The sequence below is a fragment of the Cupressus sempervirens genome, chromosome 8 (genome assembly GCF_028749045.1).
Source record: "Cupressus sempervirens isolate cs-2001-9-10 chromosome 8, ASM2874904v1, whole genome shotgun sequence".
NCBI lineage: Eukaryota > Viridiplantae > Streptophyta > Pinopsida > Cupressales > Cupressaceae > Cupressus > Cupressus sempervirens.
This window is the reverse complement of record NC_143125.1, coordinates 463,874,467-463,946,555: the sequence shown is the minus strand read 5'-3', so window position 1 is coordinate 463,946,555 and position 72,089 is coordinate 463,874,467.

The window sequence follows — 72,089 nt, the reverse complement described above, 5'->3', positions numbered from 1 at the left end:
TTTTGGTTGAGATAAGACCATTGCCATTCTTAGAGAACATTATTTTGGCCTCATATTTCACAAGATGTGAAGAAGTTTGTATAAAGTTGCCAGGTTTGTCAAGTTGCCAAGGGATTTAGTCACAATACTAGACTATATCAGCCATTGCCTATTCCATCAAGGCCATGGGAGGACATAACTATGGATTTTGTGCTTTGATTACCAAGGACAAAAAGGGGTAATGACTCAATATTAGTGGTGGTTGAGAGGTTCTTGAAAGTGGCAGATTTCATTTTATGCCACAAGACTCATGATGCTGTCCATATTGCAGACTTGTTTTTCAGAGAGGTGGTAAGACTACATGGTCTTCCAAGGAGTATAGTTTCTGACAGAGATACTAAATTTGTGGGGTATTTCTAGAGGACATTGTGGAAGAGTTTGAGAACAGACTTGAAATTCAGTTCCACGCATCACCCACAGACTAATGGCCAAACTGAAGTGGTAAACAAAAGTCTGGGCAATTTGCTGAGATGTTTAGTTGGGGATAAGCCCAAGGGATGGGATTTGATTCTACCACAAGTAGAGTTTTCTTACAATAACTCTATAAATAGGAGTATAGGAAAATCACCATTCCAAATTGTATATGGAAGTAGCCCAAGGACTGCACCAGAATTGAGGAAGATAGAGCAAGGGGAAAGGACAAGTCTTGAAGCTGAAGAATTTGTTGAACATATCAAGTGTCTACATGAGGAGATTCAAGCACACATTACCAAGATGAATCAAGAGTATAAAGCTAGGGCTGATCAAAGGAGAAGACATAAGGAATTTCAAGTAGGGGATCTAGTCATGGTGCACTTACGAAAAGAAAGATTTCCAGCCAGTACTTAGAACAAGCTGAAAATGAAGAAATTTGGCCCCTACAAAATTCTGAAGAAACATGACTCAGGAAATGCATATGAGGTGGAGCTGCCAGATGGTGTTCATATTACTCCTATTTTCAACATTGCAGACTAAACAGAGTATCATGATGATGGTGCAAATGAGGAGCTGGTGTTAGAACAATGTCAAATTCCTGCTTCTAAGAAGGAGAAGATAGAAGACATTCTAGATCATCGTGTGGGTAGAAGTACCGAAAATAGGTAGTATGAAGAGTACTTGGTCAAGTGGAAAGGATGGTTGATCGAGGACTCAACTTGGATTTCAGCAGCTGAGATTTCTCATTTAGGATATCCTGTACCATTCATAAAGTGACAGGGTCACTTTTCAATCTACCTTGGGTGTCTGATGCAGGAGCATCCAAAGGTATAAGAGCAATCTTGTGTCACCCAAAAAAATGTACTTAGACTTAGTTTCTGTTTCATGTGTTTTTATTTTTGGATACCCATTTGGGTCAAATAAAGGTTCCAACTCTCATAGTTCCACTATCAGTGTTCTAGGATAGAGTATTTGAACACCTTGGAATATGTGTAAATGCCAAAAAAATAAGATTATGTAATTGAGCCATCATTTTGGTGAAATAAGAGGTGTAAATTGGCTAGATGAATTTAATTGTAATTTAGAGCATTCCAGAAAAAGAATCAGGTCAAAAGGCCCCACGTTTTGAAAGTTATCGCAATTTTTTAGGTTTTGGAGACCTCCTAAGAATGCTTCAAAGTTAGGTTAGGGGCATTAAATTACCTTAAAAGGGCCAAAAAATGGGGGACAAGTAGAGCTAGTTCATAGGGCTATAGAGCACTTCGAGAGCTTTTCAAAAATGTAAACGGTTCGTTAATTGGAGCTACAATTCAAAAGTTATGCCTCCTGAAAGTTCGGTTACCATTTTTGGATTCTTCTAGACTTGTACCAACTTCTAACGTGGCTTCTAGAGCCTTCTACTTGGTCGGTGGATGCCTACTAGCACTATCTAGAATGTATTCCTAGTCCTTAACCCTCCCAGGTCTATTTAAGGACATTTCTGGCATTGTAAAAGGCAATTCAGAGTGGAGTTTGAGAGGACATACTGAAAGGAGAAATTATCTCCAGATTTATGTTATTGTAAGCCCTTAGGGCATGTTTTGAAGTCTATTTTATCTGTACTGGATGTACTAGTTTATTTTCATAGTTAATACAATTTCCCTTTTCCTGTTGTTTTCATTCTATGCATGGGTTGTGTCTCCATCAATCTTTTGAGGCATTCTCTAACTAATTCTAGAAATTGCACAGCCATGGGAAATATGAAAACTTCCACCAATTTTCTCTCTTTTAATTTATGGGTAATTGGGTGAATGGGCTCAGAATCAATCCCTCTATGAAGATCAACAAGTTGTAAAGCTTGAATGAAGTATTAGTAAGATCCTTTAATTCACTTTCCAAGACAATAAGTTTATCATAACCTTTATAGAGGATGAAATTCTTAATAAATAGTCATTAAAATAATGAGCAAACAATTTTGAGGCAATTCTAATGAAATAGATGCAAAAATCCAAACATTGGCACCACGCGAATGAAATTAAGCACAACCAACATTCATAATTGTATGATTTGAAATAAAGTTGATAATTAATGGCTATTTAAAACTTTCTATTTCCATGCACATAAAGATTCATAAATATAAAAACCATATTACTTAAATTGAATTTGTATCATGAAAATCCATTTAACAAAATAAGAGTTTTTAGTTTACCAAAAAGTGTCATGTTTCCTTTAGGATCTAGAATATGGATTCACATGATAACTCAATATGTGTAGAGTAGAGAGTGGAAATCCAATTTTCCATAAGCTTAAATGTCCTTTTATTCAAGATTTTGGTGAGAGGAATGATCCTTTGATACATCAGGCACTTCATTTCCTATTTCTTCACATGGTACATTTAACACTTGATTTTATTTATGTCAAGGTTGTACCTCTATAGTTGACTCTACCAGAAGTGTATTTTGGGCATCTACATAGAATATTCTCATATTGTAGTCACTTAACTCTGTATGTTTTTTTTATCTTTAGAGAAATAGCATTTTATATATCCTTAGGATGGAAAACTCATCTAAGAGCAACACTTTATGGGAGAAGAAACATGCTAAAGCATTTTCCCTTATTGTGATCAGATATCTTGAGATGAGTTTTTGAACATGGATTCACTGCTAAGGGCTCAAACTAATTCCTTTAGTATCACACTTGGGTTCCATTTATGCATAAAAAATTTGAATAGAGCATAAACTAGGTTGGCTTCAAAAACAACTTAGAATGCTTACACCTCCATTAAGAAGTAGTTAAAAACTTGAAGACCCATTCCTCTCCATAGAAATGGATTTTCAACTCAAAAATTTGACTCAAGACCTTCTTGGCTCTAACTTGCACTTTTCTATCTCTTTACCTAGTAGTTCAAGCAAGAATACATCTCTTAATGCTATTAAGATTTTGTTCTTCAGGTACATGCCTAATGAACTTTGCCAAATTAGATAGCTAATTGGATTACTCAAAATCCAAAACAAATGAGAATGATGGAGGAAGAAAAAAGTTATGGGAACAAGGAAGACTCACTTCTCAATGGGAAGATGCTTAAATCTCCTAAACCTTGAATACACTAAAATGGAAAAAAACTCGCATGGAGGGACATGGAATGGTAAAGCAAGGGAGGTCCAAAAATGATGCAAAGTAGGAGCCTTGGGAACTTGATAAGAAGTAAGTCACCTGAAGGATACCCTTACAAGTAATATTGAACAAAATCTTAATGAATCCCAATGAATATAGAATCAGAAAGGAAAAACTAAAAGTTGGCAACAACTTTAAAGTAGCCCCACATAATTGTCTTGAATTCATCACCTAGCTACTCAACATATTTGTTAATCTAGTATATAACAGGTTTATTTTAATTCCACTATACATTTCCTATATCGAGGAAAAGGTTCTTAACATAGAAGAATATACATACAAGTAAAGTACCAAATTTTGTGTCTTATTCTTGGTCCTTTTTCAACCTTTCCATATTTACATTTAATTTATTTATAACTATAGTACATACCTACAAGGTTGTGTGATTTACTTCATGTCATGATTTCATGTATAGTCCAAATTATAGTACGTGGTACACTATTAGGGAGGCTAGACTAATAAAATTTATATCCAATAATCATTGAAGGGGTCTTTTCTTCTATATGCTTCACTTTTCCTATCAGGCATTTCTCTCTTATCTAATGTTCTCTTAGTTACCTATCTTAATTCACTCATATTGCTAACACTAAATGGACATTCCTTTCCTTGCACCACTAGACTCATAACTCTATTGATAATATCCCTTGTGATTTTTATAGGTCCATCCAAATCTAACTACAATGATCCATCATGTACTTTACCCAATGCAAATCTAATCCATTCATCAGTGAAAACTTTAGGCATATGCACCATCTAAGTGAGGCCTTAAATTTTAAGGTTCTTGTATATGTCTTTCACTACTCTATCCACACATATCTCCTTTAAGTATATTTCTTCAATCCCCAGATTACCTAATGCTACAATATTATTGTGAATGAAAGTACTAATATCTTTAGTTAATATTACCCTTAGTAGTAATAATAAGAGAGCTCCAATTTCATCTTGTATGTTTGAATCCATATGATAAAATTTGACTACAGGTTCTAATATTTCATTGATGCTAATAATAAGAAGATTCATGTTCATGGCTACCATTCTCTCATTGTTACTTTAAATAGTTTAGGTTAAGAAAAGTATATCTATTATAAATTCTAGGGCACAAGATAACTCAAATCAATTTTTCTTAGTAATACACAAAGTAGATTGCTTTAAATTTTCACTTTTTACACTAGTAATTTCCTTAGAAAGAAAGGTATCAAATGATTTACCTTTGAATGTACTTATAACCCAAAAAATAAGTAGATGGTAAATTGAGAAATTAATGTATTTACAATAGTAACTTTTTCGATAAGCTTTAATTGGATAGGGTTTAACAATTTCTTACTGATAGTGTTATACTTCTTATTCTTTACTTTCCTTTACCTTCTTGGGGATACACTAGGGTTTTATCGTTATTATCTATCCCTAAGAAATACTCCTTTAATCTCAATTTGATGATGTACTTTCTTGACTTGAATTGGGCACTTTGTTATTAGTTTCTTTCTTTTCTTCCTTCTTAACCCATACTTGTTTTATATTACTTCTCAGCTTTTTAGTGTTTACTTTGTAAGGCCCACACTAGTATGCTATTATAGATCTTGATGAAATGAACATGATTAGGAGCTAATTAGGTTATGGTTGACATTTTTGTACTAATAATGATTTATGAGATCCTATTAGAGACTAATGTAGATTTTGGTTATTATAAGTGTAATACCCATTCAATGACATTATGTGGAATAGATAAGATCACATGAAAATGGAACTTGATCAAGGGATTCATAGAATGATTCACTTGTAAAATTAGGAAAAATGAATTAACAATTCTCTCATAAGAAATAAAAATGGATGTAGATTTTTAAAACAACAAATTATAAATGGTTGCATTCATAGATTGTTTTAAATCATGACAACATAATTTTGGAACATTCTAATGGCTTGAAGGATTAACCCTAGAACACACACACACTATCATAATGTAATAAAGGGGTATTGCTAGGAATGTTTTTATGTTTAACTTGATTGAAAAGATACTAATAACAAGTTCCCAAATTAGTAATTTTCACTTAGGCATATATGCTAAGATCCATTTTATATGTTTTCATGATTTAGTAAAGAGGACTTTAGGATTTCATTATTATGTTAGGAAGAGTTCTGATAATATTTAGAATGATAATTGATTGTGTTAAGAAAGATTATTTTTGATACACACATTTGATATTTAAATATTTTGAATATTTTATGGAAATAATTAAATGGAAGTTAACCGAATATGTTAATGAGATTAAGTTATATTGCATTATTTTGCACTTATCTGTATGTATTTCTATATTATTTCATTGGGCTACTGATGTTAAGTTGAGTGTGCAGGGAAGTGGAAAAATGGAAATTATTCGAGGAAACAAGGTTCAAACCTATGTGAACATAGTAAAGCCAAGGTGAATCATTGGAAGATTTGAAACCATGTTGTAATGTGTTTATTGTGTAATCTAATTGTGCATGGGTGTTATAAGTTTAAAGATCATGATTAATTAGTGACATGTCATCATGATGTGTAAATTATTTAATGTGTGTGTGTCATTTGACACTTGTGTTGGTTATGTGTAAATGACATGTCATGTAGGATTTTGGGCATGAAGTCGCTTAACCTAAACTTAATCCTATTATGAAATTAAGTTAACCCATCTTGGAAAGTGTTAGGATGAGTCACCTTCATGATGGAAATCAAATTAAATTTGATAGGAACTTTAGAGAGCCTAAAAGTGGTTCCCAAGTGTTATTTTGGTGAAAATAAGTCACCCACATGGTAGTAGTATAGGTTGGGGGTCTAAATATAACCATAAGTTGGCCTAGGGGACTTAGGAGACCCTCTAAACTAGTCATTTTCAAGTCAATTGGAAAATTAGAGTGTCACATGACTTTTTTCCTCATTCCTCCACTTAGGTAAGCTCCTATTGGTAGAAGGTACAAGGGTATGTAACACCCCACCAAGGGATCCAAAAGAAATGACCTAAAGTTTTACTAAGTTTGCCAAACTTTTTTTTTTTAAAGTAAGAAAGAATAACACACACATCAAACACCTAGTAGCAGAAGCAATAACATACAATCAACTAAAGCATACATAACATTTTACATTCCTTAAGGATCCCGTGACGTTGAGTCACATTTATATTTAATTAATTCTAATTCTAACAACCACCACATCCACATGAAAGAATAATCAGAAAGTCCAATGTCCATATTATACATTTGTTCTGAATGCCTCTTGGCAAATTAATTCGAAATGCTCAATCATCCATTGTACATGTCATAGGGTATGAAAGGATAAAATAATATACATATGTAGAAATAGAAATACATAATCCTCTTTGGATCCATGATACAAGTAAAATAAAATAAATGAAACCATCTACCATACATGATACATCCATCCATCATAAAAGATATAAACATCCAACATGAAATACAACTATCCATCATAAAATATAACTAAATAAGTGTGGGGTTCCTCCCAACCATAAATATCATCATTAGGCCATCATTGGCCCTAGCCATCCCCAATAATCGATTAGATCATCGGTACCATCGTAATAGGGAAGTCACTACTAAAACATGCTACAACATATGCATAAAGAAATATAACACGCTAATCATCAATATAAAGAAATGCATCAGCAAATAACATCACCTAAACATGATAAATAACATCCAAATAAGCTCTAGCCATGGTGACTATGGACGAATCTCAATGGTAAGAGTGAAAAAGCACTACCACCCAACTGTGTGGAACCTAAATGGTCCACTCCCACTGCGCTAAGGAGAGAGTCTCAAGTCCTAAACAAGATATCAAATCACATAAAAAAAATACTCTTTAAGTCCAGGAAATCCTAAAAGTATACTAACTCAAAGGTTCCAACATAGATCGACATCTAGACCCAGAGGCACACAAGACGCCTAGAAATCTACTATATAAGCAGGCAAGTGTCATTACACGAATCATATTTAGAGTTACCTGAGAAATCCCTTAGGAATCCCAAGTCTCTAGTGATCCCTATGGCCACTAGTATCCTCTTGTACTGATGAGGCATATTAAAGAATGCAAGGTCATAAACAAGCATTCAGTCTACTCCCATCCTAGTCTATACTAGCACTTGAGGCATGGGCTAGAACATACAATTAATCTTGTTAGGTTCATTTTACTCTCATTTAGTGTAAATGTTATCACTTATTAAAAAAACTTACAATGAGTTACCCTAGTAGCCACTTAAGGCCCTGGCCCCCATTGCAAGCCACTTCTTGACACTACATATAGATTACCTACCCTAAGCTCATGGAATCAAAAATCAAAGAGTCATAGTAATATCACCTTAGTCTTGTACAAGTGACTAGAAAGCATCATAAGTATAATTCTCATTAATCACATTAGTTCTCCACGAGAAACTAAATCGCACCAAATGATAAATCACAATATCTATTGGTTCTCCAACATGCAACCAAAAAGTATCCCACAATATCCATTGGTTCTCAACGAGCAACTAGAAAGCATCCCAAAATAATATTGATCAAAGACTCCACAATGGTCAAGTCAAACATGTCACAACATGACATCATGAAGAACAAATCATCCAAAGCATCTTAGTCCTCTCAAAGTGACTAGAAGGAAAATCAAGTATAATTGATCATTGACTCAAAAATGATTAAGTTAGGTATCTCATAAACATACACCCCAGCTTCACACAAGAAGACTAGAAAGCAATAACAAATAGTAAATACATCCAATCATAAAGCATACTAATCACATTACCATGGTTGGGTTAAAAAGATCAACATCAATATCAGCATGACGTCATAATCACATAACCCCTGAGCCTCTGGTAACGACCTAATACTAGTCAACACTAGGCCAAACCCCAAAACCTAAAAAAAATCATAAAGAGTACATAGAAAACATCATAATCTCACAATTGGTTTGATTTGAAAATACAGAGTTGAGTTAAACAATAAAGTTTAAGTTTCTAGTTTAACTATAAGTTCCTCAATTAACCCTTTCAATTAAACTCTTTCTCATTCTGATAACAATAGAAATTGCATCATGACTTAAAAGTATTAATAATCATTTATTAAATAATAATAATAATAATTGATTAGTAAATAAAAATAATCCCAATTTTATTAATAATCAAATTTTTAAATAATCAATATAATGTTCATAATTTTATCATTAATTCCAATTTGTTCCAATATCTATTTTCCTTTCTAAATTATTAATTATTAATTATTTAATAATTAATAATGTATTAATATTCAATATCTATTAACAAATTTCTTTACTACATAATATTTGTTAACCATTAATTGATTTAATAATAATAAATTATGAATAAAATTATTTTTAATTAATAAATTCATGAATAATTATATTAATTAAAACTTTTATTAAAATTAAATTTTAATTAAATCATATTTAAATCAAGTTTTAACTAATTTAATTTTTTTAATAAATTACATATAACATAATTTAAATTAAATTAAATTTAAATTAATTTAAAATTTTATAAATTAAAAATAACATATTAATATTGATTAACATTTAATACAATTATTTTTAAATAATAATCAAATTTAAAAAAAATGACAAACTTACCTCATGCGGTTAATAAATCACAGGCACCTTATTAATGGGCGGCCACTATAGCGATTCTACTGATGCCGCAACAGAGTACGCTACGTCAGCAACATGGTCGCTACGTGGCAGGGTAATTAAAAAGAGGGGAAGGGTTTGGGGTTTCCTATTTTTTTAAATACGAATATCCATTCAAAATTTTTGATTTAAAAATTCCATATTATTTCAAAATCCATTTCTCCATTTAATTTTCCATAATCAAATCTATTGAAAGAAGGTTTCATCAATTAACTAAGAATGTTCCTTGTATAGAAGAATTTTATGGAAGTACCCGAAACTCCTAATATGATATATTCTTCACAAAATTATCCAAACAACCATATAATAGACACGATGAAGAAAGGAAAGAAAAATTATATGTCAGAGCTATGCATTAATCATGTGTTATAAGGCAAGATACGACTAGAGGAGGTGGAACCAATTTTTGGAGAACAATAAATTAATATATGTTTTTTTTTCCACCTAACTCTGCACTTTTTTCCCAAGTGCTTAGCATCCTAGGAGAGTGTGTTGGGTTGTCCCATTGATGGGGATGCCTAGGAGGGAGTGTTCTAACCCAAGTCAGACTAAGACCTCAAACCCTCATACTTTGTCATCCGTATATCAAGTCATAAAGTACCTATGGAGATGGGTGACAAATTTTCTAGCTTTGTCTTCATCTTTTTATTATTATTTTATTCTTTTGAGTGTGACTTCTTACACAAGTTTTACTCGCGAGATGCTCAGGAAATAGTCTTTTTTTTTCTTCCTTGATAATGTTGTTGTTATAGCACCTTATTATTATTCTTATTTTACTACTCTCTCATTTAGAAGATCCTGAAGAATATTCTATTTTAATATTTTATTAGATTGTATTAGACAGTGGGGTTTTTTTCTCATTGCCATACAAAATCCAGAGAGTGATTTTGCACTTAAGATTAGTGTTCTTAAGGTGGATTTTATGCCAAATTTCCTATTTTATATGTTCCCTCAATAAACTTGATGTTATAAATCCTTTAATGTTGTTTCCATTAACTCCTCAATTGAAATTTGATGATTCTCTTATATGATCTATTAAAATATGAAACCGCAATAAACAAATGTTTCATACATATGTTGAGAACTTTCAAACACAAAATAAGTTTTGTTTCATCATTTGAATGCATAACATGTAAATATCAAATGCAATCTTCTATGTATAAAATTTTAAGTTATCTATATCAAGAAGATTTAACAACTATAAAATTGTGATGTGAATATCAGGATTTAACTGTGTGATTTTTGAGTCAAACTCGATGACCCATGTTTCATGAGTAGTGATTCAACATGAATCCATCTCTCATGAGAATAAATGGAACACTTAGCACTCATTGGATCTAGGTGATGCTCACAGGGGTGAAGCACCGGGACTTCTCGGGAGGTCACCCATCCCAGTACTACTCCAGCCTGAGCGCGCTTAACTACGGAAAAGGTTAAAAATGTGTTACTTCTGATTCAACCCCCCTCCCCCCCTCTCAGAAGTAATCTTCCCATTTTGATGATGTAACACCCCGCCAAGGGATCCAAAAGAATTAACCTAAAGTTTCACTAAGTTACTAAACATTTTTTTTTTTAAAAGTAAGAAAGTATAACATACACATCAAACACATAGTAGCGGAAGCAATAACATGTAATCATCAACAAACATACATCACAAGTTACACCTTAAGGATCCCAAGACGTTGAGTCACATTTAAATTTAATTAATTCTAAGTCTAACAACTACCACATACATATGAAAGAATAATCAGAAAGTCCAATGTCCATAATATACATTTGTTCCGAATGCCTCTTGGTAAATTAATTCGAAATGCTCAATCATCCACTGTACATGTCACAGGGTATGAAAGGCTTAAAAGAATATACATATGTAAAGATAAAGATACATCATCCTCAAATCCATGATACAAAGTATAGTAAAATAAATGAAATCATCCACCATACATGATACATCAATACATCCATAATGATAAAACATCCATAAACAGAATGAAGGTAAATGCCAACTAAGAAAACTCTAGTCACGGTGACCATGGAACGGATCTCAATGGTAAGAGCAAAAAGCACTACCAACTGATCGCATGGAACCTATATGTTCCACTCCCACCGTACTGAGGAGATAGTCTCAAGTCCCAAATAGGATAACAAAACTTATAATCATAAATACTCTCTAAGTCCAGGAAATCCTATAAGTATGCTAACTCAAGGATTCCTAAAAAGATCGACATCTAAACCCAGAGGCACCACAAAGACACGTAGGAAATCTACTATGCAAGCGAGAAAGTGTCATCGCAAAAGTCACGTCAGAAGTTACCCGAGAAATCCCTTAGGAATCCCGAGTCCCCTATGATCCTGCGGCCACTAGTATCCTCTCGTACTGACGAGGCATACTATGAAATGCAAGGTCGTAACCAAGCATTCTCTCTACCCCATCCTAGTCTGTACTAGCACTCAATGCATGGGAGAGAACATACAGTTATATTATTAGATTCATTTAAGTCAGTATTTAGATGAGATGTTTCCACTTATTAAATACAACTTATAATGAGTTACCCTGGCTGCCACTTAGGGCCCCAGCCCCCATCACAAGCCACTTCCCAACACTACACATAGATAACCTACCCTAGGCTCATGAAATCACAAATCACAAATATCATCTCAGCCCTATACAAGTGACTGGAAAACATCAAATGATAATAATAATGATCACAACAGTTCTCCATCAGCAACTGAAGGCATCAATAATAAGTCACAATATCCAATGGTTCTCCAATGAGCAACCAACAAGTATCCCAATAATAAATCACAATACTGATCGAAGACTCCAAAATGGTCAAGTCAAAACATGTCACAACATGACATCACCAAGAACAATTCACTTAAAAACACCTCAGCCTCACACAAGGAAATTGGAAAGCAATAACAACCAGTAAAGACATCCATAATAGAGCATAGCATCACATTACCAAGGTCAGGTATAAAGATCGAGAACAACTCACCATAGCATCACATTCACAACCCCGAGCCTCTGGTAACAACCTAAACTGGTCAATACTAGAACAACCCCAAAACACAGAGAACACATAGAAAACATCAAAGTCTCACAGATTGGATTTGAAAGTATATTATTGAAAAAGTAGAGGATTCAGTTTATAGATTAACGTATGTTTTAAACAGGTAGAACCTATAGTTCACCTTTACAAATTATCCTGTTCCTATCTCCAAATGAATCGCATAATTATCCCTAATTGATTTCAAGTCAATGTCCTAAAACAATCTAAGGGTAATAATTAAATTATTAATAATACTTGTTGATCTTTAATTATAATAATCTATGCTTTCATTAAAATCAATATTATAATTTTAAGCTTGTTTTAAACAAATTCTCGATTTAATTAATCTTAATTAAATCAAACTTTTAATAAAATAAATTAATAGTACAGAAAATAACCATATTACATTTATTAATAATTTATTTATTTATAAAAATTATTAATAAATAGTAATATAATTTATAATTTAATATAGTTTAATATAAATAATAATAATATTAATTAAAATAATTTTTAAATCATTTTTAAAAAAATCAAATAACATAAAGTAAATTGCAATTTATTTTTTTTAAAAAGAAAGGCGTGTTTAAAGGCCCGTCGGCCTACCTTACCCTGTGGCCACAGGTGTTACTGCTGCACAGTAGTACCACCTGCCGCTGCAGCGTGGTTGTGGGGCGTGGGAAGTGGTGGCCCCGCCTCACTCCAATATATATTATTATATATATATTTTTTTAAAAAAATTCATCTTCTTTTTAATATAAAAAAGATTATGTTTTATTTTAAATTAGTTTTGTTTAATTTTGTTAAAACAATTTCTTCTAAAGGAAATATATATATATATATTCCTTTTAATTTTGATTCCCATAGTATTGTATTCTGGTAAAAGAAATTATAACAACCATATAATTTTTTTTTAAAAAAAAAATCTAGAACTTTCATTTTTTAAATTCCAACCCTTACCAAATTAAATCTTAATTTCTTAAATCTAGAAAACAAGGGTTCTAATAACTCTTCTATTCTCTATGGATACAGAAATTATTGATAAGCAATTAATAATTCACAATATTGAAAAGTTAAAACTTTCAACACAGAGAATTCGGATTTACAAACCCCAGACACGAAGAAGACAGGAAAGGATAATTGCATATTTAATCGATGATCAAAAACACAAGACCCTACCTGATCCTGATGCTATTATGCAATCCCTAGGAACTGTAAGAGAATTCGCTCCTCTTCAATAACCTTCTTCCGAAAATCTTTCTTGGTATTAGCCTTCTGAAATTCGCTTCCAAAATTTGTCTCCCAAAAATTCCCATCCAAATTCGTGTCTCCCCAAAAATGAACCCCCAAAGTTGTGATAAGAAGTTTTCTCCTCAAATCGGGGCACTAATTGTGCGTTCACCCGAGAGGACTCTTTGCACAACTAAGTTAACTCAAAATTAACCTTTATTATCTTTTATTTTATTTTGCATTCATCTTTTCATGCACATTAAGTTGAATTATTAAATAAATTTATTTAATATTCCACTTGACTTCTATTTTAAATTAATTTATTACTTTAATCTCATGTGCACTTTATGAAATTAAAATATCATTATTATTTTCTATTATTTTTATCTTTTAATTAATTTCTCATATTTAAACTCATGCTTAGATCATGCGATCTAGAATCCTTAATAATTTAATATCTTTCAACTTTTAATTTATTTTAGAAACTTAATTGATAACATATTTAATTAATTTAAATAACAATAATATTTAGCATTTATTTAAAAATGAACTCTAAATATATTACTATTAAATTAAATAAATATTATCAATTCTAAATTTATCTTTGAACTTTTATCTCCAAATTTAATTCTTTTATCTAAATAATTTCTCAATTAATTAAATATTAAAGATATCATATTAATTCTACATTAATTAAATCATTAATTAATCTTTTTAAATTAGACTTAATTAATAGAAAACACATCAAGGACTCATATAACAACATACGAAAACCCATCATAGAAAAATACATACTAAATCAAACAAAAAGGGTTATAATCACGAAATAACATCATTTGATGTATTCAGAGGGTACTTAACTTAGATACTTGCCCTAATTATCAATTAGGACAATTGGCTAAAGGGTTTAGGAATTGGACTTAAGAGTTTATCTCCCCTCTCTTACCATTGAGACAATGCAATAGGGTATGCTCATCCTGGCAATTCAGGAAAGTCGATACCCGGTACCTGCAACCTGCATAAAATCCATGCATGTACAAACACAATATTCTAAGCTAAACAGACAATGGCAGGAAGTGGTGCATCGTGTAGATCCCGACTAGCAGGTGACTACGACTCCCTTCCTTAACCACATCAGAAACACCATACATAAATAAAATAAACACACACACCATACACATGCAGTATGGGGTAAGTATCCATAAGAACACACGTGTGATAATAAACCATCTAACTAATCATCATTAATAACTGAAAACATTGAATAATCATCATACATGCCTAAAATATAGAGTACCAAGTAATCTCATCATATAATAAACTGAGTGTAAAACAATATCTGATAATCTTAAGATAATGGTACTAATTATCAAACATAAAACTTGGCCTAAAAGAGTTTGGCAATGATATTAGGAATGTAACTAGAAAAAAAAAGTAGACTAGGGGCAGGCACTTCATCCACCCCCCCTAGACTTAGGCTTACTCCTGGAAGCCTATAAACAAATAGGGATATAAATCTCATAATCTAGATGCATCCTCCCATGTAGCTAAAGAGTCATCAGTAGGGTCCCATTGGACCCTTACCTGCTCTATGGTTCGACCCCTGAGGGTCAACTCCTACTGCTCCAGAATATGAACTGGCTCCAAAGCCAGCTGCCCGTCCTCTACCTGCAATGCATTCCAATCAAGAATATGTACAACATCAGGGATATACTGTCTAAGTACTAAAATATGGAAAACATCGTGAATGCGAGCAAGGCTGGGTGGTAAAGCAAGACGATAGGCAACTGGACCAATCCTCTCAAGAATATCGAATGGTCCCACAAAGTGAGGTGCTAGCTTCGAGCCCTTTCCATAACGGATCAGACTCTTCCGCGGATGTACTCTCAAGAAAACCTTCTCTCCAACAACAAACTGCTTATCTGTCCTATGTGCATCAGCATACTTTTTCTGCCTATCTTGTGCTATTGTCAAGTGCTCTCTGATATGCACAACCTGTTGCTCCATGTCACGAAGCATCTCCGGACCCAACAGGATGTGATCCTCAAGACTATCCCAACTCAAAGGTGTATGGCAAGGGCATCCATATAAGGCTTGGAAAGGTTCCATGCCAATAGAATTGTGATACCCATTGTTGTAAGAAAACTCCACTAGGTAGAGATAGTCCTCCCAATGAGTCTGCCTATCCATCACGTACATCCTCAACATATCTTTGACAACCTAATTCACTCTCTTTATCTGACCATCTGTCTCTGGGTGATATGCTGAACTGAAATTCAACTGCACTCCAAGATCATGCTGTAGCGATGTCCAAAATACAGAAGTGAAAACATGATCCCTATCCGAAATGATCTTTCAAGGAATACCATGTAGTCTCACAATGTCACGCATGAAGACATTAGCTACAGAAGTTGCAGTGTAGGAAGACCTGATTGGTGAAAAATGTGCCACCTTAGTCAACCAATCAATGGTGACCATGATAGCATCATGATGATGAGGAGTCATAGGTAATCCTACTATGAAGTCCATAGAGATGATGTCCCACTTCCATGAAGGAATGAGATTCGGTTGCAAAAGTCCTGCCGGATGTTGGTGTTCTACCTTGACTCTCTGACACTCAAGAAATCTAGCCACAAAATCAGAAATTTTGCGCTTCATCCCGGACCAATAGAATAAATGTTGTAAATTTGCATGCATCTTCTTGACACCTGGATGTGCCGAGTAAGGTGCATGATGGGCCTCTTATAGGATCAATATGCGAAGCTCATCCAATAGCGGCACATAGATCCTTCCTAAATGTCTCAAAAGGCCATCTGACTCTAGGACATAGCCTGAAAACTTACCCTCCAAAGGTTTCCTTGAATCGATCTCACTGCACACCTCCAGATACCACGAATTAGTGGGGAGTGTAGACACCTAAATTTGATTACATCGCTTTGGTAATCTAATTTAGCCATCTCTAAAGGCATCATTAATTAAATTCTTATTTAATTAATCCTTTGCCATCCCTAGCTGATTAATTTAATTAATCATCTATAGTCCTAATTGATAAATCAAATAAACCTATTATTTATCAATTAAATCCTATTCTTCTATCTAATTCCAAAAATCCCCATTTATTAAATAAATCTATTTGATAAATAAAATCCTAAAATCCAAAAACCCCTAACCTATCCCTAATCCTCCATTTAGCCTAATCCACCCCATCCACCCATACTAACCAAGCTTAGCCACTAACTCACCCACCCTCATTAATGCCATCCACTTGCACATCTCTAACATCCCTAATCTAATCCTAAACCCAAGCCTAATCCACCCCCTAATGTTGACACATTTTCTAAACAAGTTTAAGACTTTCTTAAACCAAATCAAAGTCTCCCCTCAAAAATCCCAACCACCAAGTCATGAGTGCTCTTACAAAACATAAAAGACTCTTACAAGCCCACTCATGACTCTTACATCCATCTTCCACACTCTTCCCTCTTCCACACTCATTCCTCTTACATCTCTCTTACATACTCAACCCCAATCATCATGCCTTTAACCAACCCTTTACCCTACCCTCTCACACTCATCCTCCTTGTGACAAGTGTCACCTTTCCATTGGTGCTAAACAAGCACAATCCATGTGCCCCCCTTTGAGTGCATCTTAGCCCTCCTTAACCATCTCCCCATCCTTGCATCTAAGCCCTCCATCCCTCTACCCCTTGGCCTATAAATTGAATCCCATCCCAAGCCATTTCATCAACAATGTTTGAGCTAAAGTTACCATGCTATTTTGAGGACCAAAGCCATCAATCTTACCCTTATAATGCCAAATTGAGAGCTCACAAAGCTACCAATTTTCCATTACCCACCTCCATTGAAGCCATTTTGAAGCTATGTTGAGCACACATACACCGAATCCAATCAAATAGACAAAGCTAATCAACAAGAGGGTCCTTCGTTGGGAGAGTCCCATTTAATGGCTCACATTCCCATTTGAAGGCTCATATTAGTCTTGCTTTATATGTTATTGTTAATTTAGTGTGTGAGTATTTTCATGTTTGTTAATGTTCTTAGCACACTAACTTTTCACGTAAACATTTTGGCACGCCTGGTGAATTAATAGTGAAGATAGATTGCGCCTTAGATTTGTGAAAATGTTTTTAGGGAGAGAATCTGGGTTGGTCTATATTTTCTTCACGCTGTTCCATTTTTAAGCTATGAGCTATTTCTTTTTGCAAACAAAAAAAAAATGAATTCCACACGGGTTTTATTCGTCGCTGTTATATTCTCTTTTTGTTTCATTTCTTGCTTTTAAAAGAGCATCTTTAATATGAACTTCATTTGTTATCAGAGCAAGTTGTTGTCTTGTTGTTGTTTTGGAGACAACTAAAAGATTTCAGCCAACAGCTGTGTGTTTGTCTCAACAATTTTTCTTGCAGGAAAGCATCGAGTTTTTATATGCAGGGAAAGATACTGCCAATTAACAAAACAACTATGCACGAGTGTTTTGTGTTGTCGATTTCTCTCTGCAGTAATTTTTGTCTTCACTGTGCGTAGGTGAACGCATTATCTTTGCTTTTAGTTCTTCATTGTTCCTTGTCTTCATGATTGAAGAGAGGAGCTTCTGTAGATGCTTTGTCCATTGCTTAGGCGGTAGACTGCTATATCATAATTCAAGCATTATGCCAACTTCACATTACTCTACAAGGCTTTTATAACTGTACGCCAGCAGGCAGTCTACCAACCAACTTAACATCTTACAGCCTACGTCCAGTTTTCTCATTTAGCACATTAACTTCTGCGTCACTTGATCAAATAACCTCCAAATGATCTTTCTTTCATGCATGCAATTGTACCTCTCCACTGAATGGATGTAACTCTCTATGCTTTGGCCTGTCAAGGCGGCGTATAAACTGTACCATTTTAAGCATTTTTACACATAGGAAAAACAACAAAAAAAGTTAAAAAAAATTTTTCCCATAGTTAAGCTCTCATTTTTGAAGATTTTGGCTAACTAACTAAATTGTTTTTTTTTTGTCTCATTGTAGGTTGGAGCACATATGGAACCACTAACCATGTTTCTTGCAGGTTCTCATGTTGCTAAAAAATGAACTTGAATGTTTAACCATTTGTCTTTGAATGCATGTTGCTAAAAAATGAACTTGAATGGTTAAACACATTTTCCATTGAATGAATGTTGCTCAAAACACACTCTTGAATGCCATGGATTAAAATCAATTTTTCTTGGAATGCATGCTTAAAACAAAAAATCCAATCTTGAATGCCAAGGATCAATTAACCATTGCAATATCAAACACTTCATTTGGAGCTTCTAAAATTGAACAAAACAAATCTCTTTTCCACATGCAATTTAGGTAAAGTTTGATTTTTTGACATTTAAGAAACTTTGTTAAGTTAAATACAAATTTGCAAAAATCAATTTGAGTAGTTCCTTGGACTCACCTCTTTTCTAATCACCCATCAATTCAACCATTGGTTGCAATCTCAGTGCCATTTATGGGGATGGGTCTACTTGAAAAAGGTGTTAAATGTTTCACAATCTAACTCACTCACTTGGTCTTTGAACGTTTGCTTTAACTTTATCAAAAAATTTAAAATGACCAAAACTCTAGATTAAATCGATCACACTTCAAGTTTGAGCACTAAAATTGAACAACAACTGACATGGAGAGCCTTTGGGTGTGCGGTTGAAATCAAATCTCACACACTTTTGTTTTGGGCTTAAAACAAACTCACACTCAATCTTGAATGCCTTAAAGAAAATTAATCGATACTTGACGTGGAGGGCCTTCGGGTGCACAAGTTTTCTTTTGTTGACCCTAACTCTTCTTATTGTTTGCATTCTTTGATCGATTTACTTTTGTTGGCACTTCAAGTTGGAATTGAACTTTGTCTCTTAAACATGAGTGCTTGCAAAGTCTAGATTAGCACACATAAGAGTCAGTTGGTAAAAGAACAAGCGTGTCTTTTAGCCCAAGGTCATCCAAGTCTTCTCTCCCCTTGTCATCTTTCGAGGCCATCTTGGGTGCATAAGATTAGGATCCAAAACCTTGTTTCTTTTTAGGAGGCCTGCTTGGGGATTTCATCACCCCTTGGATGACCTCAACTCCAGCATTTCAGCGGAGTATAAGAATTGGGAAGTGAATCGAAAAACACCTCTTTTGGGATCAAGATTTTATCACTCAGGCTAAGCCTCAAGGAACTTTATACCTTTGAGAAGTGAAAGAGGAGAAGTGGGTTACCGCTCCTCTTAGCTGTATGACATCTTTTTGGTCTCATCTACGGATTTGGGCCTCACATACCTTGCGTATATCAAGGACTCCCTAGCTAAACCAACTGTCAGCCTTGCAGACAACCATCTAGGATGTTAATGTGTTTAAAGTGACTGATCGAAACATTTGTAGAACATACACACTCCTCGGCGCAAGTATCACATTCTAAGAATCACAAACTTCTATCTGGGTGTTCCTATCTATCACTTGATTTTATTTTACTTGTTGAATGAATGTTTGCCAAACTTGGTCAATCCTAGTTTAGGGCACACTTAGCATAGTCAATGCCTATTTTAGAAGTTGAACAAGTCGAAGCAAAACAACTGAGATCTCTCAAAGCCAAGCAAATTCAAGAATTTATGTTAGAACAACCCAAACCCAAACAGAAGTTTCACAAAGTCAAACTCAAGCCATCTCTAGCATAGCAAGAACTTTCAGCTAAGAGAAAAGAAATAACACCAAGCCTGCGAGTTGCCAAACTCCACAAAGCAGAGGAAAAAGCTACCGACGAAGCACTTCAAGAGGCCTGGTTAGAGCGCACCATCAAATTTAGCCAACATCCAGGAGTTAATCCTGCTTATGCCTTACCAACTAGGCATGATTTCTATGATTAGACACCCTTGTTTCTCCACGTCTTCTTGGATAAGCTTCACTTTAGAGTCATCTTTGTAGAAAAGCCAGCCATCTTAGGTTATCCCCTTAAACATTATTAGCTCATCCATCTCATTTAGAATCAAACCATCTAGCCAGCAATCCAAAGTCTTCACATCCAAGCCTTCAAAATTTTTCGTCACCTTGCCAAAAGTTTGCCATTCCTAAAATTTTCCAAATCCACCAATCTCACCAAGGTTATCCCTTTGACAGAGCTTTGTCTAGGGTAATCTAGCTTTGTCACTTGTTATCCCTCATCACCTTAAGCTAAAGGTTGGGATCCACAAGTGGTCAATCTCGTGTTCTTCCTAAAGGATCATTAGTCTATCCTTAAGTTGACACAATCACCACCAAGCTTGCACATAGGAAAGCAACCTTTTGTGCTTTGGAAACATATCTTTGGAGTTAGAATCCGCCAACCCAATCCTCCTTAGGTTTTGTCATATAGCTTTGCCTCAACCTAGGAAATTATTTGCATAGAAAAGCCTTCTCCCCTTTTGCATCCATCAGCATTTATTGCATCTCATCCCTAGGAGCATTTTTCATGCCACCCATCACTCGCTTAGCCAAGAAGAAAGAAACAATGGAGCCCTATCATTTGGATCGAACAAAATCACCCCCCTTGAACACTCAGCCATCCTTCAGCCTAGAGAAAGCTATGCCATCACCTACTAACATTGAAGCTTTCATGAACCAACCAAGAAATGCAGTATTGGTAAATGCCATTATAGACAAGAACAAAGAGACAATCATGGCTAATTTTCGAAGGGACAATGTAGGAACCTTTGACTTTGGAAGACCCCCTCCATTATCTGATCCATCTCACCCATTATTTGGGCAGCTACCCCCATCCATAGGCTCTTATGATCCAAATTATGCTCAATATATGCCAAAAGAAGAGCCTCCAGCCAATCCATATGATCCAATAGACCCAAACATACCATCATCCACCCAAGTTGAAATCTTCATGCCGCAAGCCAACCCAACCACCACCACTCCATCCTTGGTTCATACCTCTCCACTCCCAACCCCCTTTACCCAAAACACCTCACCGTTCACCTCCTTCACTATTGCTGCTGCTGCTCCCCAACCCAACCTTCCAAATCCACCCATCTCCCAAATCAGTACTAGCATCTTTGGCCAACCTCAGCAATATACAACAGGGATGCCACCCATGGGGCCAAGTAATCAATCTTTCATTACCCCCAGCTTGTTCACCACAACCCAAAGCACAATCCCATCATTTTCATTAGGTCTTGGGAGCTCAATACCATCAGCCACAAATCCACAAGCTACTACCTTCACTCCAAAAAGCTATCAAATCCCACAATCTACTACCAATTTTCTACCAAGCTCCCAAGTGACCCCAGCTCCTACCACCACTCTACCAAGCTTCCAAATCTAGCCACCAAGCTATCAAACCCCATCAATTCCATTCCCAAGCTTTCAATTCCCGCCACCTCCACCACCAACTAATCCATTAATTCCTATTACCAACTACTTTTCAATGCCACTTCTAGGAGGTAATCCACCAATCCAGCCAACCACCAATTATTTGCAGGTACCATCCCAAATGGGGGCACAGCCCACATACCTTGGTCAAACCCTACAAGCCCCTCGATCCTTTCCCCAAGCTTCACAACCATCTTATACCTTACCTCCACAAAGCAATCCATTTATCCCATAGCTAGCTTATGTTCCTCAATCCCAACCTCAAATCCCACATCAACATCAAGCCTCACAACACATGCAACAATATGCACCACCTCCCCCTCAACAACCCGTCATCCACCATGCAGCTGCCCAAACAATGTACAATCCCTATCAGAAAATCCCTCACAACCATCCATATTCAGTGGCCCCATCTAGTGCATACCTACCTCAAGACACTCCTACATTGGGGGCACCCCAGCCATCACCTATCAATTCAGAATGGGAGCAAATGAAGACAACTCTGAAAGCCATCCAAGAAGGGAATGATCCGAAGACATTCAAGTTTGAGAATGTGTGTCCTTACCCATTTGACAGAGCCATTACCATGACACCATTTCCCGAACACTTTGAGGTACCCAAATTTGACAAATTTAGAGGAAAAGGAGACCCTGTCACACATATCAAAGAATTTTACATGCACTGCCAGAACGTGGCATACAATGATGTCTTCCTCTTGTGCCTTTTTCCCAAAAGCTTGGCTGGACCAGCTCTTGAATGGTTTTATAGAATCCCCTATGGCACAATTAAAAACTTTGCTGAATTATCTGAGGCATTCGTAGCCCAATATGCCCATCTTGTTGAAACAGAGCTATCAATAGTTGATCTTGTCCACACCAAGCAAAAAGGTGGAGAAAGCCTTGCTAAATACCTACAAAGATGGCAAACCCTTACCACTCACATATCCTACACCTTGCCAGAATGCCATGTGGTGAAAATGTTTATTGATAATGCCCATCCTAGCTTGGCTCACCACATGACCATGAACTGTTTGTAGACCTATAAAGATATCAAAGAGAAAGGAATGATCCTTGAACAAGGACTCATTAAAGATGGTGTGGTCAAGATTTACAAAGAGACCAACCAAAATCAATCACATTCCAATGACAAGTCTAGGTATTGGAACAAAAACAAGCATGTTGCAATAGATGGGGTTACTGACACCAGACATGTGAATATTGTTGGTCCTTCTCAAAACTAGTCTAACCCACCATATCAACCAAACAACCAACAAGCTATCAATTACCAACAACGAAATAACCAAAGCTATCAAAATCACAACACAAGACCCAACTTTCAATGGTCTAACAATCAAGCTAATGCCATCAATGTAGCTACAGGGTAAAAACCCAGATTCCAACCTACACCTAGAAACTATACACCCCTTGGTGAGCCATTGGATGTCATTTTTGAGAAATTGGCTTAGGAAAAACTCATCAAATTTCCTCCTACCCAGAAAATTGATCCAAGCCAATCCAAAGCTGCATGGGACAAGGACAATGAGTATTGCAAGTTCCATAGGGTAAATGGTCACACCACCCTTAGATGCATGAAACTGAAAGATTATGTGCAGGACCTCATTGATCAGAAAGAAATCATTGTTGGTGCCCAAACCTCTCCCAATGCAGGCTTACAGATTTATCAAAATGCTTTTCCTCCACACAACAACCAAAATCCTGGAAAAGCACCTATCCAAAACAACACCAACAACCGCCAGCCAAACCAACAGCATGGGAAGAACAATGACCACACTTCATCCTATATAGACTATGGTAGCCTTATAGGTTGTATATCTGAGAAAGAGCCTTCTATCAATGTTATTAATATCTGAGGACCAGACAATGAGTGTGCAGTTACCACTCGAAGAGCGCGATTTAACATTGCATGCCCACCAGTTTCATCAGCACCATCAGCTCCATCAAAAAGTTGGTACAATATCTTGGAACACCTTGGGAACATGCCAGCCCAAATCTCCATTTTAGACCTTCTCCGCACTAGTCCTATGTACAAAGACATCCTTGACAGTGCTCTCATAGAATCCCATGTCCCTTCTGATATCAACGCTACTGACTTTTGTAATCTCATCAGACACCTATCCTCCTCATGTGCCCTATCATTCAAATCCACTAACATACCCGCGGTCGAGCCAAATCATACGCTTTCGCTTCGCATAGCCATCATGGTATCCAATTTTTCTGTGAAAAGAGTAATGATAGATAATGGATCAGCCTTGAACATTTGCACCTTAAAATTCATAAAACAAGCTGGGTATACTGAGGCAGATATGATCAGTGAGGTTATCACCATCAAATCTTATGACAACTTGGAAAGGACCACAGAAGGGACTATTTTGCTACCAATCAAGGTTGGGTCGGTCATCCAAGAGATAGTTTTTCATGTTGTTGATCTAAACCTACCATTTAACATCCTCCTCGGTCGCCCATGGATTCATGCTATGAAGGCCGTTCCATCCACCTACCATCAGTGCATCAAATTTCTGCATCAGGGCACTAAGGTAACCATCCATGCCAATCTAGAGCCCTTTGCTTACTGCAATGTAGTTGAAGCCTCCTATACAAATCATTGCCCTTGAATAGACATCGGCACGGCCATCGCCAGCTCATCCCACACTTGTAATGACACAGAAACCATCCTCGCCTCCACCCTATCTACTGTTAAGATCAACAACAAAGGCTGTGGAGAATATAGTCTGTCAGATGCATTTGCTATCAGAGCAATCCCACTTGATCCACATACCCATGGATGACCAACATATCACAAAGCTAAGGAGATTCCACCTCCTTGATACAAATAGTTTGGCCCAACCACCTTTGTGTCCTCAAAAACCCCTCTTCATGAAGAGCTCACTCCAGATATCAACAATTGGTTACATAAGGATGCACCTCCAAGAAATCAAGCACACCTTGATCACTTCAGCCAGAAGTATCCCCAAGAACATAAGCTCATCACTAAAAAATGGAACTATCAAGGAGGTGGACTAGGACCAGAAGAAAGGGGCATGCAATGTCCCATCAAAGCACATGAGTGGGAAATGAAGTCAGGTCTTGGCTTTGGCATACCCACAACTGGGGGCACCAACGAGAATGGTCACGCTTTTTTGAACATCCACCGTGACCTTGTCGAAATCAAAGACATTCCTAAGGAAGTTGAAAAGAGAGCCTACGACGATATCCCAGACCAAATCTTCCTAGGAGACTCTGTTCTCCGAGAACTATCCATCCATCTCATTGACCTACCACTCGCTCATCCACAACTCATAGATTGGGACCAACCAAGTGTCATACATATTGATGAGTTTGCATCAGAGGAAGCACTTCTAAGATTCATGGGAGCCAAAACTCCTCATAAGAAAGAATAGCCAGATTCTGCCTACATCTACAAGCTAGATCCCAAGGGGTATTTTGGAGAAAATCCCCAACCTAGTTTCGATACACCCAAAACTAGAACTAAGGTAAATCTGGGACTAGATAAGGCAGCAAAGAGAACCCCTTAGCAAGAAAATCTAGAGCCACAAGCAGAACATGAGGATTTAGTATTACCGCCTCAAGATAATCGACCAGAGGTGTCTTCTATTCTAATACAGGATACTAGAGAAGTCAACATCAGTTCTTTAGAGATTCCTAGACTTGTTCACATTGCTGCATCCCTATCACAAGACCAAGTTGACCTCCTCTTTGAGGTCTTAAGAGAGAATATTGGCCAATTTGTATGGTCATATCAGGACATGTCGGGACTTGATCCAAAGCTTGTAGTTCATCATCTTGCAGTTGATCCAAAGATCAAGCCCGTTAGACAAAAGCTTAGAAAAATGCACCCCAAGGTGGCATTACTGGTCAAAGCTAAATTAGAAAGAATGTTAGCTGCTAAGGTTATCTGACCTATCAACTACTCAGAGTGGATCTCCAACATGGTCCCTGTCACTAAGCCTTCCGGTGACATCAGAATCTGCACTGATTTTAGAGATCTAAACAAAGCTTGCCCAAAAGATGATTTTCCCTTACCCAACATAGATATGATTGTAGATCTTACAACTGGACATGAGATTCTGTCCCTTATGGATGGATTTTCTAGGTATAATCAGATCAAGATTGTAGAAGAGGATCATCATAAGACAACATTCACTACCCCTTGGGGAATCTTTTGCTACACCATGATGCCTTTTGGCCTAAAGAATGCTGGGGCTACCTATCAAAGAGCTATGACAGCCATTTTCCATGATCTTATCCATAGCATTTTGGAAGATTATGTGGACGATATCCTAGTCAAATCTCACACCTTCATGGATCATCTTGCTGACCTAGAGAAAGTCTTTGATAGGTTAGCCCAATATCATCTCATGCTAAATCCCAAGAAGTGTGTCTTTGGGGTCACATCTGGCAAGCTTCTAGGCTTCATAGTTTCTAAACGAGGCATAGAGATTGACCCCAAAAAGGTCAAGGCTATCTTAGACATGCCTCCTCCCCAGACACTACGACAGCTTCGCTCTCTTCAGGGAAAGCTTCAATCTGTCCGACGCTTCATCTCCCAGCTTGCAGATAAGTGTACACCATTTTCACATTTACTAAAGAAGGATGAGAACTTCAAGTGGGATCCTTTATGTCAGCGCAGCTTTGATCAGCTCAAGTAGTATCTAGCCAATCCCCCTATCTTGGTCCCACCAGTTCTTGGTCGTCCCTTGATCTTGTACATATCAGCAACACCTACTACTCTAGGGGCGCTTCTAGGACAACATGATGATTATAGCAGAGAAAGATCCATCTACTATATCAGTAGAACCCTAGTTAGTTATGAACTCAATTATACTCCTATGGAAAAAGCTTGTTTGCCAGTTGTTTTCTCAACTCAAAAGCTTTGCCACTACATGCTAAGTCATACCATCCAACTAGTCTCCAAAATTGATCCTCTAAGGTATATGCTCTCTAGAACAACACTCACAGGTCGGCTAGCAAAGTGGGTTATGCTACTAAGTGAGTTTGACATCCAGTATGTGGATAGAAAGGCAATCAAAGGGCAAGCTATAGCAGATCACCTAGCTGATGCACCTCTAGTAGATGCATATCCTTTGCTCACAGAATTCCCAGATGAGCATATCTACCTAATTGAAGAACATCCCCCATGGAATCTTTATTTTGATGGCTCATACACATCTCATGGATCAGGGGCAAGAATATTATTAGTTACACCTCAAGGAGATTATATTCCAAAAGCCTTCAAGCTACAATTCCCTAGCACCAACAATATTGCAGAATATGAAGCTCTTGTAGTAGGATTAAAGATAGCTGCAGAATGGAATATCACTGAGTTAGAAATATTTGGCGATTCCCATCTCATCATCAAACAAGTCTTAAATGAATATCAAACCAAAGATGAAAAGATATTACCCTACAAAGAGCTAGTTGATCAGCTGACCCAGCATTTTACAAAGCTTCAGTTTACACAAGTGCCTCGAATGTAGAACAAGGCAGCAGATGCCATGGCCACTATCGGCTCACTCTTGGAAATTCCCCAAGAAGCTACACAGTATGAGTTTTTAGTCGAGCAGCTCCTCACACCCCCCTATGCAAATGAGGATTCAAACCATGTTTGTATCTTGGTTGGTCCCCAATCCCCTTGGTACCATGAAATTCACGCTTACCTTAACGATGGTATCATATCCCCTCACCTCACACGTACCCAACACTAGAACCTCATCCAAAAATCATCTTGCTATGTTATCATAGCCAATACCCTATAACTCGGAGGTCAACTGAAGTCTCAAACCCTCCTATGCTAAGTCCACACTTATGAACTATAGAAACTATGGAAACTTTAGCACCTGAGGCTAGTTCCACTTGCCAACCATGATCTTGCTTAACCGACTCCAGCTTACACTTAACAACTAGAGATGGAGAAATAAAAGAATCTGTAGCACCTGAATCAAACAATACAAAGAGAGGTGTACCTCGGATAGCTCCTGTAGTCTCAACTACTATCCCCTGATGGTCTGCCTGACAGTGATCCGTTGCTACAAATACTCTATGAGATCTACCTGCATCCTCGACTGTAGGCTCAGATGCTGCTAGCCTAGGTTCTGAATACTGAGATGCTCGCTGTGGACAATATGCTGCAATGTGACCAATCTATCCACACGAATAACATCCCGTGCCCCTACCAGATCCTCTCCCTATAGGTGGTGCATTCGACCGCTGGTGGCTATCCATGCTAGCAAAAGACTGGCTACTCTGTGCAGGCTGAGACTACTGATTCCATTTATTACGTTGAGCATTGCGATTGATCCTAGAGTTGGAACCACTGCCACCACTCTGTGCCTAAGGGTAAGATCCCTTATGCTGCTGAGGCTGTTGCTGAGACTGATTCCTCTTAGGGAAGGGAGGCTTCCTATTTCCACTAGAGTTGTGGTTGCCCTTAGATCCTGTTGTAGTAGGCGCTCCCACAAAACCCCCCAGTCCAAGGTTGACACTCTGCTCTACAAGGATAGCTCAATGTACCGCATCCTTGAGGGTTTTAGACTCAAATACCTTAACACCCCCAACAAAATAGTTGTTCAAGCCTCGAATGAAATGTTGTGCCAACTGTGCTAGGTTGTCACTAAATCTCGAAAAGGGCATGAGCTCATAGAACTTGCACTCATACTCTACAACGGTCATAGTGTACTGTCTTAGGTTATGGAACTCATCTGCTCTATGCTACTTCCATTCCTCTGGTAGGAATCGCTCATGAAAGATCTCCAAGAAAATCTCCCAAGTGACACTACCCATGTTAATGCCCAACTTCTTTTCCTCAATTGTCCACCAAGTGGCCCTGAAGAACTCTAGGTTGGTGATAGCAAACCTTGCTTTGACATTGCTGTCAAAGTCTTGCATAGCAAAAATCCTATCAAGGTCAATAAGCCACTGCTCAGCTACATATCCAGAACCTTTCCCGTTAAAGGGCTTGACCTTGGACCTCTGAAGGTCCTTCATCTGAGAGGATACAATGGATCTATGTCGATCCCTCAGAGGGCTCCTAGACCTAGGTCTATGCTCATGTCCTACCTGGTGTGCTTTATCCTGCTCATGAACAGGAGGTAAGGGATCAATAATGGTTCGCATCATTTGCCTCAGATCAACCTCCTCAAAGTTGGCATGTCCCTCTCTGTGGTTCTCTTCCCGATGTTCACTGACATGCTCTTCCCTATTCTCTTCCTAAATGGGGCTCTCATGGATAGACTCATGAACACTTATATCTCTGCCTCGTCCACGGCCTCTGCCACGGCCTCTAACGGGAGATCTCATCCCAGATACCATCCTACAATAATATCCAAGATACAGAATACTATAACAACAATAATGCATAAAATTGTAAATTGTATATATAAAAGACACACATTTTGCAAACAGTAAAAGTGTCATTTCCAGTTTAAAGTTGTAATGTTGAAGTATGAAAAATATGCAACTAATAGTTTAAATTATGTTTCAATTCAACTACTTTCAAGTTTCAGTTTGAAAGAGATTCACAAAATAGTTTAAAGTTTTCGTTCTTGTTCAACTAGTTAACACTAGTGGCGTTTCCAATATACCTAGAGCTCCCAATGTAGAAACCAAGGCTCTGATACCAGATGTAACACCTCACCAAGGGATTCAAAAGAATTAACCTAAAGTTTCACTAAGTTACTAAACATATATATATATATATATATATATATATATATATATTTTAAAGTAAGAAAGTATAACATACACATCAAACACATAGTAGCGGAAGCAATAACATGTAATCATCAACAAATATACATCACATGTTAAACCTTAAGGATCCCAAGACGTTGAGTCACATTTAAATTTAATTAATTCTAAGTCTAACAACTACCACATACATATGAAAGAATAATCAGAAAGTCCAATGTCCATAATATACATTTGTTCCGAATGCCTCTTGGCAAATTAATTCGGAATGCTCAATCATCCACTATACATGTCACAGGGTATGAAAGGCTTAAAAGAATATACATATGTAAAGATAAAGATACATCATCCTCAAATCCATGATACAAAGTACAGTAAAATAAATGAAATCATCCACCATACATGATACATCAATACATCCATAATGATAAAACATCCATGAACAGAATGAAGGTAAATGCCAACTAAGAAAACTCCAGTCACGGTGACCACAGAACGGATCTTAATGGTAAGAGTAAAAAGCACTACCACTCGACCATGTGGAACCTAAATGGTCCACTCCCACCGCGCTGAGGAGATAGTCTCAAGTCCCAAATAGGATAACAAAACCTATAATCATAAATACTCTCTAAGTCCAAGAAATCCTATAAGTATGCTAACTCAAGGGTTCCTAAAAAGATCGACATCTAAACCCAGAGGCACCACAAAGACACGTTGGAAATCTACTATGCAAGCGAGAAAGTGTCATCGCAAAAGTCATGTCGAAAGTTACCCGAGCAATCTCTTAGGAATCCTGGGTCCCCTATGATCCTGCGGCCACTAGTATCCTCTCGTATTGACGAGGCATACTACGAAATGCAAGGTTGTAACCAAGTGTTCTCTCTACCCCATCCTAGTCTGTACTAGCACTCAAGGCATGGGAGATAACATACAGTTATCTTATTAGATTCATTTAAGTCAGTATTTAGATGAGATGTTTCCACTTATTAAAACAACTTACAATGAGTTACCCTGGCTGCCACTTAGGGCCCCGGCCCCCATCACAAGCCACTTCCCAACACTACACATAGATAACCTACCCTAGGCTCATGAAATCACAAATCACAAATATCATCTCAGCCCTATACAAGCGACTGGAAAACATCAAATGATAATAATAATGATCACAACAGTTCTCTATCAACAACTGAAGGCATCAATAATAAGTCACAATATCCAATGGTTCTCCAATGAGCAACCAACAAGTATCCCAATAATAAATCACAATACTGATTGAAGACTCCAAAATGGTCAAGTCAAAACATGTCATAACGTGACATCACCAAGAACAATTCACTTTAAAACACCTCAGCTTCACACAAGGAAATTGGAAAGCAATAAAAACTAGTAAAGACATCAATAATAGAGCATAGCATCACATTACCAAGGTCAGGTATAAAGATCGAGAACAACTCACCATAGCATCACATTCACAACCCCGAGCCTCTGGTAACAACCTAAACTGGTCAATACTAGAACAACCCCAAAACACAGAGAACACATAGAAAACATCAAAGTCTCATAGATTGGATTTGAAAGTATATTATTGAGTTAAAAGTAGAGGATTCAGTTTACAGATTAATGTATGTTTTAAACAGGTAGAACCTATAGTTCACCTTTACAAATTATCCCATTCCTATCTCCAAATGAATCACATAATTATCCCTAATTGATTTCAAGTCAATGTCCTAAAACAATCTAAGGGTAATAATTAAATTATTAATAATACTTGTTGTTCTTTAATTATAATAATCTATGCTTTCATTAAAATCAGTATTATAATTTTAAGCTTGTTTTAAACAAATTCTTGATTTAATTAATCTTAATTAAATCAAACTTTTAATAAAATAAATTAATAGTACAGAAAAGAACCATATTACATTTATTAATAATTTATTTATTTATAAAAATTATTAATAAATAATAATATAATTTAAAATTTAATATAGTTTAATTTAAATAATAATCATATTAATTAAAACAATTTTTAAATCATTTTAAAAAAAATCAAATAACATAAAGTAAATCGCAATTTTTTTTTTAAAAAAAAGAAAGGCATGTTTAAAGGCCCGTTGACCTACCTTACCCTGCGGCCGCAGGTGTTACTGCTGCCGCAGACAACAGTACCACCTGCCGCGGTAGCGTGGTTGTGGGGCGTGGGAAGTGGTGGCCCCGCCCCACTCCAATATATATTATTATATATATATTTTAAAAAAAAATTCATCTTCTTTTTAATATAAAAAAGATTATGTTTTATTTTAAATTAGTTTTGTTTAATTTTGTTAAAACAATTTCTTCTAAAGGAAATATATATATATATTCCTTTTAATTTTGATTCCCAGAGTATTATATTCTGGTAAAAGAAATTATAACAACCATATAATTTAAAAATAAAAATAAAAAAAATCTAGAACTTTCATTTTTTAAATTCCAACCCTTACCAAATTAAATATTAATTTCTTAAATCTAGAAAACAAGGGTTCTAATAACTCTTCTATTCTCCATGGATACAAAAATTATTGATAAGCAATTAATAATTCACAATATTGAAAAGTTAAAAATTTCAACACAGAGAATTCGAATTTACAAACCCCAGACACGAAGAAGATAGGAAAGGATAATTGCATATTTAATTGATGATAAAAAACACAAGACCCTACTTGATCCTGATGCTATTATGCAATCCACAGGAATTGTAAGAGAATTCACTCCTCTTCAATAACCTTCTTCTGAAAATCTTTCTTGGTATTAGCCTTCTGAAATTTGCTTCCAAAATTTGTCTCCCAAAAATTCTCGTCCAAATTCGTGTCTCCCCAAAAATGAACCCCCAAAGTTGTGATAAGAAGTTTTCTCCTCAAATCGGGGCACTAATTGTGCGTTCACCCGAGAGGACTCTTTGCACAACTGAGTTAACTCAAAATTAACCTTTATTATCTTTTCTTTTATTTTGCATTCATCTTTTCATGCACATTAAGTTGAATTATTAAATAACTTTATTTAATATTCCACTTGACTTCTATTTTAAATTAATTTATTACTTTAATCTCATGTGCACTTTATGAAATTAAAATAACATTATTATTTTCTATTATTTTTATCTTTTAATTAATTTTTCATATTTAAACTCATGCTTAGATCATGCGATCTAGAATCCTTAATAATTTAATATCTTTCAACTTTTAATTTATTTTAGAAACTTAATTGATAACATATTTAATTAATTTAAATAACAATAATATTTAGCATTTATTTAAAAATGAACTCTAAATATATTATTATTAAATTAAATAAATATTATCATGTTCTAAATTTATCTTTGAACTTTTATCTCCAAATTTAATTCTTTTATTTAATTAATTTCTCAATTAATTAAATATTAAAGATATCATATTAATTCTACATTAATTAAATCATTAATTAATCTTTTTTAATTAGACTTAATTAATAGAAAACACATCAAGGACTCGTATGACAACATATGAAAACCCATCATAGAAAAATACATACTAAATCAAACAAAAAGGGTTATAATCATGAAATAACATCATTTGATGTATTTGGAGGGTACTTAACTCAGATAATTGTCCTAATTATCAATTAGGACAATTGGCTAAAGGGTTTAGGAATTGGACTTAAGAGTTTATCTCCCCTCTCTTACCATTGAGACAATGCGATAGGGTATGCTCATCCTGGCAATTCAGGGAAGTCGATACCTAGTACCTGCAACCTACATAAAATCTACGCATGTACAAACACAATATTCTAAGCTAAACAGACAATGGCAGGAAGTGTGCATCGTGTAGATCCCAACTAGCAGGTGACTACGACTCCCTTCCTTAACCACATCAGAAACACCATTCATAAATAAAATAAACATGCACACCATACACATGCAGTATGGGGTAAGTATCCATAAGAACAGATGTGTGATAATAAACCATCTAACTAATCATCATTAATAACTGAAAACATTGAATAATCATCATACATGCCTAAAATATAGAGTACCAAGTAATCTCATCATATAATAAACTAAGTGTAAAACAATATCTGATAATCTTAAGATAATGCTATTAATTATCAAACATAAAACTTGGCCTAAAAGAGTTTGGCAATGATATCAGGAATGTAACTAGAGAAAAAAAGTAGACTAGGGGCAGGCACTACAGATAATTCCAACACAATGATTCAAATAAAGATGCAAATTATGGACGTATCTAGAAAACTCTTTACAAAACTTTTTAAATAGAGAAGATTTTAACCTAGATAATGTGAGTGAAAAGGTGATGAGAAGAGAAGAGAAGAGTGTGCATGCAAACAAGGAAAAATATGTGACTGATGGATTAAAATATTGAGATCAGATCAAAAGTCAATGAAATAATTATGTTATCTATTAAAAGAGAAAGTGACCTATTTAGAGTAGTGAAGGGGAAAGAAAAGTATCATCATATTAGAGGAGAGGATTAGTTAGCAAGGAGAAAACTCAAAATCATCTTATAGAGGATATTGAGCATATGGTACTGAATCATTTTTAACCAACTTGAATTAGGGTAAATCTGTTAACAAAATGGTCTTAATAGATCTTTGTAAATCTCCTAATAGATTCCTTACTTTATTATATGTGTTAAATCCTCTAACAAGGTGAGACCTAGTAGTCTTAATAGATTTCAATAGGGTAGCATATATTATGATCAAACATTGTAACCCTAATAGGTTAACTTTATTACTATAGTAGTGAAGATTTGTGGGTGTCATCTCTACCCCAATTTTTCCTTCACCTAGGAGGGTTTCTATGTAACAAATATTGTGTTATATGTTTATTTTTATGGATGTGATAGGTCTAATTTACATGTTAAAACTAGTTTATTATTACAACTTTGTAATGCACAAGACAACTAATGAGTGTGTTAATGAATTGGTTAAAATTGAATAGTTCATAAGATTCTAATTTACACCTCCACCCCCTCTCAGTATATTGTTACCCTATTTATACTTTCATCAATCAAAAATTCATATCATAGCATTGGTTCTCTAAGAGAAGCCTAATCACTTGGACATTAGATCTTGGAGATGGATGCTTTTAAAGTGGACAAGGTCATTGATAATAAAGGTATTAACATCCAACTCATACTGCATAAGCTTGAGAAAGAAAGACAAGATTTGAAGAAATCCCTAAAAAGGAGAAAGGAATTGGCTATCCAAGATAAACAATTTTCCTATGAAGAAGTTGAGATTGAAGGATTATTTGAATCCATCAATCCAAATGATAAGGCATCTATAGATCTACTTGAAAAGAACAAAATCTTGAATGAAGAAATAAGAGGACTAAAAAAAGAACATGAAATCCAATTAGTAAGATTATGTGAAGTGACTGAACAAAAGAAGAAAGATGAAGAAGATAGGAACATGGCTTTGTTGGTATTTTTAAATTACCAAGAAGCAAAATACTTGATACAAAGATGATGAAGAAAAACCTAATCTAAGGGTTAGCTATTTCCTATGTTCAACTAAGGGAATTTCAAATATGGATTCAACTTCAACAAAATCACCAAGATTTTCTACTCTTTAGGCTATGCAAAACCAAGGTAGGTGCACCTAAGGGATAAAAAGATTCAAAACCTAATACTATCTTCACACTTCATTCATCTATTGACATTCTATCACAATACTCATCCCCTATGGTAGATGTTTGGTCATAATTCTTCTCAGATTTACATGTAATTATGTGTAACAATAGATAACTAAAACACAAAGATTAGATACAATCAAGTACTGACCAGCTATAATACTCTTCATACATTGAAAATAAAATTAATTTTGATTTCAAGATTTTTCTTGATGGCTTCATATGAAAACTAAAATAATTGATCAGTGCCTAATCCATTGGTATTCAGAGTCTACCCAACCTCTTGACCTAATTTATTACATTACAATCAATATTATTAGCAATTTTCCCTAAAACTCATTCTTATACATATCCTTCTTACTACCTAGAAATCCTATCACATCACTAAAGTATTTACTTAACTCATTGAATTAAAAGAAATAGTGAATTGGATTACAACTTATCCTAGTTGCATTAAATTGAAAAAGCTTTGCCATACAACCTCAAGACAACCAGTCAATAAAAATGGAGACACGATTCAAAGAAAATAGATATGGTGATAGCTCATCTTTGTATTAATTCTATTTGAAAATTATATAACATTGGGATCATACTCAAAAAAACTCAAGAGAAGACAATATAATCTTTGAATGTTAGTATATTTTTAGATTTACAGAGAAAATACATCATAAAATTTGCATCAATGAAACTGGATTGAATAAAACTAGCAAAAAACTAAAAATTGCACAATAGTTTTGACCCTTTCTCTTTCCTTGGGATCTCATTTATATAGTATGAGATTCAATAAGCTTTAGGCATAGAGAGTACTAATAAATGTCCTTAAGATAGAAATATATTTACAAAATTTACTATCATAAAAGAAAAAAATTGGTGCAATAGAATGATCTGTATCATGAATATTCTTTTGTGGGCACCACTTCTATTGCACTTCTTTGTTGAGGAGTTTGTGATTGTCTTTTTCATAATTCTCATTCCTTGGAGCATGTGACCATTGGACTTGCTTGTGATGGACCCTATTTTTATATTTGAAAACTAAGTTGAACCCGAGGTTCTCCATCCATGTCATCTTGTACTAACAAACTGATAGTCACACTTGATTCTCCCACTGCCATGTCATCAATTTGGACCTTTGTGCTTGTTACTATAGTTGATTGCCTATCTTTTTCTTCTTCTTCTTTGATCAAGGTATCATTTGTTTGTAACTCATCTTATTCCATCTTATCCTCATCAATTTCACCAAGCACTAACTATTTGGAAAGTACAAAATCTGCCATCCACTTGTCAAAAAGTGTGTCATCTAGCCAATTAAAACTCAGAATCTCATGTTGTTTCTTCAAAACATATTCTCCTAATTTATCTATTTCAATAAATTCCTCTCTTAAAAAATCATAAAATATTTGAACTTTAACAACTTCTTCAATTGTATTTTCCAACCATGCATGTCCATTTTCATTTATGATCTTATTTAGGCTAAGGCATAATAGATCATCTAATTTTGTGGCCCATTCCTCTTTATCTTTCAATTTGTCCATTTTTTCAATGCATGAGGGAAAAAGTTCAAAGTTTATGCTCATATATTTTGACAAATAGTTTATGATTCTCCTCTACAATGCAATCCTTTTAGTATCAAACTCAGAGAGATCATTAGTCAAGTCAAAAGTCTTTTCTATTTTCTCACAAGACAAACTAATAACTTAAAAACACAAAAGAGTGACATCCTTGTCCCTATTATTCCATTTATTGACAATTGACTTCATGACATCCTCATTTCCTTGCAGTTCATTCCATATGTTCATTACTTTTTCCAATTGTTCATAAAATGTAGGCCAACCAATCTTATCTACCAGATATATAATTTTTTTCCACAACTTATCCTCATATTGGATATCTATTTCCACATGTAATGCCCAGATTTTGCTCTTTCCTTCTTCAAAATCCTTTACTCTATAGTATTGAGGTCTCTATGGGGTGTCTGGTATTTCTATATGAGGAATTGATTTAAAAGGCTTAACTGGAGGGTGAGGATAAGTAATTCTAGGTCTACTAGACCATCCTATCATCTTATTCTCAAGCTCCACTCGTTTTTGCACTTCATTATTGTAAACCCCCAAAACCTATTCATATTTTTCTTGTAATTCTATTTTTTGTTGCTTCTCCTTCCTATCTATGGATAATGTGAGATTAGTTGTTTCAACACTTAATTCTATAGCCTCCTCATTTGGAGTATCCTCTACCTCTTCAACAATAAAATTTCCTATCATGTAAGTATCATCAAGCTAAGAGGAACTGACTCTAGATCCTCTTCTCATAGATGAAATTACTAAGGCACAATGATCTTCACTGAACGTCACACCATTTAGCTCTTTTTTTACCTTTTCATCTACACTTAACTACTTGGAAACAATACTAAAAACCATGGCATCTACAATGTACCAATTTGTTAAGAGAAAATCTCTAGATGATTTTATCATTCTTCTTCCTTCTTCAGGGGTCAAAATTCCAAACTCATGTATCATCTCATCCTTTACTTGATCTTATATGGATGCCTCTTCCATTTTAGGATGCTTTACCTTCCTCTTATTGCACCTTTCTTTAAATTTTTCTATATTTTTTCTCCATGCAAACTAATAAAAAGCTCTAGATTTAACAAAATTATCATAAGAAAGAAATTCATGACTAGTTTGTTCTACCACAGGGTCTAATTCCCTTCCTCTATAATCATCAACAATTAGCTCAAGGCTAGACATGGGAGGCTCTTGAGGATTCCTTCTTCTAATTCTATAATAGTAACAAAAACCCCCCCTTGGGATCCTAATTGCTCCATTTTCTCCTTAGTGAGTTGTTCATCTCCTATATGTTATGGGGATTGAGTGGATGAGTATTCCTCTATTTGGGATACTTGTTTTTCTTCTATCTTTTACCTATTGGGCTTTGTCTCTTCAGGCCTCTCTTCCAAAATAGTACTAGTTGATCCAATTATTTGTTTACCCTTATCAATTGCATGCTCTTTTCTTTTAATGATATTGTAGCCAAGCCTCCTCTAAATAACCAATTGCCCTGATCCTACTACAGGGGTAAAGGATAACCTTTTCACTACTTCTTAGGCCTTGTCAAGATAAGAATTGATAAAAAAATGTCTTCTTTTCACTCATGGCCTCCATAATCTTTAGAAAAGTGATCATTAACATATTCATTTTATCTGCCTCAGCCTTTGTATCTTTCAAAGGCTTATAATCTTGTTAAAACAATTAATAAATTCTAAGACCCTAGAATAAACTCCCCATTTCTCTGTTTTGATCTCTTATTCCTAGAGAGAGAATTTATTTCTTATTACATCTTTAGTGAAGTAGGGTTAATTTTTTTTAGTGCCTTCAAAAAATTCTTCGCTATCATTTGAAACAATCATGAGAGAAAACCATTTTGCATTGGTCTAAGAATTTATATGGAAACAACCAACCACCTTTATTGATTATGAACTGATGAGAAACTATACAAGATGGGGAAAATAGAGCCCCTAGACTGACTAGTCAATTGTGCTTCCTCCAAACCACCTATTTTCCATATCATCTTAGCTATTCCCACCTTAAGAGGTACTTGGTAGGGAAGCACATGTAGAATTCCAAGTTGGAATCCATATACTCTAGATACTATTGACATAGGGTATGGTATGGTATCTTACCAATTATGGGAAACTTTTAGACCATTAGGTTTATCCATAGGCTTGATGAAGTCTAGAAATGCCTTAGGTATCCTAGGATTATCCTTTAATAGTAGGCTCCTCAACCTAGATGTGAAGTATCTATAAAATCTCACAAAACTAGCCTTCTCTACATCTCAGGTCATTTCTACACTCTATAATTGAACTGGAAAAGATTCTCCCTCATATTCTCTATTCAACACCATTTTCTTTTCAAAGAAAGTAACTCCCTTATACAAAAACATATACATCAATAAATATAGAAATGAAAGGTTTTCTCAAATTTTTCCTTTACAATTCCAATCAGACCTATGTGAATTTCTTTTGGTAGATAGGATGCAAAATCAAAAATAATATCCATACCAAAAGAAGAGATATGTATCATCATGTACATGAATTTTATTGGTACAAATTCTTGTTTATCTTCACCAAGACCCTACACAAAGTCATGTAGATATCTATGGCCCTAGAATTGAAAAACTATTTCTTGAAAGGTTCATTAGTTGATGTTGTAACAAAAGTCAAATTACCAATTGTGGCCAAGTGTACTCTTAATGCCCCTTGCCTAACTTGACCTTTACAAGACAAGTATTTTTTCTCCAATCCCTAAAAATCAATGACCTCATGATAGTCTTTGGTTGGGTATATTCCAAAAAAAAATTAATTTTTTCTAACATAATTTTCATTAAACATTCCCCATCTATTTTCCTCACCATCCTAGATGTTGGATCATAGTTTCAAGCTACAGCCAAGAGTGGATTTGAATCCATAAAAACCCCAGGAACTACTAATTTACCTAAGTCAAAATTCCAAATATTTCCATGGGAAGTAAACAATTTCCTCTCTAAAAACCACTTTTTAAACAATTGGAGTCCTTTTTTAGAAGTTATGGCATCCCTAGTCCAATTTCCCTTGTTAAAAAAACCATTTGCAACTTTGAGCCTAGGGTTTAGAGGGATTAATATCTTTATCTAGGCTGACTCATTTGTAGATTTACTCAATTGTTCTAGAAAATCATCATGGATATTTCTACTGGAATATTCTACCTTCCCAAAGAAACCCTTTTTTGGAGACATATTGGAACAATAATGAAGATAAATCAAAATTCTTTTAGTTATGTGCTGACTAAGATACTTACTTGGCTTTCCTGTTGATTATCTAAATGCTACAATGGATCATTGATATAGAAAATTTTCATGATTTAACCAAGTGGGAAAATAGGTTCTTCAATAGGTTCTAGCTCCAATAAATCAAAAACACATTTGCATGAAGAAATTCTTGACTCTATGGGCTATATTCCTTGTTTTATTTTGCAAGGGGAGCTTTAATTCTCATAAATGGATCGTAGAGAAACAAAGTGTCACTCTCCTTCAAATTTGAAAATAGGTCGTCAATTTTAAAAAAATTTGGTGATTAAGGAATAAAACATTTTATGACTTGACTTCAACCTTTCTGATTGGAAGTCAAACCGATTGAATCCTTCCATGTGAGCTATTTCTTTCCTTGTTGTCAACTTGCCTAGGACCCATTCATACCTCAAGACATGTGCAATGTTCTCGTTATGTTTCCAAGGGTAAAAATCAAGAAACTTCCATTGGCAACAAAGTGATGACCATTGATTAACCTTGCATCAAATGGTAGAACACATGATAATTTTATTATACACAATGTGGGCCTATGACACTTCCTTCAAGTCATTATGTTGCCAGGGATAAAGATCTTGCAACTTCCTTTAGCAAAAAATAAACCACCATCGATTGTGAAGAGGTCTAATGATGCAGACCAACATCCCATTTCTTTCAAAGTGAATCCCTCATGGCATCTAAAATTTTGACATCCTAAAAACCTAACAACCTATTGATGACATGGAAACTAGTGGCACTTTCCACAAGGGTTGGTCTCACCACATATCCACATGGTGAGCTATTGCTATGTCACCAAGGATAAAGATCATGCAACTTCCTTTGACAACAAAGTGACCACCATCAATCATGAGAAGATTTGATGGTGTAGACCTTATTCTTGAAATCTTGCTCCTTTTCACTGGGTCCCACAAATAAGTATTACCTTATTTATATGTTTCTAGGAGTAAATACCTTGTAATTTCTTTTGGCAACAAAGAAAAAACCCTTGATCTTAAGGAAGATCAAGGGTTTTCATTACTTAATCAAATTTTCAAATAAAAACATAAACCTGCAAAATACTAAAATGAAAGCTTGGGTTAAAATTATTTTGGAGACATATGATAATGTTAGATAGCACAAAAAACCTTTTAAAAGGTACTTGGGAAGAAATAAAAGGGGTATTTAAAATATTTTCCTATGCATTTCACCTTTTTTTGAAAGGGCATGCTATGTAAACATAATCCAAAGGCTTTCTAGGGAAATACTTAGTGAAACAAAAATTAGGGTTCTTCTAGGTTTAGCAAATAAAAAACACAAAACCCCAATTTTCACAAAGGGAACTAGAACATTCACTTAGAGATGCATTAGAATAAAACCAAAGTGAAGACTATACCAACAAGATGAAGAAGACAAAAAGGTAATGACTACGATACTTGAAGAAAGGAAATCAGATGTGCAAAAGCTCACAAATACTCAACTAGACATGATGAATTAGTTGATCCTTGCAAACCAAGAATTGAATCATAAGGATGTGGAAATTGAAAATCTCAAATAATAGAAGGACATACTGAAGAATGAAATAAGAACTAAGAAAGAATCTATGGAGAGATTCAACAAACCAAAAGAAATGAAATGCTTTGAAGAAATCATGAAGTCATGTAGTAGCACTAATGGATCAAGACATTTATACACTAAGCAAAGAGAATCATCTAGGAATGGAGAGCTAAGGAATGCAAAGTCAAAGGAAAAATCAAAATGCTATTTCTATGGAAAACTTGGACATACTACAAACATTTGTCAAAGAAAACATGGTATAAAAAATCCTAAACCTAAGTTTACTGGTTACTATTTTTAGTGCAAGAAACAAGGATACTAAATACACGAGTGCAATTCAAGAATGAGGAATGTATCTACTACACCTAGATTTGAAGGATGTTTCTATAACTATCAAATGTATGGGCATAGAGCATATTAATGAAAATCTCAAAAAAAATCTTATTGGACAAATCAAAGGAAAAATTATGCACCTAACAATGCATATTCAAAATGTCATAAGTTTGGACATATAAGAAAGAATTGTAGGACTCAAGTGCATTTAGCAAATAAAGAAAAAAACAAAGGTAAAGGAAAAGTAATCATTGAGAAAATGAAGGAGATGAATCAAAAATGGAAGAAGAAAATAGAAGATGGAAATAGTGGATAAAATGGAGCTAAGCTCACCTAATTTAATGGAGAAGGTGATCATGTCATCTCAAAATGAGCAAGAAAGGTATGTATGGAACTTTATATTTAATTAATATATCATACAGTAGTTCCTTACATGAAATGGGCCTTCATATTTTCATATATGAAGATGCATAAGAATAGATTTATTAAAGGAGGTCAAGCATAAATAAAATTGTCTATGTTGACTAAGCATTGCAACATGGATCGAGCACTTCAAAAATTAAATGGTAGAGACCGAGTGATATGGAAGAGATCAAGTTGTAAAGTGAAGACCTAGTTCAAAAATACCATATTTGACTGAGACAGTTGGCTTCCACCTACTTGAGTACACAACAATAATGAAGACCCTAAATCTATCAAAAGAAGAGAGATATAGAATTGTAAAGACATTATCTCATACCTTGCATACATATTTCAAGAGCACAGGACGATTTGACAATTTGAGTGACTAGAAAAAGATTTCAATAGTGATTTGGACATGAAGCTTGAACTAGTGGATATTTGAACTATGTTGAGTAATTCTAAAGATAAAGAAGAAAATTTGAACCCTAATAAAATATATGGTAGCTTCATCTACTGATGGAATAAGCCAAGAGGTTAGTAAAATTGAACTGGTAAAGAGTAATGCTTGTCATCCACAAAAGTTTCATACTATTCCAAAAAATTTCAATGAAAGGAGATTCAATGGGTGTGCTATCCTTAATACCACCCACAGTTATTATGATCCATGATGTTAGGAGCTATTACACGTGTAATATTGGAGATTAGGAGACTATGAGACAAGATAAGCATATGAGAAGTTATGTAACAAAGGAATCTTGAAGGATGAATTAAAAATTTTTGAAAGGAAAGGGTTAACTCGTACCCGAGAATTTCCAAGAAATTTAAAGATCAAATGGATTTTTTTTTAGTAGAATCTATGATATGAAATATTGGTTAAATTTCGACTATTGGTGTAAATAATTATTCACTTATTGCACTTTACTTAAGTTTACTTAGGTCAATGCATTATTTTATAATTATGCATTATTTTATTATTTCTTAGGTGAGACACTTAGGAGTTTGCATACTGTTATGAGTTGTCATGTTGACAACACTAGAGCAAGCAACTCTAATTCAACACATGGTGTCTACAACATAATTTTGTGTGCCACACCTTTGTAGGCTTATCCTCTCATCATCACACTTACTCATGTGCTTAATGGAGGATAAGCCACACTTGGTGGACATGTGCCTAGTTGTATGACTTATCATGTTGCTAATTTCTACGCATTCTAGAAGCATTCTAGAGGCCTTTATATACATGCACTCCTAGTGTATTTTTACATTGAATATCATATCATATCATTATTCTATTCATAGTCTTTTGGTTTGTTGTTGTGCTTGTACTTGAGTTCCTTGGTCTTGGGTGAATTTTTCCATAAGGAAAACTCTTACATGGTATTAGAGCTTGGGAAAGTTCTCTTCACATAGCCATTCGAGATCATTCTTACCTCAACACCTCAACCTAGATCTAGAGAATTTGTAGATAGCAAGTTTTTTTTGCAAACTGGCACTCAAAGACCCAATTTGCAAGTATAGTATGCTCTTTTATTAGATATGTGAATTTTATTTTTAGATATGAAATTTTATCCTTCTTTGTAATTTTTTTTGAAATTTTGTATTTTTCAAAAAAAAATTAGCTCTAATGCCCTACAGAGAATTTTTTTTGTAGGAACCAATTAGTGAAACCCCAAGCCCTACAAAATATTCTTTTTATTTTTGGTGGCATCCATTTTACGACACTCAACAATCAAAGTACATTTATTGGTGGACTCACATACTTACGACATTAATTCTCCATAGCCAGCTTGACCAAATTCTAACAATACAAATCACCAACAATACCTAGTGGACATGCAAAATTTGGCAATGATGACAACACTTCAACCACTCGATGGGCTTGTTTTCTTATTACATTGGTTGCATTTGTTTTAAACAACATCAAGTTTTATTTTCCCACTGATGTGGGACTAAACCCACAAACTTTGGTGGGGCAAAATGAAAATTTGGCATTTCCACTGGCTAGCTTTACTTTTTTTAGGCATGGATCCACACTCTCTAGCACTAGGTGTCAAATTCAGAGACATTGCTAGTGCTAATTTTTTAGCATTGCCAGTCTTTAAATCCTTGCTGGTAGCTACAAAATATACTTTGGTGGTATTTTTCAATATTTCAATGTCGTTATTGAAAGACATGTCCACAATAGATGTTGTCACGTGGGATCACATAGATGCCCATGCAGAACACTTCACCCTATTAGCAAACCCTCTGATACACATTAGCTAGAGAAAAATTAGTTGACTGTCACATTAGCAAGTACACACAAGAGACACATCTACTTTTTTTGTAGAGTAGTGTACTATTGACATCATCATATGTACAAGACACGTCAATTGTGATGTCATCTAGGGGGTCGAGTACATTGATGTCATCATTTTATTGGCCTAAATTTGATGGTCATCTTACCATCATTCCCAAACAAATTAGAACTATTGCAATGGCCATTTGACTGTCAATTTTAACCTCATCTTTTGCTGATAAGACCCATCTCTAAATTCATTTTTGATTTGACAATCTAAGTTTGGGAGGCCATATCTCAATCATCCAAGCTCTATGTTAGGTGCAATTTTGTTGATTTTGGGTAGAATCTTGAACTTTTCAATGGTGTAGTTCTTTTCTGGTTTTGGTGCATGGATTTATCAAAAATTGAATCTTTTGGCAATTGTATCTATCTAATCCTGCATTTTACAACTTTAATTGTTCCATACAAGCTCATCTGGACTTGAAATCAGGTTCCATTTTTTTGAAAGTGTTTTTTTTTGTCTACTTTATAGATCTACAATCAAATTATAGAGTTGTGTGGATAAAAATATCACTTTCAAAATTAGGTCCTATTCTGCATTGTAACGCTTTGATATAACTTCAGAATTGTTACATATCTGAGATACATTGTGATGTTCTAGTTTTGAACTCCAAAAGAAGGTTGTAAACAACAAAATGAGAATTCCACTAAGGCCAAATTGGCAAGTGGCTATTGTAAACACACTATATATAAAGTGCTAAAAGCATGTTTTTTGGGGGGGTTTCTTGATTGAGTAAAAAGGGGGGTGTTTCTTGGTGTTGTGTTCCTCTTTTCTTTCTATTTTCCTTCATTTCTTACATCATGAGAAATTTTAAGTTTCCAAAATTAAAACCACATAACTATGCTACATGGTCCATTAAAATGTGGTGTCAATTGATGCATAATCATGTTTCTCAATATGTTGATGGTACCCTTCCTAAACCAATAGCTGATCAAGTATTTAAAAGTGACATTAATGCTTAGGAATCAATAGATAGGAAAGCCCTAGGTGATATTGTGTTGGGTGTTGAAGACAAAATCCTCTATCAAATAGAGAAGTACAAGACATCTAAGGATGCTTGGGATGCCCTCAAAAACCTATATGGTAAAGTATCTGAGGAGGATGTTTACAAAATTGAAGATGAGTTATCTCCCTCAATCCTAAGAAATTTGATTCTATAAAGGATTTTATCATAAAGGTGAATGAATTAAGAATGAAGCTTGATGATAGTGGTAGTCCTATTAAAGATGATAATTTAATCTATCTCATTCATAATAAGCTTCCATCTGAGTACTCCACATTTTTTTCTTCTTATAACACCACAAAGACTACATTAGAGGTTTCTTATCAGAAAGTCACTTTTGATCATTATGCTCAACTATTGGATGATGAAGAAAAAAATTTGCAATCAATGGGGATTGTCAATTCAACCAAGCTAAGGCATTGGTGGCCAATAATGAGCATTCTAAAAAATTAGCTACTCAAACTTCAAATAAAGGAAAGGAAAAGAAGTAGAAGTAGAAAAATAACACACAAAAGGATACACAAAAGATAACACCACCATCAAATCAACAAGGCAAGTCTTCCTCGAATTCAACCAAGAAGGGGGACACTAATAAGGAGAAGAAAAAGTGTGATTATTGCAAGAAATTGGGTCATGATGAACATAAGTGTTATCATAAAAATATTGATGAGTTAATGAACATCATAAAGAAACACAATGTTCCACTACCCTATGCTTATAAAGGATCTTCATCTTCAAAGTCAAAGGACAAAGGGAAAACACTTATGGAAAACTCAAATTCTTCAGCAGAATGGATTCTTGACTCAAGTGCCTCATATCATATGGGTTCTTCAAAAGGAGACTTTTCTTCATTGAAGTAGCCTAAGGTACCACACACATTTTTAGGAGATAATACAAAAATGGATGTTGAAGGGAAAGGACATGTGGAGATAGAAAATGGGGAATTTAAAGACATTCTCTATGTTCCTAACCCTAGCTCTAATCTCCTCTCAACTTACCAAATATGTCACTATGGATATGGCAATAAATTTGAGTTCATTTTAGATTCAATCATGGTGCATAATCTCAAAGATGATTCAGTGGTTGCAATGGGGAAAGTTAATCATAACACAAGGTTGTATTCTTTCTCCCACTTTGTGCCTAAGTCTCCTTTACATGCCTTGTTGACTCAATCTCATCCACAAATAAAATTATGAAATGAGTGGTATGGTCATCTTTCCTTTTGCTATCTTCATCAACTTTTCTCACAAAACATGGTCAAACTTCTACCTACAATCAACTTTTCCAAGGGTGAATGCTCAACTTGTTTAATAGATATGCATCTAGAGGAGAAGTTTGCTAAAGGGAAGTCATCAAGAACACCAACTATTCTTTAGTTGGCTCACATTGTACTAGCAAGTCCTTTTGTAGTGATATAGGTCAATTAGGGTCACTATATCCTCTCTTTCATTGATGAATTTTCACACTACACATGGGTCTACTTTCTTCATCACAAGAACAAAGTCTTTGATAAGTTTCTAGCCTTCAAGAGTCATGTTGAAAAGAAATAAAGGAAAGCCATCAAAGTTCTTTAGATGGACAATGAAAGAAAATGAAAGAAAATATTTGAACACAAGACTTAATGAATTTTGAAAACTTGAGGGTATTGATCTTCAAAATCCACTAGCATTCAGTTGGCACAAGAAAATTACACTGAGGATACAAACTCTTAAGTCAATGGAAAGTTGCATGATACAAGCCAAGTCTCCATATCCATCACTTAAGTCAAAGCTATAAGTAGTTCCAATTACATACTTAATAGGTCTCCTCATAATGCCTTAGCTAGAAAGACTCCTTTTGAGTCATGGTGCAGAAGAAAACTAGTTGTGAAACACTTCAGTGTCTTTGGTTGTCTAGCATGGGCAAACATATCTTCCAAGGGATGTAAGGCACCATCACCAAGGCCTTGTACTTTCATAAGATATGAAGATTTTGTTAAATCATATAGACTTATGAATCCTAAGAAACATGAGATTTTCATAGAGAGGAATGTTCACTTTGAGGAAAGTTCACCGAGCTTATCCTGTCATCCTCTCTACACTTCATACATTGTGGAAACTAATAGTGACACTAGTGATAGTGGTTCAATAGACTCAGATATGTGGGATCCTATTGATAGATACATGGAGAGTTCATGACATCAGCACATTCCACATGCATATATAGCCATAGTGATAGATCCAACATAATAGGGTACACCTTGTCTTCTAGCTCTAGCATCAGTGGATGACTTCTTGACAGATATTTTAGGTTTGTTTGTGGAGTCACACATAGTAGATTTGGGAGACATCTTTGATGATTTACATCTTCTCTTTGATGAAGTAGAATCTTCTTCAAATGTTAGGAGGGCCCACTCTAACCCTCTTGTCTATTTTCTACATGATCAGTCTTCATAGGTTGATATGATTGTGGATCCTTATGTACAGTAGTTTCAAGAGATCTCTTTATCATTTGAGGAGACAATTTATTCTTTGGGAGTACATGTTGTATATCCATTCTTGCTAGATCTTAACTTCTTCTTTTTAGTAGTATTGGAAGGGGTGACTATTAGCATCGACACAGGGATAGTTGAGCAGGTTTTAGAGGCACTATTTATCTTTGGGATTATTTCTACACATAGGGAAAGCATCACACATATACCTCTACCATTATTTATTCCAAAGGGGAGGAAGATTATTCAACAACATTGGATCAACTTCTACCTTGGGGCAACTATAAGTGATTGACACTCTACATTTGTGGGGGGGGGGATGCTACCTTGTCTCCTTCTTCTTCTCTTTTATGGGAGGACATTTTCCTCTTATGGGGTTTTTTCCTTCTTTTCTTTTGTATATACTTGATGTATGTTGTAATTGTTGGGGTGGGGGGGGGGGGGGGGGGGGGGGCAGTCTTGATTATTGCATCTATCCATGCATCTTGTCTTTTCATCTCTCTTTTTGGGAGAGGGTTTTTCCCATGAGATTTTTTATCTTTCTCCTCTTTATAAGAGATTGCATTGCATTATGTACATGGGTACCTAACATGGCCTAGTAGCTAGGACCCATCTTGCATTTCATCCTACCTTTCATAAGCTTAAGTGCATTCCACTAAATTTCACTTAAGGGGGGGTGTTGGTGTAAATAAGTATTTACTTATTACACTTTACTTAAGTTTACGTAGGTCAACACATTATTTTATTATTTCTTAGGTGAGACACTTAGGAGTTTGCATACTCTTATGAGTTGTCATGTTGACAACACTAGAGTAAGCAAAACTAATTTAGTACATGGTATCTACAATACTAGAGTTTGCATAATTAACTAAGTTGTCATGTAGACAACACAGTTATTTGCACTCCTATTTTAGCACATTGTGTCTACAACATAATTTTACATGCTACACCTTTCTAGGCTTATCCTCTCATCATCACACTTACTCCTATACTTAATGGAGGATAACCCACACATGGTGGACATGTGCCTAGTTGTATAAATTATCATGTTTTTGATTCCTAGGAATTCTAGAGGCCTTTATATATAGGCACTCCTAGTGTACTTTCACTTTGAATTGAATATCATATTGTTATTTTTATCATACTCTTTTGGTCTACTGTTGTGCTTGTGCTTGAGTTCCTTGGTCTTGGATGAATTTTTCCCTAAGGAAAATTCTTACATGGACCTATGGAGTTTATAAATTAAATAATTCATAGAGTTATAGGCTATCTAGCCCAAGATAAAAAGAAAACCAGGTGATGCCTGATTCAAGAGGAAATTGAAGAAAATATAGGTGTCGAGTGGAATGGATAAGGTCTATCCATTACAAATATATATGATCCACTAATTAGTTGTGAGGATTATAGCTCACAAATTTTACTAGGTGTGTCATGTATGGTAGTGGATCAAGTATAGAAGATAGTGATGAAAGATCATGAATATGATCTTTTCGAGCTGAAAAGACTGTAACTAGCAAAGAATCTATCATCTATCACAAAATTAAAGAATTCAATGTGTAAGTTTGAATCCCTCACTATTTGTATTTTATTTTATATGCAAAAATATTTTCTTGGTGTTATTTTTATTATTTAGGAATAGAACAAACTAGTGACTAGATAGATAAATGAATACATTACTCAATTAGGAGATAATTTTGAGAATGCCTTGGATGCTTACTTTGAGGAATTCAAGAAAAGAATGAAGATGAGGATGAGGATACCTAGAGAATTGATCACAAGGTATTACAATAACATATATTTTCTTGTAGATATAGAAAATACATTTCTACAGGTAGTAGAGCTAAGGAAGGCTTGGTTACAAAATTTTGATTATGATATTTAAGAGTGATTTGGTGAGTGCAAACATTATTGAACTATTGAAAGAAGAAATGGACACTGAGGATAAATGTTTTGGAAGATATGAGGAAGCTAAGGCTAGAATAAATGTTAATATAAAGATAGCTTCTAAGGAGAAGAAAATGAAAATAATGATTGAATACGTAGAAGAAAATTTGTGCACCCTAGGCAAGGGAAGGGAACCATTACAAATAATTTTTTTGGTTTCATAACACACCTCATTTCTCCTATAAATGAGGTGTGTTTGTCTCCTAGACTCCTAGTCTAGGGCCTAGGTCATTTCTAGACTCTCCCAGGAGTCTAGGTCAAGCCTTAGTCTTTGATTGGCAGAGTTTGGAATGTCAGATCCAGAGAGAAAATTAAGTTTTGGGATTTTTTGGTGCAAAAGTACACACTAGTGCACATGCACACCTCCTCAAGGTGTGTAGGTGTGCTCAGTGTGCAAGTGCACACTCATCTCCCTATGGAGATGTGCACATGCACACTTTCACATGTGTAAATCTCTAGAGGGTGTGCACTTAGGGCCTAGGGTCTATATAAACCCTAGAACCCTCCCCTCCTTACAATGTGTGCTCCCACACCTTTGCACCTTGCAACATGTGCTCCCTGTACTCCTATGTAACAACAATCCTTAAGGTTAGACACCAAAAGGCGCATACATGTGCACCTCCTCAAAGTATGCATGTGTGTACCTTCTTTCACCTTTAAAAAAGAAAAAAAACCTTAAAAAACTTAAACCTAAGCCTAAGTTATTAGAAGGTGTGCACATGCACACCTTCTTTTTAACTTAAAACTAATGAAAACATCTAAGGTAAAAGGTGCAGATGTGCACACCTCCTCAAGGTGCTCACATGCATACCTTTTGTGAATTCATAGAGAGAAGCACAATAGGGTGCACACATGCTCACCCCATCAAGGTACCCTTTGTGCACAAAACATTTAGAAACTAAGTATTCAACCCCCCATGTACTTGCTAATGCATATGCATGTGCATGTGTGCACCTTAATAAGGTGAGCACATGTACAACTACACAAAAATGGTCAATTAGGTACCATTTAGTGCACCTATCACACCTATAAGGGTATGTTAGGTGCTTTAATCTGCATAATAGGGCTGTTGGGGGTATTGACAATTTATGATTTTTTTGGGTGGATTTGTGCTAGGTTTTTGATCTATTATGGTTTGATTTTAGCTTTCCAGACTAATGTGTCCTCTCTTCTACAAATAAAATTATATCATCATCCTCCTTAATTCAAAAACTATTGCTCCAAAACCCATTGTTTTCAAGTACCAAGGTGCACCAAGGAAACCCTACTTTCAAGACAAGCATGCAAAGATTAGAGATACCAAGCTAGGACATATTGATTGGAACTCATTCCTCACCATTTGTAATTAACCTAACAAAAGGTTTTCCATGGCATCCACACTTATGCATTCAAGCTTAGTCAACACAGCCTCACATCCAACTTCAGTACAGTCCTCAAAGTTGATTATGACATTGGTAGAACATTATGTGTCTAAAGAAAAGGTCATTAAGAGTGTCATAGGGGAGATAGTCCTAGACCTTCAACCTTGTAATATTGAGAAAGTGTTCCATCTCCCAAGATTTGATCAATATGTGAAGATAACCTATAGTCCGGCAGAAATATGGTATTGAGAGAATGAAAAGGAAGCCAAAGAAACAATTCAATCTTCCTTCCTAATAGACAAAATACTAGTAGGTTGTAGAGTTGACAAAGTGGATATGACATGAGAGTACATGAAGGATGATATTGGCTACACAATTGTGTGTTTGAGCAAAGAAATGGGACTCCTTGTAGCTGGACATCTTCACACATGGATGGTCCATTTTATTAATACCATTATGGTGGAAAAAATGCCAATAGACTGGGCTACTATCCTCAACAATAATCTGCATGAGCAACTCATAGTCATGAAAGCTGATCCAAGATTTTATATGACATCATACATGTTGTACTTACTGGTAGTAAGGACCATGGACTACCTAGGACTTTACAAAAATGGGAGCATGCAAGATGGTAATGCTTGGCCCTATGTGGTGTACCCAAAATTGGTGAAGAAGAAACTCTAAAAGCAGAGTGTGGAATATAGGGTGGTGAATGATAGTTTCATATTTTAGATCATAAGGTTTATTGAAGGTGATTATGCAAAAAGGATTTTAGTAGAAGCAGTGTATTTTTTTTAAAAGACAAGTATGTATGCACACAACAATCAACATACAAGGATCAATAAGATCGCAGTGAAAGACTTAACCAACAATCTTGACATACAATCAATCTCCAAATGCCACTACCAAACTAAAAGAAGAAATCCAAAGATGAAAATAGAACATAAAATGTCTAACATGTCAAAGCCTAGAAACACAAGAAACCCAAAAGGGTACTCAAATCACCAAATTGCATTCACCAAAAAATAACAGAGATGCCCCCTATTTTCTATGTGAGGAAAGACAACACAGTCTTGCATGTGGAAGTACCCTTTCACACAAGGAAGTACACCAAGCCACATGCCAAATTTCCCTCTCATGTGGGGAAATGCCTTGGGACACCCAACAAGTCCCTACCATTTTATGTTGAAGTTTGTGTGAGAGAATGCCCATAACTATGCAAGGAAGTGAAATGTCTCATGTGGGATAGAGTACAAACTCATGTGGGCCTACTCTACACTTCACATGAGAGAATTCCTCCCAATGTGAGAGATCACATTCTCATGGGAGAAAACACTTCTTTGATGTGAGGAAGGAAGATAAAAATTAGGGAAATAAAAGGGAAAACAAGCCAAAGGAATAATTTCTCTACACCAAGGAGTACCAAATCCAAAAAAAAAGGATTAGAAACTCGAACACAATAACTACAAGATGAAAATCGCAACTCACCATGAAAACCCTAGTAGTAAATGAAACATACTAAAAGCAACAACACAATGTACAAAAATGACTACATTATTGTGTTGTTTCTCCCAACCATAATAGCATCATTAGACCTCAAAGGTCCTAGCTATCCCTCACACATAACATCCCCAAACTATCAACTAGATATTCAGGGTTGTCTTATGAGGTCATCACTACTATAACTTAATAACATCATAAGAACAAGAACATATAATAATTCTACAATAATATAAATCAATAGATATTCCAACTTGGTTAATCTCATCATCTAACCATATGCTAAAATCATAATAAAGGAATGCATCAAATAAATAACATCATCTAAACTTGATATCAAAGCATTATAATAAAAGCACAAATCATAAGATAACATTCTCTAGAACCTAAAGTACCAAGTAAAATGACAAGCAATGGTTTCACTAGAATAATAGACCATCTCTGTACATCAGTCCCTAGCAATGGTATAGGTAGCTACACCTCCCAACCAAGAGAAACCCATACTTCCACTCCTACTATGCTAATGGAGATAATGTTCCAACCACAAACACATGTAATGCAAAAATCCATGCTTAACACTCACATGAGGTAGTAAAGAGAACTACAACCTAGATCATGTAAAAATGCAAATACAATAGGTCCTCATCAAACACTTTATGGGTCAACTATGTAGAGACTCTGGTGGAGAGTTGGTAAACATGATAATAAACTATTCCCCTAAATACACCCTCAGTAGGATGACATGTTGTGTTCCCTATTAACATGTAGGGACAATGAAGTATTGACTGTTCCACTCAGCACCACCCTTGGGAGGTTGACCTTGTGTTTCTTATCTTGTTAATTTCCTTATAAATTTATTAGATTTTCACATGCAAGTGATAACAAACTCAAAAGTATGGATGCAACATGCATCCCAATAAAAAATAAATGTACAATAGTGGTCTAACTAACATCCTATGGATAATAAAAGTTTATGACCAACATAATGCCAAGAAAACTTGAGAAAACTTTGCATCATGCAAATTGAGGTAAAAACCCCAAAAATCAAAAACTTCAAAAGTAAAACCCAATTGGTCTTTGGGCTCAAATGCCACAAAAATCCAATGAAATTTAGGTTCAAACACCATATACAAAAATGACTAGCATAATAGTACAAAACCCCAAACCCTCATCCTAAAAATAAGGAAAAAAAGTTCATACCCATCCAATTGGGTAGAACTAACAATAAAAATTGGAGGGGAACACTAGTTCTCAACCTCCTAACATATAGCTACCAGAAAAAAAAGTAGAAATAGGACTGAAACACAAAAATTGGAAAGCCCTACCTAACATTCAAAAGGTCTAAAATGGAAAAAAAACCAAATAAAATAAATATCCTATGGAACCTACTAAAAGTCATGGCAAAACAAGGTCTCCCCAAGCTAGATCTAATGAGACCAATATCACGATGATCCCATGCCTATAGCTCTTACAAAAAATAGAAACATAATCCTCTAGAAGAGGATTTTGGAAAAGCTCTCAAATTTCTAATTTTAAAAAGTGATAAGTGTAGAATTAATTTTCTCTTTGGGTATTTATTCACTTTTTGAGTGAACAATCATTTAGGGTAATTAACCATAAAACCTAGTTAAATCTTGAATCAACCCAAATGAAAACAAGCTATTCCAAGTGATTGGAATTTATTTGTGGAAAAGCTTCCAAAAGTTAAAATAAAATAAAATAAAGCCCAAAAACCCTTAAACTAAAATCACAAAATTCCTTAACAACTTTCACAACATTGCAAACCTCTAAATGCACATACACATTCACAAGTCTAGTCACATAATGCAAATGAGTCTAGATTTATTAAATAACATAAAGGTTTAATTTAAAAACTTTAAATAAGATATGTTGACCATACAGGGATGACATTGGTAAAGTATGAATAGCTAAATCACTATATCCATGTGCCACTGCCAGGGCTATCAATCTTGCACAATAAAACACGCGATCAAGTGAATTTGCATATAATAACATAGTTAAAGTAATAAAATGCATTAAATAACCTAATTTAACAATTTATTAAATTAATATAAATTAATTCATTTACATCACTAACATTTGCATAAATAACAAAGCAAGAATGAGGTAAATTTCCATAACATTAAATCCACATAAAAAATAATTAGAGATACATCTAAATACAGGATAACCATATACCATCATAAAACATATTGTCATCTCAAATGGAATCATTATATAAATATAATCAACTAAACAACATTGTAATATAGCATCTATGATACTAGAAATCAAAGTATAACATTTGACCCTTAGGTCATCTCAAATGTAAAAATAACATGAGTACAAGTATCTCTTAGATCAAAATATAACAAGGTTTAGACTACAAAAACAAGAGGCATTGCATCCTCCCCCACTAGGAATAATCTTACTCTTGGAAGCCTACAAAAATATAGGGGTACAATCCTCTCAATCATGTAGCATCCTCCCAAGTAGCAGAAGTCTCATTGCTTAGGTCCTACTAGCCCCTTACCTTCTTTTTGTCCTAACCTCTCAAAGTCAGTCTTTGATGTTGAAAGGTATGAATGGTCTCCAAGGAATTCTTGTCATCCTCCACTTAAAAAGAACCTCTATCAAGAACATGGGTCACATTAGGAATATACTATCTCAAAATAGAAACATGGAAAACATCATGGATGTGCGATAGGCTAGGTGGCAACACTAGTCAATAAGAAATAGGACCAATCCTCTTGAGGATCTCAAATGGTCCAAAAAAATGTGGAAACAACTTAGATCCTTTCCCATAATAGATAAGGCTCTTCCTCGGACACACTCTCAAAAAAATCCTGTCACCAATCAAAAAGTGATGATCCAACCTATGGGCATCTGCATACTTCTTCTGCTTGTCCTAAGAAGTAACCAAATTCTCTCTAATACAAAAAACCTATGGCTCCATATCTTGAAGCATCTCTAGACCTAGAAGTACTCGGTCCTCTAATTGATCCCAACTCAAAGGGGTACAACATGGTCTACCATACAAGCCCTAAAAAGGTGACATGCCAAGAGAACTATGATACCCATTGTTATATGCAAACTCAACAAGGTATAAATAATCCTCCCACTTCACCTACTTTTCCATCACATACATGTGAAGCATATCTTCCAAAACCTAGTTCACTCTCTCTATTTGACCATTGTTTTTTGGGTGATAAGAAGAACTCAAATTGAGTTACACACCCAAAGCATGCTGGAGAGATGTCCACGGTGCTAAAGTAAACACTAGATCTCTATTAGAAATGATTAGATGAGGTATCTCATGTAATCAAAAAATATCCTCCAAGAAAATATGTGTTATAGAAGAAGTTGTATAGGATGTCTTCATGGGTGAAAAATGTGCTACCTTGGACAACTTATTCACTATCACCATAATGCAATCATGTCATCATTATGACATAGGCAACCTAGTGATGAAATCAATAGATATCTTATAACATTTCTAATATGGAATAACATACAATTGTAAAAGACCCACTAGATGTTGATGCTCTACTTTCACTCAAGACATTAAGAAAAAAAATCACCAACATCATGCCTCATCCCTTCCCAAAAGTACAATTTTTAAAGATCAGCATGCATCTTCTTGATGCCAAGATGTGTAGAATATGGCGCATGATTTTCCTCTGATAAAATCAAGGTACAAAGATATGCCTCAACTATCATAGCAGTCCATCAAACTCAAGAAAATAACCCAAAAACCTCCCCTCAAGGGTACATATAGACTTGATATTTTCCCTTACCTCTTGATACCATGTGTCACAAGGAAAGGCCTCCAACACACAACCTCGTAAATCAACTGTCAATGTCAAAATTGATACCTCATGTCATCTCCTACTCAACGCATCCATAATGATATGTTTCTTTCCCTTTAATGTAGTGAACATCAAAGTCATATTCATATAGGAACTCCATCTAGCAATGTTTTCATGCATTCAGGTTTGGTTGAGTAAAGATATACTACAGGCTTCTATGATTGCTACCCAACTCAAACTTGTGTCCCAAAAGAAAATGTCTCTGACGTACAAGAGCATGCACAATGGTCACAAGTTCTAAATCATGAGTGGGTTGATTTAGCTCATGGTCCTTGAGTTTTCTAGACTTATATGCAATGACATGACCATCCTACATCAACACCACACCTACACCTTCCAATGAAGCATCTGTGAAAACCATGAACTAACCTACAAGATTAGGTACTACAAGGATTAGTGCACTAGTAAAACACTCCTTAAGAGCATTAAATGTTGCCTCACACTAGTCTGACCAAACATACTTCTTCCCTTTCCACTACAAGGAAGTGATGGGATGAGCTACTCGCGAATTTTTTTTTATGAAGTGACAGTAATAACCTACCAAACCTATGAAACTATGAACCTTAGAAGCATTACTGGGTACCAGCCAATCCATGATAACTTGGATTTTCTTTGGATCCACCATAATTCCATCACCACTGATGATATGATCCCTTCATTTGATCAAAGAAGTCATCTATTCTTGGCAAAGGATACTAGTTCTTCACCATCACCTTATTCAACTATCTATAATCAAATATGCATAGATGTAATGATCCATCTTTCTTCTTCACAAAGGTGATTATGAACATGGCCCTTGGCCAATAATTTCTCCAACTATAGATTGAGATTGCTCAACCCCTAAGTAGTCATGTAGTAAGGAGCTTGTGAAATCAACTCCACTCTTGGTATGAGATCAATCTATAAATTAATGTCATGTTATGGTGGTGTACTTGGTATCTCATCAAGAAACACATTTTCATACTCATGACATGGTGGGTGATCATAGTGTGTCATCATACAGCTTGCAACCTCCTCAAGATCACTGAAAAAAACTACAAACATCTAACATCCCTTCCACACACTTTGCTTCAGCTGATTAGCTAAGATTATACGAAGTGAGATTAGTCTCTAGATGCCAAAAAGCTCCATCTACCCACCTATGTCATCAACATGTTGTACAGACTTATGGTAGCAATCTATATTTTCCTAATGGGTAGATAACCTATGCATGTCCAAAATAATGTCATACAATCCTAGAGGTAGGATATGAAGGTCCATTATGGTGGTGAAGGTACCCAAGTTCAATCTACAACCAATGATCAAGGAGTCTACAACCACTTTGGATCTTGTGGCTAACTCAACTTGCCACCTATCAACCTAATGTGCTACCACTAACCTACATCATTGTATAAGAGATGGTGAAATAAAAGGATCTAAAGCACTTGAGTCAAATAATATTGAAGATGAAATACCATGTAAGGTACCCATAGCCTTGACTATAGTACCTTGATGCTCAACTTGATGATTATCAACTACTGCGAAGACTCAATGGCTTCTACCTATATCTCCCATAGTGGGCTCCAAACTAGTTGCACCTCTACCAGGTCCTGAAGAAGGTTTAATAGGACAATTTTCTACTTTATAACCAAGATCACAACAAGATAAACACTCTCCAACAAAGCTAGAACTAGGTCCATGTCCACCTTGGGTAGCACTAGAATATGGTGCACTACCCCTACTATTCTACTAACTACACTAATGAGGGTGATTCTATTAAGACTTCTGGTCATGACCCTAGTCTTGTCCCTTCCCTCTTGTGGTACCTAAAATTTGTTCACCATTTTAAGGAAAATATTGGCATCATCGCTCTTAACATTTTTGAACACCTTATGAGCTTGTCAATTGGGCTTGGCCCTTTTTAGAGGGCTGAGTAAACTATGAATCATGTCTAGAAGTCTATGGACCATGGTTTTGAGAACCTAATTTACCACTAAACCCTCTTTCCAAATTACTCTCTATAATTTGTGGCTTCTTTGTAGCAAGAATAGGATTCCTAGGTTGATGCATCCAAACCGCTCCACTAAGGGATTCCTTTAGACCTCAGACAAAATGTTTAGTAAGCAGTATCTCATCATGATTATAGAATGACTACTACCTAAGCTCAAAGAATCTAATCTTGTACTAGTTCATTGACATGTTCCTTTTGTCTAATATCATGGAACTCATCAACCCAAGCCTCTCTAAACTAAGGAGATAAAAATCTCTCTTTAAACCTCTCCTAAAAGATCTCCTAGGTGAGATCAATGATGTTGATCTAGAGATTCTACCCTTTGGTATTCCACCAAATGGATGTGTGGTCCCTTAGCTACATTTTTGCAAAATGGGCCCTTAGATTGGTTACATATGGATACATGGAGAAACAATGTTCCATGTCCAATAACCAAGTTTCTGCCCTAAGGCCACCTCCCTTTCCATCATAGAATGGAAATTTGGACTACTAGATAGATTTCATAATATCCAAATAGATGGAATCCTCATCATCATAGTTCCTACCACCTAGATGGTACCTTCTTCCACTCGATGGTAAATGAGAACATTTATGCTCTTCTTCTCTATCCTAAGAAATGTTGGAATCTCCATGATGAGATTGCTCTTCTTGGCCATGGTCATGTTGATTTTCCTCTATACAAGCTCCCAACCAAGCTATGATCTCCTATAGCAATGAAATCAATGACCCAATGCCACCTTAATCATTTTTACCTTGTTCTCCCACACCATCCTAACATTCTTCCTCATGGTGTTCCTCTTCGTTAACAATTCATCAGTTACTACCCTGACTACCAAGTCTACATGTAGGAGGCATCACTATGGAAGTAACAAGATAAGGTTAGAATTCACACATCACAATCATAAGAGACACAAGCATTGGCCACAAAAAGATATCAAAATAATGCACATAAGCTAACAACATAAACAAAGAAATAAATAACATAGTGGAAGCATAACAAAGAGATCCCAATGTTGCAACATGGGCTCTAATACCAAATGTAATGCCCTACTTGGAGACCCTTGGAACAAGGATAAATAAAAGCCAAGATTTTTTTAAGACAAGTATGGATGCACACAATAATTAACATACAAGGATCAACAATATTGCAACATAAGACTTAACCAACAATCCCAACATCCAACAAATCTCCAAACACCACTACCAAAGTAACTTGCTCAAACTAAAAGATGAAATCCAATAACAACAACATAACATAAAATATCTGATCTATTGAAGTCTAGAAATACAAGCAACCCAAATGGGTACTCAAATAACCAAATTGTGTTCCCCAAAAAATAGCCAAGATGCCTCATGTTTTCCATGCAAGGAAAGGCAACATAGTCTTGCATGAGGAAGTACCCTTTCATATGAGGAAGTACACCAAGCCATGCAAGTGACTACCCTCTCACACAAGAAAATGCCTTGGGATAGCCAACAATTCCCTAACAGCCATTTATTCCCTCCCCTCTAATGTCAAGGTTTATGTTAGGGAATTCCCACTACTACATGAGGAAGTGCAAAGAATCATGTGGGAGAGAGTACAAACTCATGTGGGCCTACTATGTGCTTCTTGTAAGAGAATGCCTTCCAATGTGAGAGGAAAGAACTTCTCTGACATGAGGAAGGATGACAACAAATAGGGAAAACTAAGGGAAAACAAGCCAAAGGAACAATTTCTCCACATTGGGGAGTACTAGATCCACAAAACAAGGCTTAGACACTTGGTCACAATAATTGCAAGACAAAAATTGCATCTAACCATCAAAACCACAATAGTAAAGGGAATGTACTCAAAGAAATGTTGCAATGTACAAAAATGACTAAACTATTATGCTGTTCCTCCCAACCATAATAGCATCATGAAACCTCAAAGGTCCTAGCCATCCCCCGCACATAACATCCCAAAACTACTAACTAGATAGTTAGAGCTATCTTACAAGGGAATCACTACTATAATGTAATAACATCATAAGAACAAGAACATCTAATCATGCTACATAAATATAAAGTACTAGATATTCCAACTAGGTAAATATTGTCATCTAACCATATGCTAACATCATCAAAACTTGATGTCAAAGAATTCTAATAAAAGCATAAATCACAAGATAACATACTCCAAAATCCAAAGTACTAAGTGAAATGACAAGCACCAGTCACATTGGAATAATAGACAACCTTTGTACATTGGTCTCTTGTAGTGGTATAGGTAGCTATGCCTCCCAACCACATAAAACCTATAGGTCCGCTCCTATTATACTTATGGAGATAATGATCCAACCATAAACACATGTAAAGAAAATGTTGATGGCTAACACTCATGCCACATAGTAAAGAGGATTTCAACCTAGATCATGTGACAATGCAAGTACAATCGGTCCTAGTCAAACACTCTATTGGTCAACTATGTAGGGACTCTAGTGGAGAGTTGGTAAACATGATAATAAATTTTTCCCCTCAGTACACCTTTGGGAGGCTGACATGTTGAGTTTCTAGCTAAACCACAAGGATGATGAAGTATTGATCATTCCCCTTAGCACCACCCTTGGGAGGATGACCTTGTATTTATTCTCTTATTAATTTTATTAATTTTATTAGGTTTTTACTTATTAGAAACTTCTTCATGTACACCATTGGGAACACCACCTGGGGTTATGAGAGAAGCCTCTCCACCAACTTACCCTAGATACCCATGCTCATCAAACAATGAGTTCCAATAGGCAATGTATATTACCAACCTAACCCCAAATGAGCATATCTCAATTGATAGCAATTAAGAGGTTAGGTCTTGTAAGCCCCCAAAAAATTCATTCACACATTCTCCTATGTGGCAACACCACCATCATGAAGATCATACTGTAAGGGTTTGATGAGAACACAAGGAAAATTACACTCAATTGATAAGAAACTCAGAAGTGCAGATGTGAAATGCATCCCAATGCAACATAAAAGTACAACAATGGTCTGACTAACATCCTACAGATAATCCAAGTCCATGACCAACATCATGCCAAGAAAACTTGAGAAAACTGGTGGTACATAAATTGAGGTAAAAACCCCAAAACTCAAAAACATAAAAAATAAAACCTAATTGGTATTTAGGTACAAAAGCCATTAAAATCCAATAAAAATTAGCTTCAAACATCATATGCAAAAATGGCCATCATATTGGTCTGAAACCCTATACTCTCATCCTAAAAATTAGGAAAGTATTCATACCCATCCAACTAGGTCGAACTAATAATAAAAAATAGAGGGGAACACTAGTTCTCAACCTCTTAACATATATCTAATAGAAACAAAATTAGAAATGGAGCTGAAACACAAAAATGGGAAATCCCTACCTGATAGCCAAAAGGGGTAAAATAAAAAATAGTTAGATAAAATAAATATCCTACGAAAGCTACCGAAAGTTGTGACAAAGCAAGGTCTCCCTAAGCTAGATCTAATGAGACCAATCTTATGATGATCCCACTCCTATAGCTCTCACAATGAATAGAAATACAATCCTCCAAAAGATGATTTTGGAAAAACTCTCAAATTTATAATTTTTAAAAGTGAGAGGTGAGGAATTAATTTCCTCTTTGGATACTTATTCACTTTTTGAGTGAATAATCAATTAGAGTAATTAACTAGAAAAACTAATTAAATCTTGAATCAACCCAAAAAAAAAAACTATTTCAAGTGATTGGAATTCATTTATGACAATGCTACCAAAAATTAAAATCAAATAAAATAAAGCCTAAAAGCTCTTAAACTAAAATAACAAAATTCCTTAACAACTTTTGCAACATTGTGAACCTCTAAATGCACAAATATGTTCATAGGTCTATTCATAATGAAAATGAGTTCAGATTTATTAGATCACTAGAAGGTTCAATTTAAACACTTTAAATAAGATATGTTGACCATATAGGGATGACATTGGTAAAGTATGAATAGCTAAATCACTATCTCCATGTTTCACTATCAAGGATATAAATCCTACACACTAAAACACATGATCAAGTGCAATTGCATATAATAAATTAGCCAAAGTAATAAATGCATTAAACAACCTAATTTAACCATTTATTCAAATATACTGAATTAATCCATTTACAACACTCATGTTTGCATAAACATAACAAAGCAAGAATGAAGTAAATTGCCATAACATTAAATCCACATAAAATATAATTAGAGATACATCCAAATATCAGATAACTAGATATCATCATAATATGTATTGTCAACTTAAATGGCATCATCATGCAAATATGAGCAAATGAACAACATAGTAATCTAGCATCTATAATACTAGAAATCAATGTATAACATCTAATCCTTATGTCATCTCAAATGTAAAAATAACATGAGTACAAGTATCTCACAAATCAAAATATAACAAGGTATAGACTACAAACACAAGAGGCACTACAATGTTAGTATAAGTAGTGGTTAGGATCAGAAAGGTTGGTACATACTACATCTAGTTTAAAGTATTCACTTACCTAAGGGTAGTTGGTATGCTGGAAAACCTAAAGAAGCTCATGAGATATCCATTGGATAGCATCATTTTTCTAGAGATTGCATGCCAACTTACATCTAAATACAATAGAGTAAGAAGATGGCATAAGAAGACATTAGTTTGGCCCATGACAATTGGTCCTTTCAAGGTCAAACAAAAGAAAGATATAATGATCTCTGATTTAGAATAGGCTCAATATTCCCTAGAAGAGTACAACTCCCCTCACTCCTACTTTGATAGCATAGGGATGGTGCAACATCTAGCAAGGAAGCACTTTGTACATAAAGATGCATTAGAAGATCATTAGATGAACACAATAGATGACTATGATATTCATAAGGGGATCATTGTAGGATGACTCTATATTTGGCATAGAAGGAACTCAAGATGAAGATAGACACAGAAGATATCTTGAATCCTCTATATAATAGGGACAAGATTTATGATAGGCCTATTATGAATATAGAGATAGGAAGAGATGAAAATACAGACATTAATCATAAAACTAGAAACATAATTCAATTCATGAAGGAATGTATCAAAAAAACTTTCAAACTTGATTTCATTTCCTCAAGTTATTTCCCTTCAAGCCATAGCACACCTAGTGAAGGGTAAAAGTGAAAAATTTATAATACCAACCTTCAATTCTCAATCCCTAGTGTGGTTGGAAATGGTACATCAAAAATGAGAGGGAGTTTTAGTACTTTAGAGTAGATAAGGGAAAGAGAAAAAGGAAGAGAGTATCTACCAAGGAACAAGAGCCATAAGCTTAGCCTAAACAAGAGCTTGAACCAAAGCCTGAACAATAGCCTGACCATCAACCACAAGTTCCCCCATAGGAAGAAAAGCTATAGGAAGAATAGGTGTATGATGAACAAGTAGAATAAGTGAAGCTAGAAGAATAGAGGGTTCCTCTATCAGCTGCATCAGTGGAAGAAGCCTTCCTCATCACTCCCAAAATAGAAAGGATTAAATCAACTATGGTGTGGAAATGAAGGAGAAGACTAAAGAAGAAGAACACTCCACCCCCATAGGTCCTAGAAATAATCCTAGAAGTTGAAGCAAAAGAAGAAGAGGGTGAGAAAATTAAATATGTTCCCTTGAGTTAGAGGACTCAATTAGCACATGTAACAAAAGAAGAAAGGAGAATAAGATCAACCTCGACCCCTCCATCTGCTCAAAAGGAGCCTATTCACATTTCAACATTAGAGGATGAACAAAATCAATGGATAGATGATATAGAGGGGAAAGAAATGGATGTCTTTAATCTCTCTAATTTTTACTTCATGTAAGTAGGTACTGAGATGGTAGGAGAAAAGACAAGAGAGAACCCTAGAAATGAATCCTTAGGAGAGGAATGGAATCAAATGTCACCTCTATCTCAAGGACCTCAAGGTATACCATCATCACCACCATCTCAAGACTTAACATTTCTGGATAAAGGCTTAGCAACACCACTTCCTCAAGTTACAAAAATAGAAGAACAAGCAATGGAGGAAGTCAAGCCATAGGAAATTGCAAGTTGATGAAGTATTGGAGGAAGGGAAAATACATAAAGATCCCCAAAAACTCCTCATGATGCAAAGGCTAGGACCTTAGCCCAAGAAGATACAGAGACCTCAATTGTTGATCTTTCTCAAAGGGAGAACAATCTAGAGAGGACTAATAAGGAGAAGGGGCCTATAGGAGAAACCACCTCTTCAATCAAACATATGTCTCCAATGGGCACCACACTGACATGGCTAAAGAGGGAGGTTATGTTTCAGAAAAAGAATTAGTTGGATTTAACTATTGATGAGGGAATGATAGAGTTGATTAAAGCCATCAAGGAGCATAAGCCACCTATGGGCAATGCATGAGCACTGGCCTTCATAATGAATAACCAAGATTAGGACTTACTTGCACATATAGCTATTCCTCCTCTACACATTGACTCTAAGGAATTGACTCTTAAGGATCACAAGATCAAGGAGGTCATACTAGGAAGGCCCATAGTAGATACCACTGAAGTAATGATCACTGCATGATGAATGAGGTGTTTAGACATATGGATTGAGATGAGTCCAAGTTGCTAATGCTATAGAAACAAAATGAGCTTTTGAGAGGTTGTTTACATGGAATTTTCGACCCAATAGACCTAGATAATCCATAGATCATTCTTCTTGTGGCACTAGAGAGGAAAGAGAAGGTCAATGTATAGTTACACCATATTTAGTCAAGTACAAATAAGCTAGTTTCCATAATGAAATAGGATTTTGGATTGATGGATGAGGTATACACCTAGAAAAAAGACTTATAGGTCTTGACATCAATAAAAGGTCAAAGGTATCGTATGCTCATGGAAATATATATAGTTGAGGAGCTTGATAAGCTCAATGATTGGATTGAGAAGATATCTATTGGTAATAAAGTCATGGAAGGACTACATGAGGATATTCAAAGATTAAGGGACCAAACGCAAGAGAATATTTTGGAATAAAAAAGGTACTATAACAATACTTGACTTGAGATTTTTGAAGATGAGTGAAAAACCAAGCTCAACATGGTGCAATCAGTGGTGCAAAAATTCTAAGAAACCTTCGAAGATGCTTTGTCAAATAAAGATATCAAGTAAGCATTCAAGACTAAAAAGGTATTATAGGAGCTAGACACCAAACTTGAGGATTTTGTGGCAACCTAGATAGAGGTTAGCAATTACTAGTAATTAGTAAGGGATACGTATGGAGATTTGGATTTACCAGAGGCTACCCAACTAACAAAGATAATTGAGAAATTCAAGGAGAAACATCTAGACATCATTTTGGTATAAACGGGAAGAAAACCAAATGTTGGAAATTCAATTTTAACATTTGGGAAAATTTTTCATTTTTGGAACCTGTCACCAAGGTGTGTAGTTGTGCTATTCTCAGAGGTGTGCTAAAATTTTTGAAGAAGTAGTAGTGCATCGATAGTTAACTACCAGTTTATATTTCAACAACATTTCATGCATTAGTTACACATTTTGATAGCAATTCAACTCTTGGAAATATTTAGAGAAGGTAAAGCTTCCATTTTTAGAGCTTCCAATAACTCTCAAATCCTCTTGCAACTTCCTTCTTTTTTTAATTTTTTAAGTCATGTAAAGGCTCATGCACCCAATAATTGATTTAAACAAGGGTGGAGACCTAAATAGCACCATTTAGAGAGTTAGTTTGTATATAATTATATTAGTTTTGTTTTTTTAGCATGATTTACATTTTAAGAACTCTCTCTCTCCTTGCACAAATGAATGAGATGATTTCTAATAAATACATGAATGTAATATGTACTCTAGGCCATTTTTTTGATGCAATAATATATGCTATTGGTGCTCTTATTTTGAGTGTGTTATTTTTGTGAATGCATGTTCATGAATAATAATGGATCCAATGGTTTTATTGTGTTGTTATGATTGTGCAACCTTTTAGTTCTAGTGTTTTTCTCATGTTAACAAATTTTTCTGACATATCAAGTTTGAGAAAAGATCATCTATTGTTCCTACATAGCTTCTTGTCTTTCGTGAGAGTACTTTCTGTAGCCTTGCAAATTGATGAGAAGTAAAACATATTTTAGTTATTATTGAGTTCCCATCAGTGACTATATCATTGGAATTGAGGAAGCATTTCTCCTATTTTCATTGGTTTCCTACCCAATGTTTTCACAATTTAACTCACAAACATGTTTTTTACTGTGGTTTATGTCTTTTAGGAATTCTTCAATCTCTCATTACCTTATATTTTTATTTTCTTTGCTAAAACTTTTTTAAAATAGGAATTCATATAGTTGCATCAATAAATTGCATTCATCATAAAATAGAAAATACCAAAAATATATCACTTTTGTGGTTACTTTCCAAACAACAGATCAAACATCTTATCTAGAATCGGTCAGACTAGTAAAGGTCTCCTTGTGAACATACACATTTGTCTTCAACTGAATAGATTCTAATAGGTGCAAGATTTCTAGAACCTTGGAGTTTATCCTAGATTATCTTTTCAAGAGAGGATTTTGAAAGGATTTCTATCACTAAGCATCATGAAAAATGGTAGCTCAACAATAACACAATGTCTTGGAGAGGATGAAGAAAAAGATAGTGGTGATGAGGAAGAGGAAGAAGAATAAGGTGACAAGGCCAAAGCCCTATTTTTTGTCACTCCACTGAGAAAGAAGGCTCAAGGAACTAAGAAGAAGCCATGAGTGACACCTCTCTCCTCCACTACCAACTAGGCCAAGAACCAGGGAAACTAGTAGTACCAAGAAGATTGAAGATAGAAGGTAGTAGAAACTACCTAGTCGAGTTCCCCTAAACCTAAGAAAATGTGATTAGTTAGAGGACTATAGGGAAATCAAAGTTTATTGATGAGATATGTTTAGATCTAAGTAGATCTTTAGGATTATCTAGCTTTAGATTTGTAAAATATGATACACTAGATAATAATAACAAAACAAAAGTTGAGGAGGCTATGGCAGACATGATTACAAATCATAAGTCAGCTCCTAGTGAAATTGAGAAAAAGATACCCAAGGCCTTATTTGAGAGACTAGAAATAAGATAAAAATAGGAATAGAAAGAAGATAAAAAGATAAGGAATGAAAATTTAGTCAAAGTTATCCCTGATTTGTCCCAAGATCTACAAGAGACATTTTTGGCAAAGTACAATAGCAAATTGTTCCTAAGTATAGAATTTTTTTTATATTACAAAATAAAATGAAACCTATAGAATAACAAGATGAATTTATTTGGAAAATTATTTTTGGGCTATCAACCATGGGAGAAGAGATCAAGAAAGGAATTGAAACTATGACCATCAAAGATGATCAGAATAGTGGAGAAAATTTGACTGTAGGAATGATGCCCACAAGATGATGTACTAACATAAATGTTCCTTGTTAGAGGATGGACCTTATTAGGAGTATGCTACAAAATTTAGTACAATGAGTTCTAGTTAGGAGACTTTGAATCCTTTTTAGGAGATTCCAACCTTGTTAGGAGTTGTGGTATAATGTATGCAAGAAGAGCCTACTACCCAAACATGAAATTTCAACTACAAGAAGAGCTCACTATTCAAACAAGTAATTTACTATTATTTTCTTCTTTCATATATCTTTTCAACCAAGCCAATCACTGTTAGACCTTGTAGACTAGGTCATGAACCTTGGATCCAAATACCAAACCTTAGCAATAAAGTTTCCTTCACTTCCACATTGCTCTTCTCAACTTCGCATTCCACATTCTCTTTTGCTTATTATCAATCATTCAATCATATATTCATACACCATGATAAAGGAAAATATCCTTCCTTTATACCAAGTCCATAAAAAAATTCCTTGAGTCAGCTATTAGTCCTTTTAAAATAATAATTATAGGACCTCACTAAGAATATGTTACACTTAGCAATAACCTTAATCTTCCACCTTGCAAATTGAAAAACCTTCCATACACATAATGTTATGGTGAGTGAGCTTAGCCACATCATCCTCAATATTTCTTCTTCATGTTCTCAACCTTGATCCTCAAGATATCAATTCTGCTATGAAATATAACAAGTTTACTAGAACATGCCTCTATAAACTCTATCTCAGAACAATATCACCAAAACTTACATAACTTCTTCTAGAATTATCTTTTCTACTTTTGAAATTAATTGCATCTACCAAATACTTAGAAGCATCTCTCATAACCTCGGGTGGTTATCATACTCAACTAGTCATCTGTACCAACTTGATCTTTCCACTGTTCTTCTATTAGATACCTTAGAAAACTACTATGTAGACATAGCAGACATAAATGAAAAGCTTAGCCATGAATGTAACATATCATCATAGTAGTACTCCTCCATAGGAATATCATCGACATTCATGTTTCCAACCAATCTTCCAAGAATCTCCCCCTTTGGCACTGATGACAACATAGATGAAAAACATCTAGTTCCAAGAATACCAACAAAAGACTATTGATCTTCAAATTCTCTTCATGAATCATACTCCCCCATTGATATACCTTAATGTACTCAATACCAAACTATTATTTTGCATACTTCCAAACTTCTCTACTTAGTATAATGTTTTTCATGCAAAACTTATCCCCCATTGACATCAATGTCAAAATTTTCTACAACCAACATCTTTGCATCAAAGTCTACAACAACCGATACTTATTAGCTCAAGTATCAATACACATTGTTTAGACAATATCAATAAGAGTCCTAGATGACTTTGTCCATCTTAGATACACCCCCATACACAAAGCATCAACATCTAGTCTAGACAAAAAATAGTACTCTATTACCCTAGACTAATGCACTCTGTATCTTCTACATTATGTAGGAAGGGGCATAACCCCAAGCATACCTTGCAAATACTCAAAAGTCTCTTTAGGAAGAGACTTATTTAATATATCTACAATCTTCTCTTTAGTACTAACATACTCCAATCTAATTTCATTTTTTACAACTTTTTCTCTCAACATATGATACCTAATAGAAATTTACTTAGTCCTTGAATGAAACACTAAATTCTTAGACATATTTATCATGCTTGTGTTGTCACAATGTATAAAAGTAGTTTCATTGATTTCTATCCTTATGTCTTCAGTAACTACTTCATCCAAATGACTTGATTGTAATTATTTCTTGCTGCAACATACTCTACCTTTGTTGTAATTTGAGATGTATAGTCCTACTTCTTGCTTAATAAAGAAACTAATCTTCTTCCAAGAAAGAAAGATCCTCCACTAGTGCTCTTAGGCTATATCCAAGTGTATTTTCTATATCCGGCCTTGTGTGAGTCTAATATTGCAATCCTCTTATCATAGATCTATACTTCTTTTTCTCAACAATAGGTGTCTCATCCTTCATAGATAACTTGTGTCTAGATACCATAGGTGTTCCAGTGGGTTTACATGTTTCCAAACCAAACCTTTTCAGTAAATTTTTCAAGTACTTAGTCTAAGAAATAAAGATTCTTTCTTTATTTTGTACAATCTACAATCCTAGGAAATATTTCATCTCTCTTATCATACTCATTTAAAATTATTTCTTCATCTCTTATACAAAATTCTTACTTTCTTCATAATTTCCTCCAAATATAATTTCATCAACAAATATTACCAAAATCATCAAACCATCATCAATTTCTTTCCAATAGATATTACTATTTTCCATACCTTTGTTATATCTAGTCTTTGTCAAATGCTTGTCTAACCTCACATACTAGGTTCTGGGTGCTTGCTTTAATCCATACAATGCTTTCCTTAGTCTACATACTATGTCCTTGTCATCTATCAAAGTACATTCTTTAGGCTACTCAATGTATACCTCTTCTACAAGTTCTTCATTCATAAATGTTGACTTGACATCCATCTGATATACTTTGAATTTCTTATGTGTTGCATAGGCTAAGAAAAATCTTATTGTTTCTATTCTAGCCATTGGAGCATAATTCTCCTCATAATCTATTCCTTCTTGCTGTGAGTAACCTTTACATATGAATCTTTCTTTATTTCATACAACTCCTCCTTGCTTATTCATCTTGGTCCTGAATACCCATTTAGTTCCTATCACATTCTTGTTTGCTAGTCTAGGGACCAATTCCCATGTCTCATTCTTTTCTATTTGATCCAATTCTTCTTTCATAGCTTCCTTCTAATAGTCATCTTTACATGCTTCATCTACATTCTTAGGTTCAACTTGAGATATTAAGCATAGTTCCTCATTTACTCTGCTTCTTGTCATCACATCTTTGTCTTTGCTTCCAATGATCTATTTAGATGGGTGATTCTTTATCATATTATTTCCTAAAGTAGGAGTTTTCATCAACTCTTGGCTTTATATAAAGTTTTGAGCTTCGTTCCTACCTTGGTTCTTCTTCATTTTTCAAATCATTGTTAGTCTCAAGAAATACCTCATCATTCCTTGGCTTAGTAACAAAATAATCATCTGAATTGTAATAAACTATTCTCTCTTGTATTTTGAACTTCTCATAAATTCTCACATTTTCACTTTCCATAAAATTCTTAGTTCTCTAATTATAACATCTATAAGCATTTCTTTTCAATGAATAACCAAGAAACATACCTTCATCACTTCTAGCATCAAACTTACCAATGTCATCATCTCTCTTTATGTAACACTTCCAAATATTTTTAAATACTTAACTATAGGTGAGTAAACAAACCATAGTTCATAAGGTGTCTTGTTTATGTCCTTCCTAACTTGTACTTTTTTCATAATGTAGGATTTTGTACTTATAGTTTCTCTCCAAAATGTCTTGGATACATCATTCTCTACTAACATAGCTCTTGCAGCTTCTATAATAGACTTGTTCCTTCACTCTACAACACCATTCTATTTAGGGGTTCTCAAAGCTAATAGTTGTCTTTTGATTCCATTTTCTTCAAAAAACATGTCAAACTCATTTGAAATAAATTCTCCTCTATCTAATCTCAAACATTTAATATTCACACCAAATTCATTCTCAACTCTATTCTAAAATATCTTGAACTTGTCAAATGCCTTAGACTTCTCTTTAAGAAATTCAACCCACATCATTCTAGAAAAATTATCACTAGAATCATAAAATACATTTCA